The sequence below is a fragment of the Mirounga leonina genome, unplaced genomic scaffold, assembly GCF_011800145.1.
Source record: "Mirounga leonina isolate KUSES-001 unplaced genomic scaffold, KU_Mleo_1.0 Mir_169, whole genome shotgun sequence".
Taxonomy (NCBI): Eukaryota; Metazoa; Chordata; class Mammalia; order Carnivora; family Phocidae; genus Mirounga; species Mirounga leonina.
Window position 1 is genome coordinate 15853117 of NW_023270431.1, and position 72089 is coordinate 15925205.

The window sequence follows — 72089 nt, forward strand, 5'->3', positions numbered from 1 at the left end:
GTAGTATTCCACGATTCATTGTTTGCATATAACACCCAGTGCTCCATGCAGAACATGCCCTCTTTAATACCCATCACCAGGCTAAGCCATCCTCCCACCCCCCTCCCCTCTAGAACCCTCAGTTCGTTTTTCAGAGTCCACAGTCTCTCATGGTTCGTCTCCCCCTCCGATTTCCCCCCCTTCATTCTTCCCCTCCTGCTATCTTCTTCTTCTTTTTTTTAAACATATAATGTATTATTTGCTTCAGAGGTACAGATCTGTGATTCAACAGTCTTGCACACTTCACAGAGCTCACCATAGCACATACCCTCCCCAATGTCTATCACCCAGCCACCCCATCCCTCCCACTCCCCACCACTCCAGCAACCCTCAGTTTGAATATATAATGCCACTACCTTCTGGCCTGCAAAGTTTCTGCTGAAAAATCGTCTGATAACCTTATGGGGTTTCCCTTGTATGTAACTGCTTTCTTTTCTCTTGCTGATTTTAAATCTATCTCTTTATCACTACTTTTGCTATCTTAATTACTGTGTGTGGACGTAGTTGCATTGATTTTGTTGGGGGATCTCTGTGCTTCCTGGATCTGGATTTCTTTTTCCTTCCCCAGATTCAGGAAATTCTCAGCTTTTATTTCTTCAAATAAATTTCCTGCCCCCTTTTCTCTCTCTTCTTCTTCTGGGATCCCTATAATGTGAATGTTATTACCCTTGATGGTGTCACTGAGTTCCCTAAGTCTATTCTCATTTTGCATAACTTTTTCTTTTTCTCTCTCTTGCTCAGCTGGATTACTTTCTGTTACTCTGTTCTTCAGGTCACTGGTTCATTCTCTTTCATCTAGTCTACTATTTATTCCATCTAGTGTATCTTTAATTTCATTTATTGTGTTCTTCATCTCTGATTGGTTCTTTTTTATTTCATTGTTAAGGGTCTCACTAATGTCCTCCACTCTTTTTCTCAAGTCCATTCAGTATCTTTATGATCATTACTTTGAATTCTCTATCAGACATACTACTTATCTTCATTTCACTTAGGTCTCTTCCTGTGACTTTGTCCTTTTCTTTCATATGAGACACATTCCTCTGTTTCCTCATTTTGTCTAACTCTCTGCATCTATTTCTGTGTGTTAGGAGAGACAGCTACATCTCCTGCACTTGAAAGTAGTGGCCTTATGAAGAATAGTTCCTGTAATGCCCTGCTGTGCAGTGTCCCCTGTTTACAGAACCTGGTGCCTCAGGGGTGTTTCCTATGTGTGATGAGTGTGCCCTGCTGTTGTGGGTGAGCCACTTTCTCTTTCAGTTCAGTCATCTTCAATGTTTCTCTTTGCCTGATGTGGGCAGTGTTTGCTTCCTGTAATGTTAGTGAGCCAGTCTGGGTATGCCTTGGGCTTGAGTTGAGTCACACAAGTGTTTGCCAGAGATGCAGTGGCATCAAACTGCCAGGTGCTTTCCTGTGTTGTCCCCTGAGAAGCTTTTGTTCTTGGTCAGGGCCTGTAGTCAGACCACTTGCTTACCTCCAGCCCTCTGCTGGGGCCTCTGACAGGTGTGTTTGGCTATCTTTTCCTCTTTCTGAGGCAGGAGTCACTGTGGAGTGGTATTGATCACTGTAGGGGCTGCTTGCATATTGCCAGGCCTGCAGCACTTCCCTGTATGGGTGCTGGCAAAGAGAGTATTGGAGAGGGCAGATCCACTGAAGCACAGTGCTGGGGAGTGGTGCCGTGTGATGACAGTGGTGCAAGTAAGCTTTGCATCACCATTTCTCTCCAGACTGAGGTGGGCTGCATGGGGGGGGGGGGGGGCGGTTGTGCTGGAATGGCAGAAACACAGTACAGACAGGCTTGGTGGTAGTGTTGGCCAGGTTAGGCAGAGAGTCCTGCAGGTGGCCATATGTTTATGTTGGGGAGTGAAGGATGAAAATGGTATTTGCCATTTCTTTTGTTCCTGGAGGAATTCCCCAGTGATTTCTGTACCTCCAAGACATGCTCTGAGTTTAATAAATAACCCTTCTGTATGTCCCAGGTGCTTTTCAAACTGCTGCTTCTATGCTGTATCTCTGTGGGCTAGTTCTTCTTTTTTTTTTTCCCAAAGATTTTATTTATTTATTTTGACAGAGAGAGAAAGAGAGAGAGACAGTGAGAGAGGGAACATAAGCAGGGGGAGTGGGAGAGGGAGAAGTAGGCTTCCCACTGAGGAGAGCCTGACATGGGGCTCGATCCCAGGACCCTGGGATCATGACCTGAGCTGAAGGCAGATGCTTAATGACTGAGCCACCCAGGCGCCTCTTTGTGGGCTATTTCTTATGCTGTCTCTTTAAGGATGGACAGCTCTCACCCTCCCAGCTCTCCCAGATTTTTTAAAATTCCAGGTTTAAGTCTTGCCAGTTGTAAGAACTCACAAAATTTGGCCCCTCTGGTTTTCACAGTGTTATGGGGATTTGTCTTCCCCATGCAGTGTCCCCAGTAGGAGGGTCTGTTTCTCTCCCTTCTTCATACCTGTGGCATCCCTCTCTTTTGTCAACAGTCATGTGAGTCCATTTATTTCCCAATCAAATCTCTGCCCTTCCTACCCTCTTAGGTGTGGCCTCTTCTCTACATATAGTTGTTGAGTTTATTCTGCCAGTCTTCAGGCCATTTTCTGGGTTATTTACACTGATGATGAGCCTAGGGTCCTCCTACTACACCATCTTTCCTGGAAGTTGCCATCGTTGTTCTTAGTGGCCCCCAGGAGATTAGATGCCAAGTCTTGTCAGTGCCCAGAATGGGGTGGGGGGGATGCCTATATGCCTATTTAGGCTCCTGGAGGACTTACCTTAATTGTACCCTGTCAGTTCCAAGAGCTAGGTAATTTAGGAGCTAGTCTCTCAGGTGGCAATTGTAGAAGTTGGGGCAAGAGATGTCTGGACCAATACCTTTCAGAGAGAAGCTGGAGAATTGATTTTATCCTGGGGCAAGCTGGGGTAAGGAGGCACACAAATTAGAAGTCTGACCCTCAGGCAGCAGCTGGAAAAGTATGTAGTTACACTCCTTCCAGTGAGAGACTGGGAGCCTTAGGTTTTTGCCTGTTCTCTCTATGCCGAGCCTGAGGGATAGCCCTAGGAAATGCTCATGTGTTCATTTAAAAAAAAAAAAAAAAAGCCACTTTTTTTTCTGTGACCGAGGTGGTCTCATGAATGCTGAGCCCCACCAGCTCTCAGAGCTAGATGATTTTTGGAGCCAGTCCCTTAGGTAGCAGCCATAAAATTTGAGATGTTAGATGAATGAATTTGCTCTTCCAGAGAAAAGCTGGAGACTTGTTTTTCTCTGGAACAAGCCAGGGGGAGAAGATGTAGGAAGTGCCCACAAACTCTTTCAGGCTCCCAGGGAAGCCCAGTGAGCTCCCAGATGCAACGTGATTAGAAGCATACCCCAGATAGCAGTTGGGAAAGTATATAGTTAAACCCCCTCCTAGGAGAAACAGAGCCAGGTGTTTTTGTTTGCTTCCTCTGTGCTGAGCCTGGGGAAGAGCAGTGAAAAGTCCTTTTAAAATCACCTTGTTTTCTGTGGCACTGGGGGCTTGCAAATGCTGAGCCCTGTTGGCTCCCAGAGCTGGGTGATTTGGGAGCCAATTTCTTGGATGGCACAATTAAAGTTGGGGCACTAGATGTTTGACCCAAACCCTTTGCTCATCAGGAAGAAACTGGGCATTGGGGGTTCCCTACTGATTGTAAGGTGCTGGGCTGGTGGTAGGATTTATGATGTGAGTGTGCCTCTACTTTTCCTACCCATTTCATATGGGTATTTTTTCAGTAGGAGTCAGTCAACTAATTTATGGATTTCTTTCAGAGGGCATTGATCTGTATGTACCTGTTTATTTAGGGAGCTCCATGGGAGAAAGGAAAGTCAGGAGCCTGCTATTCCACCATCTTGTTGATGTCTTCCTCTTGCAACTCTTAATGAGAGGAAGTTTCACTGAAACAAAAAGAGCCAAAGAGTTCCTTGGAGTTTTAGATCAATTTGTTCTGTAGGTGGCATATAAACAGGTAAAATTCAATCTTCTCTTTTCTTGTTTTATTGCAATTTATTACATATTTTAATTAAGAAATATAATACATGTCCATCATGTAAAAGTTTGATCATAAGATATGGATTGGAGAAAGTAAAAGTTTTCATAATTCCATCTTCGGAGATAAATTTTATCACCTGCTTGGTGCATACTCTTTAATTTTTTTTTCTATATATTATATATAGAATATATATAAAATATAGAAAAAAAAATTTTTTTTGAGAAAGAGCATGCACGAGCGGGGGTGGTGGGGCAGAGGGAGAGGGATGGAGAGAATCTTAAGCAGCCCAGCATGGAGCCCCAGTGGGGCTTGATCTCACAACCCCTAGATCATGACCTGAGCTGAAATCAAGAGTCAGACACTTAACTGACTGAGCCAACCAGGCACCCCTCTATATATTATTTTTATTTATTTTTATTAATATTATTTTATAAGAAACTAAATCATGCTATAAATATGGTTTTTAATAGGTGTATTCGTGTACCTTTGTTTAACTGATCCTTTGCTGTCAGATGTGCTTTCCTCAGTCTTTGTCTATTACTAACATTTTAAAAATTTATATCTTATACATGTATCTTCACTCACTGGTGGGGATGTATCAATTTTATAAATTAAATTAAAATTCACTAAGTGAAGTTGATGTGTCAAATGATACAAAACATAATTTTAGTAGATTTTGCAAAATTGCCTTTCAAAATGGTGGCATCCATTTATAGTTCTAATAACAATGTATGAAATTGTATGAGAATATTGATTTCCCTATTTCAATGATTGAATATTAGGTAGATTTAAAAATATGTCTCATTATGGTTTTGTTTTGATATTTATATATTTTTGTTACATGTATGTTTAAACAGTTTAATTAGTTAAACTATTTGCTTATCTATTTCATTTGCCTCTTTACATCTTGACACCTTTTTCTATTACTGTGTTTGATTTGTAGAGCTCTTTTTCTGTCTTGGCTCTCTGTCTCTGTGTATTTACATATATTCATATACCTGAAATTATTTATTGTATATGTTGCAATTGTTTTTTACCTTTTCACTTTACTTTTAAAATTAATTTGAGTTATATTCTATGGATATAGGTTTCAAATGTTTATGAAACCAAACTTACCAATCTATTTTTAACCATAAAGATCTCTTTATGGTTATAAACATTAAAAAGAATCTCTTCATTTATCCAAAAATGGATAAATATTTTTCCATATTGAAATAAAATATGATACTTTTTGTTTTTTAATTTTATTTTTAGCATTAAGACTTTTATTCATTTGTGATTAAATTTTTATATGCATTCCATTTTCTATTCTAGGCATTGCTTATCATAAGTAAAAATAATATTTGAACTTTTATATTTACAAAACAAATACACTAAGATTTAATAAGTTTTTTCAGTATCAAACTCTGATAGCATACCTAAAATATAATTTACCAAAATCTGAGTTATGCTAAACTTTTCAGAATTGCATCTATTGAATAATTCAAGGTTTCTGCTTCAACTATTGATTCCTGTTCTTCTTTCTTGGTACTGGCATTTTTCCTTCAATGAAAAAGGGCTATTTCACATATTTATTTTATTTTTTTTATTTCACATATTTTAAAAGACATTTCACCTTTATAAGTTTCAGTAAAGATAGGAATGAAAGACAATTAAGGGTAGAAGGTGGAAGAAGAAAGTGTAACCATAAAAAGTTCATTAACCCAACAAAGAACTAAGGTTCATCCAGAAAGCTGACCACATTACTAGCATCTGTCACTTCTTGGTACCCACAGAACAATACTGTTGTATACATTTTTCTGCTAGGAGTAAAGGTTTACTCTTTAAAAACAATTCTACAATTTTACTATAAATAAACTAGAGCAAATTGTCTTCCTGCCAATTACCATCAAAAAAACACATCTTTTGATGTGTTGAAAGAGCTTGTCTAGATCATTTTTTTTCTTCCTAAACCTGGTGTAAAAAGTTAGGCACATTAAACATGCACTGTGTTTGGGAACTTGCAAAAAATGCTTGTCTTTACAGCATTCTATTTCAATTCTCTTGATTGTTCAGCACAATTAAAATAAAGCTCTCAAACACAAACAGCTTGTCAGACACTTCTGGAAGTTTCTCTTGACTCAGACCTGTAGTGGCAAGAACATGTTATAAACACTAGAGGTGCTCTCCATTTAAGGGAATATGTGCTCCAGGAAAGTTAATTTTAAAGAATCTTTAAGTAAATTGAGTCACACTTTCCTCTTGACTATATATTTATAGAAATAAAATATGTAGAAGCCTCACAATACAGTAATGATGATGATGATGATGACGATGGTAAAAATGGTGGTAATTAATGCTATTGCATCACATTTTAGGGAGTCTGACACAATAATATTATATAATAATTATGATTTATCAAGTGTTCTAGTTACTATGCTGTAATAAATAACCTTAATATTTAGTGATGTAAAATAATGATTCATCCCAGTTTCAAGAAGAAGTAAAATGGCCTACCTCCTAATGGAAGAGTGTCAGTATCATACTATAAGAAGACAGTGTAGAATGTGAGATATATAGTATATAACATACTATAGTGTGTGTGTGTGTGTGTGTGTGTGTATAATGTGTATTGTATGGATGGAGGTTTCTGTGATTTGTCCTGCATAACTGACCACCCGGACCTGCATGTACTCAGGAAGGCTAAGGAATGTCATTTGTGAGACTTGTGCTGCATAAGTGACCTTGAGAGTCTGATTAATTGATTATTAGCTTGCCTCTAGATCAGAACTAACCCTTCTAGTCTGGACGTCAAGGGATATAAATTTTGCCTGTCATCTTCTCTGGCTCTAGGTTGGGCTGGCCCTCCCAAAATTGAATCTGGGTGGGGAGGCAAGCACATATGTCCCAGTCTTCTTGAAGATGTAAAGACATGATAACATAGAAATGCAGCTCACTCCAAACTGCATGTAGGCAAACAAATGTTTAACTTCAGAACCTGTCATTTGCCCTATAAATATGGCTCTTATGGGGATGGTCAGTTGGAAGTCTCACCTGAGGGGAGGATGCTCCACCCAGGCCTCTCAATCAGGACTCCAGCCTGTCAAACTCCATGGGGCTTCCCCAGCTAATGAGTTTGGATGTTGTAAGTACCCAGTTTGATGTAACTCTGTCTTATTCTCTTTTACTGCTTATTATTGCCCTGATCTATGCATAGATTTTCCTTCTCTTCATTTCCACTAGGTTTTTACTTCATAATATCAATAAAGTGTTTTTCCCCTTCAAAACTGAAAACACAGCTGTTGTGAATATTTTCTTTAGAACAGACAGCCATCATTTGAAAATGTAATATTCTACAATAAGAAATTACTTTTTGTTAAATACTTTACATGCAACATTTTAAACTTTACAACTATGACACTGGTCTCATCTTCCATTTATAGATGAGAAATCTGTAATATCAGAGAGGTTAAATAATTTAGGCAAAGTCACATAGGTAAGTTAAAAAAAAGCCACAATTCAAATTAAGGTTATTTTATTCCAAAGACAGTGTGCTCACGTACTACATTGAAAGTGATCATTTATTGATAAGTTTTAAAAAATAATTATCAGGGTGCCTGGGTGGCTCAGTTGGTTAAGCAACTGCCTTCAGCTCAGGTCATGATCCTGGAGTCCCTGGATCGAGTCCCGCATTGGGCTCCCTGCTCTGCAGGGAGTCTGCTTCTCCCTCTGACCCTGCTCTCTCTCATTCTCTCTCTCAAATAAATAAATAAAATCTTTATAAAAAAATAAAAATAAATAAAAAAATAATTATCAAGTAAGGATTTGTGTTAGGGGGTTTACGTGTTAAGGAATCAAGATATGCTTTGAATACTTTGGGTGATATTTCATTGGAAAAATACACTGGAAAATAAGAAAGAATTGGAACCAGCCTCTATAGTTTCAGGGCTGGAATTTATGGATAAATAGATTATCTTTGGGTTTACCACAATAGTTTTAGTGACCCAATAGCAGCTTTAGAAAATTGTCTTGTTTTTGACTAGTCACTTTCTGTTCTTAGTATCTACTATGAGTTTACCTCTGTGTTCTTACCAACAATAGCTGACTCTTGGTGTGTGGATTACTCTATTGTCTGAATTCCTGTGCATGTCTCATATACAAACTCTGTGAGAGAGGGTCTGATTTTGGTCTACTAGTCAAAACCCCACAGAGAGTGCCTTCATTTGTCAGCCTCTAGGGGTCAGCGCCCACTCTTAGTCCAGTCAATCCAGAATTTCAGATCCCATCACAAAATCATGACCATCAACTCCAAAGGACCAGCCCTTGGTTATTTTGCTCACATGGCAGCTTTTGGTGGGGTTAGCAGTCAAGGCATCGTGGATTATTTAATACTGAAACTTTAAATACAGGAACTGTTCCAGAGCATTCTAGCCTCCAAGGAAGCAAAGGACTTAGCAAATGATGTATTTTCTGGACATATCAATTTCTGGACATTTGTGTCACAAAGTTCTAGGTACTAGTCTTTTTAACTGGAGTTAACCGGAGTGGCTTGTGGGAGCTGCTTACAACAGGCTGTATTCATTCTTTCTCGGCACCGATGCTAAGAACTTGAAGCAGGACTTGTCCCAGTTGGCACTATAGTTGCCACAATTTTCTGTGAAAAGCCCTGCAAAAGCCATTGACAAAATTACCTACTTGAGGGCACCAGAAGGAATCATCATTGGAAGTAGCAGGTGAACTATAAGGTTTGAGGCTTGCCATTCTCTGATAATCCAACGTAAGTGACTTTAATCAGTATGAAAAAGAGAAGAACATTGGTCTTTCAAGATTTTCACATTAGAAGGTATGACGAGTTTTCTCTTAGGAAAGTTAGTTAAAATGTTCAGAAATTTTGGGAAGAGGATAAGGCATATATTGAAACTTTAAACTCTGCTTCATTCCTTAGAATCTCTTTGTAGTACATAATCCTGGAAAGAATTAATAGAATTCTGACTGATGGAAGATGTATAAACTATAGCCAAATAAACACAGATGCTAGAAATACTGAGAATGGGTTAGTTAACAATAAATTGATTTTGTTGTTATTTTCAATTGATGGGGCCTGGAATCCAGCTTCTTATGAATATTTCTTTAAAAAATTACCAGAGGAAAATAGAATAAAATCAATATTCAGTTCATTTGTCACAAATAACTTTATTGTCTTCAGTTAGTAGTATCATTTATTTCAGAGAGGTGAGCAGACGTCCCTAAAAGCTCCCATTTGCCAGTGACAGAAGACAGCCATAAAGCCGACTTTTTTATTTGTGGTTAGATTCCAAAATGCTGAAAAAGACTATAATAAATTGTGCTTTGTTCCTAGAAAACTATGCAGCTTGTGTGACTTTTTATATACTACATTTTTTTTTCTTCTCTCTTCAGGGATTTTTCTCAAACTTACTTTTCAACTAGCTCATGCTGAACAGATCTCAGTAAATTACACCACCCTCTAGCCTGTTAGTGAGTCCAGAAGATTGAGATTTATATTTGACATCTTCTTCCTCATTCTCCATATTATATTTACCACTAAATCATCTGCATTCTCCCTCCAAATTGTGCTTCATGCCACTCCCTTATATCCATCTCTACTGCCACCTTTGTAATACAAGCAAAAATACAATCATTTCTTGCCCAAACCACTGTATAACTTCCAAATTCATCATCCCATTTTCTTTCTTGACCCTCTCCAGTCCAGTTTTTATAGAATAGCCGGAGGGTTATTTTTAAATCATCGATTGAATTTCATGCTATTTCTCAACTTAAAAATTTTAAATGGCTTTGTGTTGCAGTTAGAATGAAATCCAAACTCCTAATTTTTGGCTACAAGATCCCAGTTGAAATGTCTTCCCCATTATGATTATGTTTGATGGATAATTTTCATTTACTTCTTCAGATTCAGATATTTGAGTGGGAACAGAGTGAGGTCAGGGCATTTAGACCATTAACTTCCTGCAGTTGGTTACCCCAGCTCCTTTCAGATGGACAGCTAATTATTGCACATTCTCATAACTGCTCACTCCCCTGCACCTTCGGGGCTGGGGGTGGTAATGGTTTTCCACTGGTTATTAGCTCTGGAGGAACTATATCTTCCCTCATTTATTTCCTTGCTTCTTGCCCACTCCTTTGTAAGTAGTCCTTTATTAAACTTTTTACAAATTAGCCAGATTACATGTGCCATCTCTTTTTTGTTAGGAACATAACTGATTAAATCTCTGGTAGTGGGGGTGGCCTGAAAAATGGATTGGGTAGCTCCATAAGTTTGAGAAACACATAGATAATCTTTTGGTAGGGAGGAATAGGACCTTAATCGTCCATGGCTTATGGTGTCTTTATGATTATTCAAAATGCCACCCATATGGCACAGGCTTAAGTGAACGTGGAAAGCAAGGGAGTGGAATCAAGTGCTGCGGCACTTGGTCTTATGGTAACAAGAGAGACTATAAAGATTATGGATTGGTTGGCTGTTTTGGAAGATCCTAGAAATCATACAGGGTGAAAGGAACAAATTCAAAGTCATAAAAATATAACCCAGAGTACAAGATAGAAATCAGAAATCTTTGGGGCGCCTCAGTCGGTTAAGCATCTGCCTTCAGCTCAGGGATCGAGTCCTACATAGGGCTCCTTGCTCAGTGGGGAGCCTGCTTCTCCCTCTGCCTCTGCCTGCTTGTGTTCTCTCTCTCTGTGTCAAATAAATAAATAAAATCTTAAAAACCAACCAACCAACCAACCAACCAGAAATCTTCAAGGGCATCTTTGAAGGAGTCCTCTTATTTCCTGTAGTCACAGGGCAGATGTGGCTGAGGACCAATCCCAAGGCCTGCTTGTAAAGGCTGCAGAGGTGTAGTGCCAGTTCCAGGCTTAATCCCATGGGGAAAGATTCCCCTTGAAATGAAACTTTTAATGACCGCTGCTGGGTGCGATGTCTCACAAAGAAGTGCCAGTTCTCCCAGGGAGCCACCACCACTGCCCTTCATGGCTCCTCTGCCCATAGGAGTTAGATCCAAACATGGACTGGATGGAGACATACAAAGCCTACTCCAAAGGGTATATAGCCTGTATACCCAAAGGATTGTAGGACCGCATCAGTTTGTATCAGTAGGAATCAGAAGCACTGTAAGTGTGGAGTCTATGGATGTTACTTGATTGGACAAAAATGACTGATATGCATATGCCCACAAAAGTTACAGAATTTAATGTGCTGGTATAAGCACCTAGGGGTGACTTTAATCAATGAGGTTGGCTAATTGTAGGCTAGAGACATTGGTGGCCTGTTATCAAAAAAGTGTTACAGCTGGAATTTACCTGGTATACTGCAAAAGAAGGAGTTAAAAGGCCCAGACAGATAGCAATACTGAATTCATTTAATACCACAAACTGCTCAGCTATTCCTCTGACCATACCTGTCAGGAGCGCCAGGAGCACTTTCCCAACAGCACATTGTTTTTTACATGCCTTAGGTGAAGGGTTACTAATTGTCACTCTTGTGGTCTGGAGATCATGGTTGGGATGCTCTTTCCTTAACTAAATAAATCCCAACTTTGGGCTTTGTTATAGCTAAGCATTAATAGCTAAGCATTAATACTCTGAATGGCAGAATTAAAGAGCAAAGAATAAACCCCACTTCCAATATCCCAACATCCTGGTAATACTTATTCTCATTTGACATAAGGTTATGGATCTAAAACCTTAGAAATAAAAAATATGTTTTTTAAAATTTATTTTAAACAATTTGGTGATTTTTTTCTTGTCTCCTTTAAGTCTAAGTTATAGTAATTAAAAATTTTGTTTGTCATTGGCTTCTTAGCCCTTAAGACTTTTATTAAAAAGGAAGTCCAATTTGTAAAACTCATATTGTGTGTGTGCATATTCATATAAATTTAATATATATGTATACTTCAACTGAAGCTAAAAGAGGGATATAGATAACAGCGTGTGGAAAAGGTCAAGAAGAGTTTCTTTTGAAGGCTCTGAAGAGCCTGATTGGAAATCCACTGGTCAACTGGTCAAGGTGATTGGCTTATTACTTTTAGAATTGTCCTTACCCTTTCTAAAAGAAAGATGATAAGTTATTGCTATCAGAGGTACTATGTCCTTCAAAAACTCGTAAATAATATTTAGTAGCTCAGTAATTGTTTCAGCCAATTCCTTAAGAAGCTTGGGAGGTGTGTTATTAGGATCTGATAATTGGATGGAATCCAGTTTTTAAAGTAATGTTTGATATGAAGCTGTCCTGCTTTTACCATCCTATCACATATCTAGTTATTGACAGGTATAGGAAATTAAAGGAAGGTTGCTTTTGTTTTATTAGTCTCATCGGTAGATTTTTTTGTCTTTTGCTATAGGCCTAGTAAAATGAAAGTGAATTTTCAAGTTTATTTCTCAGGATTCCCAAGACGAGAATATGCATCAAATAAAATACTTCATAATGTGATATTATGAATGAGATTAATGAAATTTATATGTCAGTGATGGTTTTCTTATGACAAGATTTTAATTCACAGGAAAATCCTCACCAGCTTGCTTGAAATCAAGTTTTCAGAGGTTAACCTAATAGCAATAATAAAAATGATGACTAATATTTGTGGAGCATTATGTACCAAGCCCTATGGGATAAGTACTTTATATGGATGATCTCATTGAAGTCTCAGATCAAATCGCTATGTGATATCACATTCAGTTTCACAAATGAGAGAACCAGGCTTAGAGAAGTTAGGTAAATTTCCCATGGCCATAAACATTGTACAAGTGGCTAAGACAGGCCATGTTTAAATCCATAGTCTATACCAAACCGTCTCCCTATTGATGGTGCTTCTCTCTAATTGTGATGGTGAGAACAGCAGGACTTGGCAGTTAATTTGAGAGAAATCTGGCAGTTAATATTCTGAAAGAAGTAGAAAATACATGAAAGGAAATTTAGAAGCCAACCAATAAAACCATCATATTTTATTGATAAAGAACATGAGGCATAAATAATATAATGCTGCACCCATGTTGCCTGGATATACCTCTTACAAATTAAGGGAATTTAGGCCCCTCAATTTCTGTTTTCTCATCTATATAATGGGAATGATAATAATAGAACCTACCTCAAAGAATCACTCTAAAATTCATTACATTCTTGTAGTTATATATCTAGTTTTCCCTCTTTCTAAAGTGTAAGAACAAGAGAATTCAGGAAGTGTAAGTGTTAAAAAGGATAACTAAATAAACTGTTACCTACATGCATCACTTTGTATTCTAATTCTCAGAAATGTTAGAATAAAGAATAAGGAAGCATCTGGCCAGGAGCATACATAGTAAAATGAATTTAGATTCAAACTGTTAGCAGGGGTAAAAGTTTTATATTTTCTTTTCTTTTGGTTTCTTGGGGCTAATTTGTAGACAAGAGGAGGCTTAGTATCTCTATGAGGATATAACACTTTAAAAGTAGCAGAAAACCCAAACAACATTCCACTTCTCCAAACTATACAGTTACAATCTTGGTTAACAAGGAATGCAGAGTAGGCAGTTCTTGGCATTGGTTTATCTATGTAATAGTGCCAGGGTTGCTATCTCTGAAATTATATTGGCCTTCCTTTCTTGGTCTCAAGATGGTTACTGCAGGTCCAGAAATCATGGACGCAATTAAAGCATGAAAAGGGGCGGAAGGAATAGAATCAGCCTCCTCTGTCCCTTTTATTAGGAAATGCAAAAGCCTTCCAAAAAGGCTTCCCAGGACACTTATCCCAATATATTATTTGCCAACACCAAGGCCGTTATGTTTCCAACTGGCCTTCCAGTGTAGGCAGGTAATGAAAGGTAAAGAATAGACTAGTCAACAGTATTATTCAAATTTATGATTATCATATGTTGACCACATTTTTATATTAGCTGGGATATATATTAATGGAGATGGGGAAATTGCCACTTATATCTGCCACTTACAGAGTATTAAGCTGTAGTATATATGTTAGGAACTTTATGGTCATTATTTAATACTCAAAATACCGTTGAGAAAATGGATGAATAAACTGAGATTCAGAAAGGTGAATTCTATTGCAAACATCTTATACATAATATTCTTTGAAACTGGGTTTGACTGACTTGAAAGTTTGTGCTTACAATTGGAACATAAAAAAATGAAACTACCTTTTTCAGGTTTACTTAGTTGAAATCTGGGACTGGGGTTGGTATCTAAATCTAAATAATTTGCTCCCAACTACTAAAACAGATTACCATTTGCCATCTATATTTAGGAGAGTGTTGTCTAACCTCCCATCATCACAGGTGATGATTCTAGAATGAGCACAGAATAAACTCTCCAGGCAGGTGTTGGAAATGTACACTTGGGTTTTTCCTCATTTATCAGTTAAAAATGTCAGGATAAAGTCCCAGGCAAGAAAGTTTCTGAAGGAAAGGAAGTATATGTAAGGTTAGGGATGTCTGGCATAGATACTCTATTTTGCCTGATGATCTGGAAGAGTGTGAGGTTGGAAAAGGTGGTTAAACTGAGGAAGTTCCTTAGAAGCAATTTATTCTACCCCTCTGATTACAGTGCCATATATTCTCTATTTAAACTCTTTTTAATACAAATAAGACAATAGAAAAAACAAAAACAAAAACAAAAAAACACAACACCTTAAGATCAGTATTTCTTTTTATTTTTTTAAGATTTTATTTATTTATTTGACAGAGAGAGAGAGAACGAGCATAAGTAGAGGGAGTGGGAGAAGCAGGCTCCCCTCCAGGCAGGGAGCCCAATGCAGGGCTTGATCCCAGTACCCTGAGATCACGACCTGAGCCAAAGGCAGCAGCTTAACCGACTGAGCCACCCAGGCACCCCAAGATCAGTATTTCTTCACAATTTAGTAATAGCTTTAAAATTATCTTCAGTGTGTTAGAAAATTCCAGAACCATCACCTTTATGGAAGTGGAAAAAAGACAAGTATAAGGCATTGTCTTTGTTAACTATGAGATGTTAATATATACTTAGCAGGGGGCTTATAATGGTCATGTGGGGGTGGAAGGATGAGAATTATTTTTTCCCCACATAGGTTCTCTTTGAAGAGACTTTAAAAGCTTATATCCTTTAAAGGTAATAATGAAGGGTTTCAGAAAGACGTTTCAGCACAGTTCATTGAGCAGAGTAAAAACATTTGCCCTGTGGATATCAAATACCTAGGGAGAAAAGCACCTACAATAACTGATGGCAACTACCAAAGGAAAAAAAAAATTAAAAACAGATGTGAGATTTCATTGCTAGCATAACTATGATGACTTTATAAAATGAATTTTGTGCCTCAGATGTCTGGTCTGAACATCTGAATAATCATATTTCTCAAGATGTCTATCAGCGGATCTGTTCATTATTCATTTGGTCCGTGCTTATGGATGAACCTGTACCCTCTAATGATCAGGAAAAGTGACTTTATGCTAATCCCAAAGAGGGGGTAATTAGGCATTTCAAGTCCCTTTGGTTCCTGTCAGTTTAATAACCACTCCTTTTTATAACTTGAAACTATAAATACATAATATTATATTGTAATTTGTAACATGGTTCTATGTCATCTTTTTCCTTCTTGCTGTAAGACAAACGCATACATATTGAATCTCTGTGTTTTTCAGAATAATTCAAATATTTAAAATTTTATTCTGAGCTTCTAGTAATAATACTTTTAATAAAGGCATGACTTCTTTATTCTAATGATAATAATTACAAATAATAGTCATAACTAACACTTACTGAGTTATTGCTAAATGCTAGTTTCTCTAAATATTTCATAAGCCTAATCTCTTTTCTAAACAACTTAATGGAATATGTGCACTTATTTTTTCTCTTGAGCTGAGATCAAGTGTAAAAACCTTCATAGTTGTAAATGTCAGTAGTAAAACCTTTCCATCATTGCTCAGAACTGATTAGTCTTTCATATACACACATATCTTCTCCACCTTCACCCCAACCTCATTCAAGTCATCAGTTACACACTCACCTTTGCACACACACACACACACACACACAACTCCAGACATAAGCCTTTATTGTTCTAAATTACTTTTACTTCTCAGAACTACGGAGATCATGCATCAGGTAGACTGGAAGGTCTTCTGATGCTCAAATTTGGCTATTTTCATCATTAATCCACTTCAGTAAGAGCAGATCTCAGAGAGCACTTATTATTTTTATTTCACAGATGAGAAAATGATCCCCAGAGAGATATATAACCTATCCAAGGTCACATAGCTTATAAATGGAAAACTTATGAGTCTAGAGCCTCAACATATAAGACAATGATGGAGAAATTTAGATTGTATAGCTATCAAATTTAAAACTCTTATTTTAAAATTGTAAAGCTACATTGAGTTATAACATATTCCTGTTGGGAAACTGGAAAGAATTATGCACATTGTTCCTCACAGTTCGTAGCAATGCCTTTTGTGTATCTGATACTCCAGTGAATGTTTGATGAACAAATAAATGAATCAATAATAAAATACAGAGGAAAAGTTAATGCCTTGGTAATTTAGAATAACTATTTCTTTGTTATCATCAAGCATATTCACAGTATTGAAGTGTGGATATTTGTTGATACTACACAGTATGATATCAGTGTTTCTCATTGTTGACTATATATGGATCATCTGTGTTCCATGTTAATTTTTCTATTGAAAATGTGTAATGTGTTTTGTATCACCTTTATCTGGATTTACCCCAGTTGACTGAGATACTTGTAAAGAGACACAGGATCAAAGCTTTTAGCTGGTAGGAGTTTAGACTGAATTGCCCCAAAGATGTGCCACTTTGGCATGCAGATTATTTGAGTTTAAAACAATCAAGGCCCCAAAACTTTTACTTCTCCCCTAATTGCCTAAAGGAAGTTAGATAGAGGACCTGCTCCAGAAATAGAGCTATCACCAACTATATTATAACATGAACTAGAGGTAGTAGACGGTAGTAGATGAGGAGGAATTTAGCTTAGAGTCTGTTGAAATTCCTTTGTATGTCTCATTGTTTCTGTATGGCCCAGCAAACATTTATTTACCAAACATTACTCTTTTTCATCTCTTGTGACTGCCTTTCCTTCCTTTTGAAGTCCCACACCTCTACCTCTTTATTCTTAGTTCAGGATGGTGTATATACCTCATTTTACTTGGCTATCTTTAAACCTTTCATCTATGGGATTCCTACATGTCCAAAGTTAAAATTGATTTTCTCCTGTTAATCTGTCTCATGTCAGTTTAACTCTTAGACCAACCAGAAGAATTTTGAAGGGTAGAGAAAACTTCCTCCCCAACAAGCTTATTGAATAGAAGCAAAACAAGCATTCATGTGGCTTCAGGATAACTCCTCACGGTGTCAGGTTTCTCTATTCGCTTGCTGTCCAGAAAAACAGCTTTGTGAAACTGCTCCTCATACAAATTTTCTTGCTTCAGGAAATCAGATCATGGTCCCAATCTGACAGTGTGGCTTTCACACAAATTTTGGGCTATTCTTGGCAGTGCTCCTGTGTTGTGAAGATAATTGAGAATTGACTAAAATATATACATTTTCCTTTAGGGTAATCAATAGAAATATGGCTGTAAAGAAAATTAAGTTGCTTTCTCCTTGAGGTTTAAAGAAATTGAATTTATAAAACTTTAATATATAGTATCAAATTCTTTGGGAAAAAAATAAGAGTACAACACTGATTACATCATTTCACTTCATGTGTTCCTCATTGTCTAAAGTCTAAACAACTTAGCTTGATATTCTTGATATTCAAGTCTTCCAAGCCCTAGCTCCATCATTATTGTCATCCTTTTTTTTTTTTTTAAAGATTTTATTTATTTATTTGACAGAGAGAGACACAGCGAGAGAGGGAACACAAGCAGGGGGAGTGGGAGAGGGAGAAGCAGGCTCCCCGCTGAGCAGAGCCCCATGCGGGGCTTGATCCCAGGACCCTGGGACCATGACCTGAGCCGAAGGCAGATGCTTAATGACTGAGCCACCCAGGTGCCCCAACATTATTGTCATCCTTAAATCAAACTTCTTACACATATAGCTAGCAAGGCCAAATTGGACTATACTATTTTCCTGGACATTCACTGTTTTCAATTCTTCCTTTCTGTGGGCATTCTCTGACCACTCTACCGAAAATATCCTTTATTATTTTTTATTTCCTTGCTGTCTTTTTTCTTCTTGACCCTGCTTTGTTTTTTTTTTCCCCATAGCACTGAGGTTATATTACATATTTGATTAAATTTGCCTTATAACACCTAGAAGACTGCTCAATCAGTATTTGTTGAATGAATGATTTTCTAAACCATCAAGTAACTTCAATTCTCCATATTGAAAAAAAAAAAGCTTATTTTTCAGGAGCTTTAGAGTGGTATGGTGGGTCAGTTTGTACTTAGCAGGCTTAGCAGTTTAAGCAAGGTTTTTTGTTTTTTTATTTTTATTTTTTTCAATTTTATTCAGAAATTACCATGTCCTTTAAGGAAACCTACCACCAGTTTTAACAAATTGACCACCATCAATTCCAAGAAGTTTTATGTAGTTTTTTGTACCTAACAAGGATTTTTGGTCACTTACTGCCATGCTCTCAAAGAAAGCCAGATGTGACTTGAATGCGAATGAAACTCCTGATCTGATATTATTTACATTGTGTTTTTATTTTGTCCATCAATGGTGGCATGTGATGACCAAGTAGCATTATGTACCAGTGGGAAGTTGTAGAAGATCTATTGATAGAGTAGCCAAGAGACTTTTTATCTATTTGGGATGTAGGTGAAGTGCTTCCTTGAAACTGAATTAAGCCACTTAGAGATGAGCATTATTTTTTCTAAATTAAAAAAAAAATTAAATCCTACAAAAGGTTAAAAGAATAGTATAATGGGTACACATATAGCTTTCCCTTAGAAGTTCTAATTTTTATCATCTTGTCACATTTGCTCTAAATTTGTCACATTTGCTCTAATTTCTATCAATATATGCATTTTAAATTTATACATTTTTTTGCTGAGATATTTGAAATTAAGTTGCAAACATAAAGATATTTTGCTCTAAATACTTCAACATGTGTTTCATAAGAACAAGGACTTCTTTTTATATGAACACTATCACTTTCATATCTAGAAAATTGCTTATTAACACAATTATAATATCTAATATGCAATTTCATTCAAATTTCTCCATTTGTCCCAGCCATGTGTGTTCCTTTTAATTATGAGAATGTGGCTTTTATTATTTGTTTGTTTGCATCAAATCAAGGATCTCAATTTGCATTTAGTTGTCATGTCTCCTTAGTCTCGCTTAATCTATAGCTGTTCCTTTGCCTCTTTTCTTTTCCCTGTTTTTATTTTGCTTTGTTTTTTCCTTTTACAAACTTGACAAGTTTGTCAAATACAGGGCAATTGTTTTGTGAAATATTCTACCATCTGAACTTGTTTTCTCATGACTACCTTCAGGTTAAATTTTTTTCTGCACATAGCCATAGGTGGTATTGCATACTTTCCATTGCATCATATCAGAAAATACATAATGCTAATTTGACCCAATACTGCTGATGCTTACTTTGATCCCTTGGTTAAGATACTTTCACTATTGTAAAAATACCTTTTCCCCCTTTGTAATCATATATAATATGTAAAGTGAAACTGAAAATGTGGGGATCCTTTCCTCCTATGGTTTTTAGCATCATTTGGTGATTCTTACATAAATCAATTCTTACACTGTTGTTTGCAAATTGATGATTTTCTTATTTTATCATTCCTTCTACACAAAATAGCCAGCTTTCTTTTGTTACAGAGGTTTTTTTTCTCTCCCTCCCCCATACACTTTCTTTTAAATTTTTTAATTTTAAGTAGGCTCCATGCCCTGCATGGAGCCCAGTGTAGGGCTCGAACTCATGACCCCAAGATCAAGACCTGAGCTGAGATCAAGAGTTGGACGCTTAATGAACTGAGCCACCCAGGCACCACTTGACTCTTTTTTAAAATGCAATGTTATAATTTACTTCCTTCAGAAATAAATGTTCCAGTTGTCCCAAATTTGGCCAGCTGGATCTTTGAAGCTATTCCCTATGGTTTTTTGTTAGGTCCCCATTAATCATTGAGTATTTTCTTGCTTTCTGACACTATAAGAACATTTAGCTTCACCAGTGATTTTCCTTGCCTCAGCCATTTCTCCAAGGCACTCTAGTTCCTTTATGTGGAGAATGGTATTTAGAAACCAAGATCTTGGCACTAGATGAACACAATAATGTGAGGGTGGGCATGAGCAATTTTCACTTCTATTATATACAGTTTAGTTTCATTCTTCTTACTCTTGTTCCCACTTGTTTAATTTTGGATTTCATACAATAATAGCTTTTCTTCTCTTGTATTTTCTTCAGCTATTTAACTTCAAATGCTGCTACCTAAAATTCTCTACGATTCCTAAGGATTGGCAGAGGATGAGATTCTTTCTTCATCTGACAGCGTGAAAACTCTAAAATTCTGCACTCATTCAAATCTTTCTCAGTCACCTCGGTTTGTCTTTCATCTGATTTTTTACAGATGTTCTAAAGTTCCCAAAATAAATAGGGATATTCAGTGAACCACAATATCTGAAAGATAAAGCAACTGCTTACCTGTTCGCTTTGCCATCTGCTCTGTTTTGGATTGGATAAGTACATATTCAGTCCCCCCAAACAGCATGCATGTCTCAAATTCCCACAGTGACTGGCTTCAGTTCCACCTGGTTGATTCTTGTTATTTCATTACAACTGTTCAGATTTATAAACCCAGCAATTAAAAAAAACTTAGACATATTAATACCTATGTTGCCCTTAACTACAATTACTCAAAAAAAGTGCAATAGGTTTTACAAGACATTGTTTCATTGAAGGGACTATTATTATTTTAATGGAACATATTATACATGCATATTATTTTAAAAGGTTTCTTTCTTTTTGAATTTGTCAGGCCTTCATTTACAAATAGAAGATTAACTATACTTTGTTTTAATTGTTCCAAATGTGATGATGGTAAAAAGCAAAATACAAATTCCAGCTCCCCCCCACATCAATGTTTCTATGCAAAGATTAAAAGTGTCTGTGACTAGTTCTAAAGTGATAATTTCAATTGGCTCAGGTCCATTAACTGCAGGGAAAAACACCTGGCAAGGAGGTTGGTAGCAGCCCATTCTTGTTAACCTTTCAGCCTTCACAATAACTATCAGCAGGCACCAAATAAGGGCCTCTAATAAACTGGCATTGAAGCTGCTGACAGCGAATAACTTTCTATGGGCTTCCAGAACTAAGTGAAAGAAAATGTTCTGATTAATAAGAATCAAAGAATTTTTAAATTCCTTAATCCTAGAATTGGATAGTTTTTAGACATGTAAAGTAGAATAAAGATCAATGTGTCCTCTCAGAAAACGTTTTCCTATAAATAAAATGGATTTTCAAAGTATACTATTTTCACCACTTTAAACCAGTTTTTCAGCTACTGTGCTCTTTTATTTTAGTAAAAGGGAAAGTAGCCGAGAAATGGGAAGCTACCAACTTTAGAGGTAGTTTTAACTAGATTCTTCTCACCTGTAGTATAATTTCTGCTAGTGAATTACAGAAACTATAATACCCAAAAACTGTGGGAAATTAGGCCTCAGTCCTGCAGGGGAAACACTAAAGAAGAGTATTTAAAAGCTTCACAGACACTCTTCTCTTTGCCTTGCCTATAAGAAAATCAAACAATTTGCTGGTGGGTTCTATCTGTAAAGAGAATCCATTTGTCACCAGTTATGTGGAAGCTAAGAGGGACTTGAGGAATCACAGGAGAAAGCCAGAGTGGGAGGCTCAACTATGATCCTGCAAAAACCCAGTCGAGAAGTCATTTTGTTTCTGTGTCAGATAGCTGAGGCTCAGGTGCTGGATACGGCTCTATTAGAAGAAGGCATGGATAGAGATTGGTATAGGAAGTCAATTCATGCTGCTGACTTTGGGCAAAGACAATTGAGAACCATCACTGCACAAAAGCATGAGGTTTCTTAGAGACTAGTCTCAGCTAACTCTGGTAGCAGGAAAGTAGTGAAGTTCTGCTTACAACAATGGCCCAGCTTTTGGGTGAGAATAAAATGAAGAGTGAAGAGAGTTTCCTGAGACAGTGAGTGGAGATCTGTATTAGAAAAAACTAGCCAGTCCTTCATCTCCTGTGTGCCTTCTTTATACCTCATAATAGCACTTTCCTCCTATCGCTTCTGGTCACCAAATGTGTGGGGTTTTTTTCCCATACCAAGTAATTCTATAACACTAGCGGGGTGTCTTACAACTTAATTCTGACACTGTTTACCTAGAGATAGCATCAGATCCCCCAGGTTAATGGCTCAGTCTCACAGGACAGCTTCCTACTTCAGAAAACTGCAAGTAGTAGGTCCCCAGGGTAGCCACAACTTCTATCCAACGTGGCTACAAATTGGAGGTTCCCATGAACTCCCCCCCCCCCCGGATTTGATTATTTTCTAGAGATGCTCGCAGAACTCAGGGAAATATTTGCTTAGGTTTACCAGTTTATTAAAGGATGTGATGAAGGATACAGATGAACAACCAGATGAAGAGATACATAGGATGAGGTCTTGGAGGGTCCCGAGTACAGTAGCTTCTGTGCCCAATAATTGGGGTGCATCACCCTCCCAGTGTGGATGTGTTCAACAGCCTGGAAGTTCTCTGAACCCCGGACTATTAGGATTTTTATGGAGGCTTCCTCATGTAGGCATGACAGATCATTAACTCCATTCCTCTCCCCTATCTGGAGAAGTGAGAACAGGGTGTGTGTGTGTGTGTGTGTGTGTGTGTGTGTGTGTGTGTGAAAATTGCAAACTTCTAATCATAGCTTGGTCTTGCTGGTGATCAACCCCCATCCAGGAGACCACTCAGAGTAGCCTCATTAGAGAAAAAGATGTTCATAGTGCTCTTGTCACTTAGCAAGGGTCTTAGGAGCTCTGTGTCAGGAACCAGGGGTAGAGACCAATACAGATATTTGCTATTATCTCCCAAAACCTTAGTAGAGTGAGGTGAAAACTCCACACAACTTTCAATCTTATCACCCAATCTTGGAGAGCCTGGTGAAAACAGTTCTCTTGGCTATTTGTATGTAGGAGATAAGATTCTGCAGAAACAGATTCAACTAAGGTCCTATGCTCTTAGCATGGAGGGGTCTTTGAAATTTCAAAAAAATTTTTTTTTTCAAGCTTGCAAATATTTACTAATGGAAAAATAAATAAATAGATAATACTTTGAGATATTAACTGTAGTTCTTTATAGTCCATGACAATTTTTTCTAGAGAAGGAAGCTACAATATTAATGTTTCAGGGAGTGGGTATAACCAATATCAGAAATAAGAGAGAAAAGAATAAACAACTTCTGAAAGGACCTTTGAAACTCCTCATTAGGAGAAAGGCCTTTTGGACTTTTCCAAAGCTTGTCTAAAAAAATCAAACAATGTAATTGTTTTGTGATGAATAGAATAGACTATTTTCCATGCTCACAGATTCAGTAAAATCTATTTGGACTGAAAAGAAGGGAGGGATAACCAGAGGATAAGCAAGAAAGTTTATGTATGGTGAGCCCCTGTGTTCTGTGTCTCTACTCTTGCTTGAAAAATGGGGAGGCATAGACAGATCCAAGATCTCAGAGCAAGATCCATTTCCTCTTTCTCAGTGAGCACCCAAACAGGTCCCATGATCCAGAGCTCCACCTTGTTCCCAGAATCACATGGAAACAAAAGTCAGCCTAGGGTAGCATGTTTAAGATGAGAGAACCTGGAGCAGCCTCCACAGAATTTCTCACAACTCAGCTTTGAGGGAGAGCATTTGGTGGCTTCCTGTGCTTTTTGGAGACTGCGTAAGTAATAGAAAGAGAGCCAGACCTGGAGAATTGCTAAAGGAGGGAGCATAAGAAAATGCAGAGGCAACCTGCCTTCATCCGTGTCTGAGGATTGGATGGGAACATGCTCATCTCAGAGGGTACAGACAGGAAGAGCTCCTGCGTAAGGACCCATACCATCCCCTCATTCCTTGATACCAAGGCATTACATAACAACACTAGATTTATGGCAAAACCCCTGGAATAAAGGAAATGGTTTGACTTGATTAAGATTTTATTTTTATCACCTGATCAGAGACCAAAATACAAAATTCAGTTTTAAAATATTGAAAAATAAGCAGATTTACAGTTTTTGTTCACCTGAGTTTTGTGGATTAAGATTCATACTGATTACATTTAATATTTATGTTGTGTGTCAGCTTTAATAAACTCTATTAGAATGTGAGTTCCCAAAGGATAGTGGTTACATCTCTCTCATCTTTCTGACTTCCAGACATCTTGAAAATAGTAGTAACTTACAGACCTGTACCCCTGAAACAAATAATACATTATATATTAATAAAAAAATAATAAAAAAGAAAACAGTAGTAACTTAATATTTGTTCAGTAGTATTAAGCTAATCCAAAACATCCTAGTAGCAAATTTTCTTGGTTAACCAACTCATTCATTCACTATTTTCAAGACTGGTGTTCAGACATGTTTACTCATTCAGTGGGTCATCAGACATAACCAGCTACAGTCCAACGTCACTAATCCAAAGACTGCATGAAAGAGAAGCAAACCAGAATGTCCTAACAACTTGGGCACATAGATCTCCAGTCTCAATATCTGATATATCACTACTTTTGAAGTACTGTCTTCACTTACTTTCCAACATACTTGACTCATCTAGCCTTCTTTGTACCTTTTTGTCCATTCCTACTCAATTTCTTTTGCTGGTTTCTCCGCTCTTTATCTTATGCAGTCTCCAGGCTATAAATTCCACCTGTATACTGATACTCATACATTTATATATCTGGCTCATGTTTCTTTCCTTAGCTCCAAATGGCCCCTTAACTTTTGCATCTAGATGTCTAATAGGCTCCTAAAACTTAACCTGTCTAAAACCCAGCTCCTGATATATTCCCCCAAGCCAACTCCTCTAGCATTTTGCTGCTATCTCAGTAAGTGACAATTTTCTATTCCCAGCTTCTCAAAACAAAATACTTGGTGACATGCCTGACTCATTCTTTTCTCTTGAACCTCATATCTAAGTTGACAGGGAATCTATTTGGTTCTACCTTTAAATATATCCGGAATCTGACTGTTCTCATCATATCTACTGCTATCATATAAGTTCAAGCCACCATCTTCCCTTGCCTGGATTATTGTTAACAGCTTCCCAGCTTGGCCTCTCTTGTCCAATCTTGTACTCCTATAGACTATTTATCAAAACAGTGGCCAGAGTGATCCTATTAAATTATCATCAGATTAGGTTACTCCTCTGCACCAAATTTTTCCATGGCTTTCTAATTCTGAGTAAAACTCAAAAGCCTCACTATAACTCCTTCCATGTGATCTGGCTCCACATGGCCTCTCAACCTTCAATTTTTCCTCTTAGGATTTTAGCAACTCTGGCTTCCTTGTCCTTTCTCACATATCAGACATACTTTCAAGAAGTCCTCTGCCCTTAGTATACTCACAGTTTGGAATAGTCTTCCTGTTACATTGATACGGTTAGCTGCCTCACTTCCTTCATATTTTTATTCAAAAATCATCTTTTAATAAGACTTTACTGGCCACTTGATCTAAAATTTTAATGCTTAACTTCACATTTCATGGGGCTTTCTCTCTTTTATAATTCCTTCTTATAACACGTCATTTATTCACATATATTTTACTTATTTATCTTGTTTATTGTCTGTCTCCTGCTTGACGGTTTTTTGTTCACTACATGATAGCTGGCCCTACAATAGTGCTTGGCATATAGCAGGTACTCAGTAAATATTGTTGAATAATTATTTAGTAAATAACAAGTATTTACTAAACCATCACCAGAATCTTTTTTAGTTATATTAATTCATGGCCACATTAAAAAAAAATAAAACCTATTTCACTAACAAAATTTTTCAACATGGATTTTATTCTATTCATCACAAAACAACCCAGTATTAAAAATGCTTCTGTAACACAAGTTTACATATGATAAAGTATTACTTTTCTCCTAGTAAATATACTCTCTGAGCACAATGCTATCTGGAAATAACTCTGTTAGTAATTAACATGAAGGTTATTTTGCCTCATTATAAATTGGTTCTTTATCCTAGAATGGTTTCTGTGCCAAATCATAAAATAAGCATTTTGCTTTTGAATGAAGTGTGTGTTTTTGTAGACAACCTTCTGTTTGCTTATTTTTTATTTATTTTTATTTATCTTGTTATCTTTTGCTAGAATTTTTAACCTCTTCATTTCTATCCATGGAAACCTACATATTAAGGGTGAAATATTTTTAATACTTCCTGAATTAATTTCCTTATTAATAAATTGATTTTTCTCTGCAGGCTGCCCACTATCAGGGAAGGAGAGAATGATAATACTCTCTCTGAAAGAAGGAGAATATGATGTTGGAGACAAAAGTAATGGAATTTTAACCTACCTTCCAATGCTTCAAGGCCCCACACAGAATGGGGAGGAAGCTTGCTGCATGTATAAACAGGAAAACTAAGGGCAGACAGGCTATAGCCTTGCTCAGCATTTGGTAGTTCTTTAGGAAGCTAATGTCCAGGACTGCTCTGGCCCATATGCAGCAGCTCAGCAGTCAAAAGAGTGGGTGGTTCAGTTTGGTGGAGAGAGGATTTCATTGACTTGTACTTGCTTCTTAGTTTCAGAATGTATGGACACTGGTTTAAAGACTACAAAAGAACCCAGTATGGTGAGTGCAACCTGGGGCCAAGGATAAGACAGATGCGGCACCAGTTCTGAGGGGTCCACAGAATCAGGAACAGAGGGGGAGCAGGGTCAGGTTGGAGGGTTGAGAGGTCCGACCAAGCTGAGAAATTTAAGATCACAAAAGTACAGCCATCTAGGGGCACCTGGGTGGCTCAGTCATTAAGCGTCTGCCTTCGGCTCAGGTCATGATCCCAGGGTCCTGGGATGGAGCCCTGCATCGAGCCCCGCATCGGGCTCCCTGCTCAGCGGGAAGCCTGCTTCTCCCTCTCCCACTCCCCCTGCTTGTGTTCCTGCTTTCACTCTCTCTCTGTCAAATAAATAAATAAAATCTTAAAAAAAAAAAGAGTACAGCCCTCTAACAAATAGGCAGACTCTTAGTGATCACCAGCTAACACACCCAGAGATTAGCTTGATGCTAAGAACCTCCCTGTCCCAGTGCCCAAGGTCACTTAAAGAGTCCCCAGTAGTATACAGCACAGCTGGGGTCAGCAAATTGTAGCCCACGGTCCACTATAGCTTGCTGCCTGTTTTTACATGTCCTATAGGCTGAGAATGGCTTTTACATTTTTAAATGGTTGAAGAAAACCCCAAATATTTTATAGCAGCCCTTGAATGATATATGAAGATAAAATTTCATACAAAGCATTCATAAATAAAGCTTTATTGGAACACAGCCACACTCATTCATTTACATCTTGACTATAGTTACTTTCCTCCTGATGGCATTGAATAGTTGCAATAGTGACTATATGGCCAATAAAACCTCAAATATACTGTCTGGCCATTTACAGATCAAGTTTGCCCACTCTTTCAATAGACCTCTTGGAAGGTAGCCTAAGGAGAAAGAATCTGAAGAACTGAGTTATAACCTGAAAGGGATTGAATTAACCCGCAGGAGACCATTGAATTATTGAATTCATTACATTTAATTGAGACAAAAATTAGGATTAGCAAGAAATTCTGGGTGATGCCAATTCTTCCACATGTTCCTAAATGGTTCAGTGGGACATCTTTAGTCATGATATACCTCAGACAGAGGGTGGTCTCTAGGCCCTCAACAGACTCAGTGCAGATTTATTCATACCTCATGCAATGGTTCCCTACAGCAAGTATCCAGCATATAAATATTTTATTAGAACCCAAGCTTATGAAACCTTTGGACAAAACTGTGAAATTGTTTTGTTTTGTTTTCTATTCTCTTATTTCTCACTTCCAAATCTGTTGGCAGCCCTATTTTCATGCTTCCTGAGGTACCAACTTCATTCAGGCTATATTATTGATGTCATGTGTTATTCCTGGCTCTCCTCTCCTACTCTTCACAAGACAGTGGAAGCATCATGTTTGTTTTTAAAAATTCACATTACTCTGATTTTAAAGGAGAAGAAATGGAAATGGATAGGAATTGATGTTGATTAAAGACACACCTGGATCTATAAGCCAAGTGGAAAGGAATATGGAAGTAATCACCAGTCATCAAACTTAATCTTGAACTTAAACATTACTAATTGATTGATTAGGGGTTATCATTTATCATTTCTCTTATTAGTTACATTACAGTGATACCATTAATAAATGTTCCCTATTTATTAGGTATTTTCAGTGTTAAGTACAGTCTTTTTATTTTACTTAATCCCTAAGAACAATTCTCAAGTTTGTGTAACTTCAAAGCCTATACTTTTAAATTGAGAATAAATTAAAACTCCTAACCATGACTTAACCCTACTTTGAACATTTGAAATACATTTTTTGTAAATGAATTAGTTTTCTTTCTCTCTCTCTCTTTTTAATAATTATTGAGTTTTCTATACATAGGTCCTTAAAGGCTTCAACAGCCTACTCTTTTTTTTCCTCTAACCCTCAAGGTTAAATAGCCCAGTTTAGCTATGCCAGCATTCTTCTTGGTAGAGGAGATAGCACCTCAGTGTGCAGAGTTAACCTTGAAGTTACTTGATGTTAAATCAGTTTTACTTAGGGATGTTTTTTTCACCCCTCCCCCAAGGTCCCTTTTATTCTGTCATAGAATTTGCTGTCAAACTAAATGATGCATTTAAATGAAATGACCAAAGATAATGACTGTGACAAGGGAGAGACCAGAACAATTGCTGTTGTAATGTCATTCTGATCTGAATGACCCTGTTATGTTGGAGTCATGATACAAGAGGTGTCAAGTCATGGTAACTTGCCACTTTTTCCCCAGCCAAATCACGTAAGTTTCTGGTGGGCTGGCATTTAAAGAAAAGTTGCCCAAGGTGTAAAGTATTTGTTATAAGACAGGCTCAGGAATGATCACAATACTAATCATAAGTAGAATGTAAGAACAATGTACTCAAGTTGATTATCAGATTGAATGACATTCAAATCCGTTTCTTACTGGAATTTATATAGCATGGTAAAATAATGAGGAAGAACAGTTTTGATTTTGAAATTGGATTGGCTATACTGTGAAATAGAAGGATAATTGACAAGATGTTTTTCAAAGACAATTGGGTTTATGAACGTAGAAGTTGGATTTTTGTGGTGGAAAAAAGCAATTGCAGAGCTTTCAGACTGTGTGATAGTCTAACCGTAATAATATCTTTTCTTCCCTTCCTCCCTTCCTCTATTCCTCCCTTCCTTACTTCTCCCTTCCTTCCTTTCTTCCCTCCTTCCTTCCTTCCATCTTTGCTTCCTTCCTTCTTCCCCACCCCCCTTTGGCTAACTTGGTTAAAGGGAGATCTTAAAATTTTACTTTTACCTTCCAGGTTTCAGTCATATGAATTTAGCACCTATGTATACTTGATTTCAATTAATTAATCTCCAAAAGAAATGGTCTATACTTCACAACTCTGTCACTTTTTTCATGCATCATTGACCAGATTTTTTTGCTTTATTTTTTTTAAGATTTTATTTATTTATTTGACAGAAGAGAGTGCACGTGCGCACAAGCGAGCGGCGGGGGCAACAGGCAGAGGGAGAGGGAGAAGCAGGCTCCCCACTGAGCAGGGCTCAGTGATGCGGGGCTCAGTGATGCAGGGCTGGATCCCAGGACCCTGGGATCATGACCCCAGCCAAAGACAGATTCTTAACCGACTGAGCCACTCAGATGCCTGTTTTTTTTTTTTTTTTCTTTATAAGCCACTAGAAAAGCACCAGAAAGTTTGGTTTCTTAAAAATTTGTTCAATGATACTCTATACATTTTCTTAATTTATTTCTAAGCAGAAAGTTCATAATCTATTTCCTATTTATTTTTCTCCTGTTTAATATGCAACCTGATCTTAATGCATGAATATGGAGTCTTATTGAGACTAGAGTATTTTGTGATTCTTATACGGCCTTGGATTTTTTTTCCCCTTAATAACAAGAATAATATTTTTGTTTTATAATCAGAAGCCAAATTTAATGTACACTATTAAAACTCATCAAATAACTGATCTGTATGTCCTTATGTCAATTATATATCCTTTTCTTGGTAATGGAATAGGTAATTTTCTTTATCTGAGATATTAAACCTATGTTCTATAGGGAAGAAAAAAAATAGTTTTCCCTATACTCTTCTAAGATCTCAGCTGGGACCTCTATAACAAAAGACAGATTGACAAGAGAAAAAACAAACAAACAAACAAAACCAGAAGCGCATTAGTGTTGCAGGATTTCTTTTCCTTTGGTGCCCACAGTTCTTGGTCATGCTGCTTTAAAGAATGGAAAGGTAGATCAGACCAAGAGTGGTGGGCAGCAAAGCGGCATTTATTAAGCAATAGTACAGAGTTCCCAAAGAGGGAGAGTACCCAAGAGGGTACCAGAGTTTCTAAGTCTAGGGGTTTTTAGCGCTCTCATCCTCATTTGGTTTGAGTTTTTTTTTTTTTTTAATTTTTATTTATTTATTTGACAGAGGGAGACACAGCGAGAGAGGGAACACAAGCAGGGGGAGAGGGAGAGGGAGAAGCAGACTCCCAGCTGAGCAGGGAGCCCGATGCGGGGCTTGATCCTAGGACTTTGGGATCATGACCTGAGCCGAAGGCAGACGCTTAACGACTGAGCCACCCAGGTGCCCCGTGGTTTGGGTTGTTTTAATCTGATTAATCCTCCCTGCACCTGTCACCTGATCAGGTTTTTGTACATGCTCATCTACCTATCAGGTAGTTGTTTGAGTGGGAAAGGATGGAGGTCTCCTTCCAGGGTGGTGTAAAATCCTTTTAAGGGTGGTTTCCTTTTAGGGTGGGGCCCCTTGTCCCTCCCTGCCTTTCTTTGGAGTATCCTTCACTATTACTATATCTAGCTCCTGTGTATATGGGAGATACCCAGGGAAAAATGACTAACTTTGGCTGTGGCTTCGAATTTAGGCTTAAATACCGTCTTCAGCTAAAGACAAAGGAGGAGAGTGTGAGGAAGGCCCGTTGTAGGGAGGGAAGCAGGTAAAGTATGGTAAACAAGAGTAAGGTTTGTTATTCAGATTTACATTGATTCCTTCTCCATCAATAGGAGTTTCTAGTGAGTAATCCTTTTCTTTTTGGTATATCCTCGCACTGGGGACTTTATAAATGTAAATTTCCCTTATAAAAGGGTAACTTCTATCGTATTTTCAGAGCTTCTCTTGTGTCTGCTGTTTCTCAATCAGTTCAAAATAATCCTATGTCAAAGAGGCATATTTTGGGGTGGCATATTTTCACACCCTTCACTCCTTTTTAGTTTTGATATTTATAACTTATTTTTACGATTAAAGGGAAAATAATTTTGAAGTATTTTCAACAGAAGCTAAAAGCAGTTTATAAGAAAAAATTTCTATATAGGATATTTGAAAAAGTGGATTTAAATATTTAATAGTAACTAGTGAATTGCAACTAAATATAAAAACAAAACAAAAACAAACAAGAAAACATTCGATTCTTCCTCCATTTGGTGAATTCTTCCATTGCATTTGAGGGCATTTCTAGTCTTGCTTAAAGTACTAAAGTAAAATTCAGCACAACTCTTCCTCCTAATTTTGGTACCACTGATTGTCTCTACTTTGTGAAATGTTCTCACTTCTTCCTTATAGCACACTATTCTTGATTTTCTTCCTGTCTCTTTAAGTTCTTCCATGTCTTCATTTTCCCCTTCAATGAGTATTTTTCTAAGTGTGATTCTTTGTTCATCTGCATGTATAATAATCAATAATAGGATTCCTACTAAAAATGTGGCTTTTTTGACCCTAGTTCAGGCCTTCTAAAGAGAAATCTCCTAATGGTGGAGCCTGACGATCTGCCTTATAGTTTCTCTGAGTGTGCCTTAAGCACAGTAAAGTTTGAGATCTGCTATCTTAAATGATGGGCTATTTCAGAGTTTTACCACAATTTGCTTCAGTCACACCAGAATTCTCCCTACTGTCTAAAAATGCACTTAACCTCTTCTGGCCTCCATGCTGTATCCATTCCAATCTCACTCCTGAGGCTCAGACTTCTGTCTCTCATTGGAGGGCTCACAAAAGTGTCAAATTCCCCTTGAACTTGGTCTTCCTCCTGCTTTTCCTTCTTTAGTGATTGACATCACTTATATCTGGACAGCTGCCAGAGCCAGAAACTGGGAGGTAACTCTAATTTCTGTCCTTTCCCCAAGATTCATTCACTAATAGTTTCATATTTTTTTTCTGCCTTCTGAATCTTTGTACATTTTACCCAATTATCTCTAGTACCACTTTCACTATCTTTATTGGCCCCTGTTATCTCTCATCAAAACTATTACAACAGTAATTTTTGGGGTGTCTGGGTGGCTCAGTTGATTAAGCATCTGCCTTTGGCTCAGGTCATGATCCCGGGGTCCTGGGATCAAGCCCGGCATTGGGCTCCCTGCTCAGTGAGGAGCCTGCTTCTCCCTCTCCCTCTGCTGCTCCCCCTGCTTGTGCTCTCTCTTTCCCTCTCTCTATCTCTCTCTGTCAAATAAATAAATAAAATCTTTAAAAAACAGTGATTTTTTGTTTCCCCTAGACCCTAATAAAGTCCCATGCATTTCCCTTCTAAGATTATATTCTAGTCCTGTCACTTCTCTGATTAAAAGCTTTCAATAGCCCCCATTTGTTTTTAGTGTAAAATATCACTTCCTTTGTGTGGCTTACAATGCCCTTCATGGTCTGATCATAGTTTGTCTCTCCAGTTTATTTCTTAGCGCTCCCATCCTCATGCTTTATAGTTTGGTCATACTAAATTTCTTACAGTTTCTTCAAGATTCCATGCTGTTTCTTATCTCTGGGCATTTATAGAGTACTCTTTCTTCCTGAACACCTATTCCCCACTCCTCCCCCACCACCCGTTTACTCTGATAGTTTCTGATGTAGGAAAGATGTTAGGGTTCAAAGCCAATGGCCAAGAAAGAATTCTTGAGACATCTTTGGTGCAAAAGGTGGTTTTATTAAAGCACAGGGACAGGACTCATAGGCAGAATAGCTGCATTGGGGTCACGAGGAGTGGCCAATTATAAACTTTCAAGTTGGGAGGAGGCTAGGGATAGCAAAAATCTCTAAGGAATTTTGGAAGCAAGGTTTCTAGGACCTTGAGGGGGCTAGCAATTGTTGGGTAAAGGTCATTTATTACTATCTAATAAAACCTGAGTCGTGAGACCCTTCAGATGTATATCGGAGGGTCATACGCTTGGGGGATGATTGCCAACATGTATCTTGGGGAGTAGAGATAAAGGAAGTTTCCAAAGGAATTTTTATATGTTTTAAGTAGGCTTACAGGATCCTGAGGTTTGGCTAAGGTTGCCTTTTGCTCTTAGCAAAGTATTAACATTGAGGCAGCTGAGCTCCTAGAGGAATGTCACTCTGCCTGTTTTAAGGACTTTTGGATGGGCTGTGAGTATACTGTAAGGAAATTTTCTTTTGCCTTTGTTTCCCACATCAGTTTCTTTTTTCTTTCTTTTTTTTTTTTTTAAAGATTTTATTTATTTGTTTATTATTTGAGAGAGAGAGGGTGAGAGACAGAGAGCACGAGAGGGGAGAGGATCAGAGGGAGAAGCACACTCCCCGCCGAGCAGGGAGCCCGATGCGGGACTCGATCCCGGGACTCCAGGATCATGACCTGAGCCGAAGGCAGTCGCTTAACCAACTGAGCCACCCAGGAGCCCCCTTTTCTCACTTTTTTAAAGAAGATTTTTTTTTTTTTAAAGATTTTATTTATTTATTTGAGAGAGAGAGAATGAGAGACAGAGAGCATGAGAGGGGGGAGGGTCAGAGGGAGAAGCAGGCTCCCTGCCGAGCAGGGAGCCCGATGCGGGACTCGATCCAGGGACTCCAGGATCATGACCTGAGCCGAAGGCAGCGGCTCAACCAACCGAGCCACCCAGGTGCCCTTCCCACATCAGTTTCTATTTAACATTTAGGTCTCACTTCTTCTGAAATGCCTTTCTCCCCACCTTTTGGCTTTGGGAACAGCATCACAACAGTGATCCAAACAAGAAGGAAGAAGGGATAGTACCAGCCAACACTATTCTACCTTCACTCATACTATTTTCCAGAATTGAGTCAAATTGTCACCTGTAGCTGCAAAGGAGGCTAGGTATGAAAGTATCTTCCAAAGGGAATGAGATACTAAGATTAGTTCAGACATCATGATTCATCACTCAGATTAAAAAAAATAGTTGTTCCAAACAAAGTTAGGATTCTGTTATCAAGACAGAAGGGGAAATGCCTAAGAGGAGGGAATCAATTGTGTTTATCAAGCTTTCCCTTAAAGATTGACACCCCAGGGAACTGCTCAACTGTCCTCCTCCTTAATCCAGCCCTAGTTACCTCTCCCCTCTCCCCAGAACCTCTGGGCTGTTTCCACAGTAAGAAGCAAACACATGCAGGGCTCTCCCAGTCAAGGTTAATGTCTAGGCATCTCCTGTTTGCTGCTGCTTAAGGGAGCCTCTGCTACTTTGCATGCTACTTGTTTCCAGAGCTGAAGAAACACTGCTTAAAAGGATGAATTTGGCTGGTGCTCCAGAGAATTTGGAAGGTAAACAACTGTTTCTTTTTTGTCAATATGGCAATTAAGAACGAAGAGATTAAAGAAAGAAAAGTAAATGCAGCTTTTATTTCTACAGTAGACCGATAGGCTAGTGAGTCACTGAATAGGTAATGAGTACCAGAATAGTTTGGGATTAATAAATTGAGTTCAGGGATAAAGGTCTCTCTTCCTTCAACTCCTTTTACCCCAGAGTACCCAAACACAGCATAAACTGAAGCTTGATGATTTAGAATTGGGAATTTGTGTTCATTTGATTGTGCTTAAAAACGTTTTTTTTTTTTTTTTAAAGATTTTATTTATTTATTTGACAGAGAGCGAGAGAGCACAAGCAGGGGGAACAGTAGGGGGAGAGGGAGAAGCAGGCCCCCCGCCAAGCAGGGAGCCCGATGCGGGACTCGATCCCAGGACCCTGAGATCATGACCTGAGCTGAAGGCAGACGCCTAACCATCTGAGCCACCCAGGTGGCCCCTTAAAAATGTTTTTATGCCAGGGACACATATCTGCATGAAAATTTGGTTTCAAGTGAAAGCAAATTTTCCCTCAGCCAGAAGTGTTATTTTTTATTTTATTATGGTTGAGAAAAAATATATAGTCATCTTATTAGAGCAAATGATCCAATAGGAGTGTTACTAGTTGATATGAAATCATAGTCTCACAAAGTGAAAACTAGTTTCAACTCTGTTATCAATTTACCTATCAGTAAGCTTGGCCAACTGCTTAATCTTTCTGAGATTGCTTCCTTATATTTTAGAGAGTGGCCTTCTTGACCATTGGTTTTTCAGGGCTGTTATACTTCATTGTACTCCCTTATTCTTAAGTTAGTGCCTGACACATGATAGACACTGAGTAAATACTCATTAAAGAGAATATAGAATTAAAAAGCAAATGAAATATGTATATGAAAGAATTGTGAATGACTATACAAATATAATTATTTTTATTTTCTTCCATGATATGAGTATATCTTGTTTCAAATTTTACTGTCAGAAATTAATAGGTAAATTAAAACTACATTATAGAAACATTAAATTTGCAATATTTTTAAGATTCCATTTGGCAGTCTATTGAGATTGACCTTATCTATAAACCTTCAAAGTTATTTATAGAGTGAATTCTATTTGTAAACAATTGGAATCACTTAAAAAGCAACTTTATAATCTTGGATTTTTTTTTTTTAAGATTTTATTTATTTATTTGAGAGAGAGAGAATGAGAGACAGAGAGCATGAGAGGGAGGAGGGTCAGAGGGAGAAGCAGACTCCCCGCCGAGCAGGGAGCCCGATGCGGGACTCGATCCAGGGACTCCAGGATCATGACCTGAGCCGAAGGCAGTCGCTTAACCAACTGAGCCACCCAGGCGCCCTATAATCTTGGATTTTTTTCATTCCACTGGGTAAAAGAACAAATGGATGTACAGTGGCTTTCATTGTCAGTCATTAATAGCTAAATTAATCAGAAGCCAAATTTGTTAAAGCGTAGCCACTAAGAAGGGAACAGACTTATTGGAATATAATTTCAGGAAAAGATCATGATGGGGTTTCCTTAACTGTTTGAATTCCTGGTAGCCTTGAGTGAGATAAGGTCGCTTTGAGACTTCCTGGGGAGTATTGCTGAGAGGAGAGCACCATTGCATTTGCTATCTCTCCAGCTGAGAATTCCAGAACGCCCCCCTACAAACACTTACCTAATGTTCGAGTACCAGTTATCTTACATGGTAAAAACTGTAGGGAAAGCAGAGGGAGCAGTGAACCCAAAGAGGAAAAAGGGACATTTTTCAGGGGAAATTGTGTTTCAGAAATCCCTCTAAAAAATCAGGAGAGGGGAGAAAACCTGGTTAAATTGATTAGACAAGGAGGCCTTTAGGCTGAGGTGGACCCGCCTCAGTTGCTTACATAAGCAAACCAGGCTCTAAGCCTGTAATACCTCAAGGTTTAGAAATCAAAACTTAAGGACAACCAATCACAGTCAACTAAGGCAACCCAAATAAGGCAACTGCTTAAGCTGTAGTCAATCAATTTTTTTTTTTCTTTGCTTCTGCTGCTTCTCTAAAAGTCTTTCTTTTGCTCCTGTCAGAGGAGCACTACTGACCATTGCCAGTTTGGCACTGCCTAATTCCAATGAATTTTTGCTCAAATACACTCTTAAATTTTAATATGCCTCAGTTTATCTCTTAATGATTTTATTTTATTTAAAAAGTTTTTATTTATTTATTTGTCAGAGAAAGAGGGAAAGGAGAGAGAGCATGAGCAGGGGAGAAGCAGAGGGAGAGAGAAGCAGGCTCCCCACTGAGTGGGGAGCCCGATACGGGACTCAAACCCAGGACCCTGGGATCATGACCTGAGCCAAAGGGAGACAGACGCTCAACCCACTGAGCCAACCAGACATCCCTCTTGTGAATGATTTTAAACGCAAGCATTATTTTAGTGGTTACTGTTGCTTCTCTCATCTGCTCTTTCAGAGTAGCAATAGCCAAATTTAATTAATGACAGGTTTAAATATACTATAATAAGGACTCAAAAATATTATGAAAAAGTCCGATATTAACCAAATGGTGAGCTAATGCCCACAAGATAGAGTCAACATTGCAACAACCGTAACCAAGGGTATTGTGACTATCCAGAGACAATTCTTTGTATAGAGAAATGAAAATGGATAACATTTTGAAATACTACCCACTTCATTTTCCATCTTGGTCATTGTCTTTTAAATCTGTAGTCTTCATGATTAAATGAGACATGAGTATGAGGGCCATTGCCTTAGGAAAAAATGGAATAAAAAAGAATTCTGAAAGAGTCAAATTTTTGACTTTATAGCTCCAGAGTAGGCTTTTATAATTTTATATTAGGTATTAAGATGAAAGCTGAAGAATGTTTGAGAAGCAAATTCATACAAAGAGGTTTGTAATGAAATAGCAGCAGTTGCATTTTAATGTGTATCAAGGAAACTGGAGTACTCAAACATGGAACTCTTGCCCCAAACCAAAGGGTTTAGGAGAGTGAACAGTGGACCATTTTCTCTCTCATAAAGAAGATAAAAGTACAACTAGTTGAACTAAAGGAGATAACTGAACTTGATGTCACTGGGGTTTAGATACCAATGGGATGCTGAGCAGATGATAATAATTCTCCTAGACTTGCAAGTACTAGCTTTGGTTTTTGTTTTTATTAAAACCAAAAAATATCACTAAAAAAATCACTCATCATCCCATCACCCTGGTAATATATATCCCATGTTTATTCTGTTCGTCATTTTCATCCGTACGTATTTATGTATAATTATGTCTGCCTCTCTATCTGTGCGTGTACCTGTGCCTGCAACTCTGCATCTATATCTACATCTGTAGCTCGAGCTGGACCCGTATCTGTTTCTAAAAGTGGCATGTTCTGGGAAATTCTGGGAACATGGTGACAACTGGAAAGGAAACTCAAAAAACTCATTGTCGATGTTTACAACAAAACTGGGTCATGAGCTACTCCTTTGAACCTCAAAATTTAAGCATTGGAAACAAATCAACAGCCACGAAACCTGTATGACAACAACATTTTCTTTTTCTTTCTTTCTTTCTTTTTTTTTTTTGACAACATTTTCATTGGAAGAAGCTATATGGTAGCAATAGAATGACTGAAGGACCTGAGCATAGGAACCCACAAAAGAGCCAACAAGTACTCACTGGAAAATTTAAGGAGCTGGAACTGGAGAGCCCCCATAACTCTTGAAACTGATTAACCAGAGTTTCCTTCCAGGAGAGGGTCCCTTATTAGGGAGAAACTGCCAAAAATAGAATCAGTATTGGTCAGGATAGGGACAAGAACAAGAAAGAGAAAATGACGTCTGTGTAAAAGTGGGAAAGAGAAATAGAACTAGAAAATCTCAGAAAGCAAGCCACCGTGTATTTTTTTTTTTAACACTACCTGCAAATGCTGGAAGAAGGAGCTCTCTGAAGTTAGAAAATACCATTTGAACCAAGGTCCTTTCTAAAAGTTCAGGAAAATAATTTCACATAAAAATGAACAACAAAAAAGTGTTGTGGCTAAATCCCATAAAAAAATATCAAAATACAAAGAATGAGAATAAAAGCATGCCAGAGTGATATGCCTGTAAAAGAGATCAAAGTTATAACATGCTATTTCAAGTAAGTTTAAAGGTGGTAAGTGTGTGTGTGTGTGGGTTTGTGTTTGTGTTTGTGTGTGTGTGTGTGTGTATTATATATATATTCACACTGAAAAGGCCTGGGAACGATGACAACATTGCCAGCATCAGTGCATATTTCTGGGGATCAAACTGTGTGTTGAAATACCTTATAACTTTCAAGAGAAATGGAGAAATGTACAAGATGAGTTTGTTAAATCTGTTGTACTGGGTAGCAAGGGAGCTACCAGAGACTTTTTACGATCTTGTCAAAAGGAATTAGCATTAACTTAAAGAGTTTCCCACTGGCTAATACAGTTGACCCTTGAACAACACAGGTTTAAGTGATCCCTCATACCTGGATTTTTTACAGTACAATACTATAAATGCATTTTTTCTCTTCCTTATGATTTTCTTAATAAGATTGTTTTCTCTAGCTTACTTTATTGCAAGACTATAGTCTATAACATATAACATACAAAATATGTGTTAATCAACTATGTTATTGGTGAGGCTTCTTGTCAACAACAATAGGCTATTAGTAGTTAAGTCTGGAGGAGTCCATGCAGATTTTTGACTGTGCAGGGGGTCAGCACCCTAACCCACATGTTTTTTAAGGGTCAACTCTATAGGACAATTTGAACTCCAATAAGCATAAGAAATACATGTATTAAACTCAGTATGTTTAAATACATAGGTTTGTTAGGGGTGAGAGAGAGTCTGCTTTGTGTGATTGGAGTCCTGGGATTCCCCAGGAGAAGATTTACCTGGGGATCTGTGCTTTAATAAAGACAGCCAGGAGGAAACTAGCAAGCACACAGCAGTTTATTAAAGTGAAAGTACACTGTCAAAGTGGGAGAGTAGGCAGGTTCCATGTGATGGAACCAGACCATAGATTGTTTCAGGATTGGATATGATTGGGTCTCTCTGGGCTGGCAGGACCTGGACTATAGTGGGGATGGTATCTACTGGAGTTGGCTTCCAGTCATTTGGGGAACTCCTCCCACAGGTTGAGCGGGGGAGGGTTTCACCCTACAAGGTTTATACCCACCATCATTGTGGCAGCCTTTCTCTATAGGCGGGGCTGTACCTGCAATGCAAATGTGTTATAATGAGTCTAGGGATTACCCTGGGGCAGAGGTGGAAGAGGAGAACGCATGCTCTGCACCTGTGACTCTTGATCTATCAGGCGGAAGGTCTTAGAAGCTACAAGGTCAGGATGTTGAGCTCTCCATCTTATAATATGTAGATTATTTTATTATTATTAATTTTTTTTTATCACCATCCTTGCCTCCAGCTCATGTCTCTGTCATTCCCCTTCAAGGACTTGGGACTCTGCATCTGGGTGTTCCTTCCACTGCTCATATCTAGCTTCTCCCTAACAGGTTTATAATGATATAAAAATTAGTCACTTTTTTAGTGATGTAAGGGATCAATACTTATCTTGAGAAATGGTATATAGGGGCGCCTGGGTGGCTCAGTTGGTGAAGCGACTGCCTTCGGCTCAGGTCATGATCCTGGAGTCCCTGGATCGAGTCCCTGGATCGAGTCCCGCATCAGGCTCCCTGCTTGGCAGGGAATCTGCTTCTCCCTCCTACCCTCCCCCCTTTCATGCTCTCTCTCTCTCAGTCTCTCTCTCTCAAATAAATAAATAAAAATCTTTAAAAAAAAAAAGAAATGGTATATAAAGGGAAAGAATAAGACATTTATGTTGCTTTCTTATATGAACTGTACCACTGGCTGACCAAAGGGTAGAAAAGTCACTATGGCCAATCAGCTATTTCAAATTTTTTCTATAAATGAAACAAGTACTGTACTTAACAATAGCTATGAGGTTAACCAGCAATGCATTCATTTATTATCTATTCTGATGAACTAGTCCGATTAGTTGTTTTATCTGCTTCTGCTATTAAGAATTAAGAAGCTAAGGAAAAAGCCAGACTTAGTTTAATGTTTTTTCTGTATATTACTGAATATATTTGAGAATAGATGGTAAATTTCTCCCCTGAAACCATCTTTGACATATGCTCAAAGTGAGTTTTATAACCTACTGTAGGAGGAGAGATTTCTAAAATGTAGGCCCTGATACTGAGGTCTTCTATGGCTTATGGTAGTGCTGGGATTGGACAAACATCCATTTTTCTGGCAGAGACTCACGTGACTTCTAAGTACCTAAGTAGTGAACTAGCCCAACCTCTTTGGAATGAGAGAATCTCCTTGAAGGACCTGGGTGTGTGCATGTATTTTTAAAAATAATTAAGTGTTAATTTTTAACAGTGTCAGAACTCTGATAAGCTTGTGTTGATATTTGCAGGATATTCCCCAGTAGAAGATTTCAGGTTTTGCCTAATATTTTTCTTAAAATAACGCTGTTTTGAGAACAGTGTTGCTATTCCAACCTGTCATTCCCTGGGGCAAAAGAGCATGGCTGAATGTCCATGGTTGTATTTCCTGCCTCTTATCATATATCTGGAGCCTCCCTCCAATAAAGTATTTTGAGCCTAATACATCCTTTTTGCTATTTTTGTGAGACCTATTGTTCAGCTATTGTTCTTCAGCTTGCTGCTTTCCCTCCTTTACTTAGTTTAAAGATACTTTAGGAATAGACTGACTATACATCAAGTCAGTAGGATGCCTTAGACATTTCTTCAGCCCCTCCAGTATATAACAGAAAAAAGAAGTGAAACCAGAGAAGTTACGACTTTCCAATGTTCACAAAGCAAGTTCACAGCTGATATTTTTTTGTAATTCTATTCAGGATGTGGGTTACTTTACATTGTTATGCATGTAACAACAATGAATAAAACCCTCCCTGGTTTGTTAATGGCTTCAAAGAGACTGAGTTACCAATATTGATCTTTTCTAAAGTTATATACAGAGAATACATACTACTATTTGTATAACTGATATTTTTTTCTTTTTATTAACATATAATGTATTATTTGTTTCAGGGGTACAGGTCTGTGATTCAGCAGTCTTACACAATTCACAGCGCTCACCATAGCACATACCCTCCCCGATGTCCATCACCCAGCCACCCCGTATAACTGTTATTTTTGTCCCAGATATGATACCAAATAAGTTGAAACATGTTAATATTGTTGCATTGATATTTGTACCACAATACATTCATGTTTGCTTTGCATTACCAATACTTCGTGGTACTTTAGCAACACTGGGAAAAAGAGGATACCATGTTGTAAGAGAGCTTTAATTACAATTGTAATGAGTGTTTGATTGCCAGAGTTGATTTCAGTTGTAATCAAGTAGCACCCTTTTTCCTGACCCCGTGGCAGCCTCGCCATGCTGACTGATTCTTTCTTGGAAAGGCAGATTTACCCTGTCTTGGTGACATATTCTAGTCTCGTTTTCCCCAGATATCCTGTGAGAACTTCCGCTCTGTCTCGTTTTCCTATCTCTTAAAATTTGCAATATCCAAGTTTCTTTTCTTTTTTTAAAGATTTTATTTATGTATTTGACACAGAGAGATATAGCGAGAGAGGGAACACAAGCAGGGGGAGTGGGAGAGGGAGAAGCAGGCTTCCCGCCAAGCAGGGACCCCGATGCGGGGCTCGATCCCAGGACCCTGGGATCATGACCTGAGCCGAAGGCAGACGCTTAACGACTGAGCCACCCAGGCGCCCCCCAAGTTTCTTTTCTTGATTCTTTTACTTTCCGTCCCATACTTTTTGTTTGTCTAAATATTTCCACAACATCAACAATCATCTCCACTTACATTATTTGTAGCACTTTCAGCCTATTCCCAACTACTGGGGACTGCATTTCTAACTGCCTGGTAAGTCAGATCATTTTGGCATTTGCTGGTATATCGAGTTTAATATGTCCAAGCCTGAAAACTCATTATCTCCTCAACATCCTAAACCAGCCTGCCCTCCTTATTTTCCTTTTTTCTGTTAGTGACACATCTTTCTCCCAGTTCCTCAGGCTCAGGGCCTAGGAATAATTTTTCTTATCATATATTTTCCCTTACCCTTGAAATTCAAAAAATTGTCAAGAATTGCAAATTTTCATTTGAAAAGTTTTTTAATCCAGCCTCATTTTTGCATTTCTTTCCTACAGTCCTAATTCATCTCTTTTATTAACTCTTTCCAGACCATTGCAAGAATGAACTGTTGGTCTCCCTACTTCTGAAAGTCTTTGTACGTTACTCCACAAACATGCTTAAAGGTTCATGTGCTTAAAGGCTGCCAGGGGTCCCCAGTGGCTAATGGTGGATTTTTGTCAAAGCATAATAATTTCTTTAGGAAATGGCTCCAAACTACCTTGCTAATAATTGTCCTTTTCTTTCACTTAGCTACAGGTGCCTAAATTTGCTTCTCAATTTTAATGTGCATATAAATCAAATGTAGTTCTTGCACTCTTCTTGAAAAGTATTATGTTGTTGTTTTTTTTTCTTTTTTGGTTCTGTGCTGTTCACTGCCTGCAGGGCCTTGTCTCCCCATCTCCCTCTATTATAATCCTATGCCAACAGCAAAGCACATCTCAAAAGCCAACCCATCCATGAGATTTTATTTGCATGAATTTTATATGTTCTTCTTTCAAATTTTCAAACATCTGTATGTATATTGTGCATAACAAACTATATTACCTCACATGACAGTTTCTCAAATAGAATGTAAGAATTTTGAAGACAGGCTATGCTTTATTTTGCTTTCTATCCCCCGTAGGCCTTACACAACACTTCACATGCACGAGGTGTTCAGTAACTATTTTTTAAGTGGAATTATTCTGCATGGTTGAGTCACACTGGTAGAATAAACCACTAGTAAAAAGACTCGAGTTCATAATTAATGTTTGTGATATTTCCTGCAAACTGGAAAAGCTTAGATTCTATTTAGCTGTGGCCTTTTCAGAAATGTTTGTATGAATTCCAAATATCAAACTCTGCCCTATTGTTAAAATAACAGCAGATTTCAAATCAACTTGATGTTTGAGATTAAAAGAGAAAATGCTATGTAGTAATGAGTATAAAGAAGATTAAACCTTTAAAAACAAAAACAAAAACAGGAAAACCTAAATTGGTAAAAATAAGTAGGAATGAAGGTATTTCTGTGGCTGAACTGGATATTTTTACCAACTTATTCAACATATTGTTTGAGAAATCCTGTGTGTTCTCAGAGGTTGTCTTAATTTGTCACCACTCAAGCAGAGGGCAAGTTGTGTCTGTTGTCAAGTGAGAATTGCTGGAGCATTAGACTTACAGGTAAAATGCCCCTGGTGTGCTCATTCGGCATTCACATTTTTTGTGCTGTTGTTATGTGCCAAGTAATGTGTTATAAATGCAGAATTGAAAATCATCATCTTTTTTTTTAAGATTTTATTTATTTATTTGAGAGAGAGACAGAGAGAGCACAAGCAGGGGGAGCCGCAGGCGGAGGGAGAGGGAGAAGCAGGCTCCCTGCTGAGCAAGGAGCCCGATGTGGGAGTCAATCCCAGGACCCTGGGATCGTGACCTGAGCCGAAGGCAGACGCTTAACCGACTGAGCCACCCAGGTGCCCCAAAAATCATAATCTTCTTAAAATCTAGTGAGGAGATAGAAAAATAATCACGAATCAAACAATATGACAAGTTGTTAACTGAAGAAGCTATGGAATCCAAAAGAAAAGTAGGATTTGCTTAATAGAACAGGCAGGGGAGGACACTCACATTCAGCAATATTCCTTAGTCTTTTTCTTTTTTCTTCCATGATCACTGCCCTCCACCCCACCCCCCACCCAGAGACTTTTTTAGACTCTTTGTTCACCCATCACCATGAAATGTTAATACCGTAGAAATATTATATGTCCCTTTATGTACTGTGGCATGTTGGAGAGCCACAAACCATTGCATACTAACATTTCTTTTTTGTCCCTGAAGAACCAGTTTTCATCACCTTAGCTGAGAATGCCTGACATAGAAGGCCTAGATCTTGTCAACTAATGCGAATGCCCTAGGATCAACTTTGGCAATCTTGGTGTCATACTGCCCCCATATCGTTGTCCCTACTTTGCTCTCAGTTATTTTCAACTGATCATGACTTAAACATTGCAACTAGCTGGCTTTTGGGCTGACCTCTTTGCATTTAGTAAGTTGAGATTTTGTTTTTAGTAACAGAAAAGTGAAAACTAACAGTAGTTTATACAAGATGGTTTCTTGCTCACTGTCCTTCACGTAGAGAAAGGCCAGAGATGGGCAAACCAGGGCTGAGAGTACGATTCTGTTCTACGTTGTCTTGAAGGATTCAGACTCCTTCCAGTTAAAACTGTTTTGTCAACTCTACACTGTGGCCCTTGTCCAAGTTGGCTTCTACAACCTATGTAGCAGGATGAAGGAACATTGAAACTGGGGAAGGCCATGTGACAGCTGTCTGTTAAGGTAGGATTCAGGTAGCTGCCACATAGCATTCTGACTCACGGCACATTGGCCAAGACTTAGGTATGTCCCAGGACACTGGGACATGCTGCCTTTATTCAGGTGGCCTTGTGCCCAGCTAAAATTTTTATGGAAAATGAAAGGATAGAAAATAGGGACCACTAGGGTTTATGTTACTCCTTGCCAGGAATTTTTGCTTTGAATAAATTATTTTTGCTAAATAAATAAAATTGTAGTACCGATTGGGTTAAAACACAATGCATTAAAATGGCTTATAGTCAAAGATTTAACCAATCAAACTTTTAACTATTCTTTTTTCCCCCCGTGTATTTCTTATCTAGGCATGATTTTTATATTTAGTAGACAGATGCAGTTATTTATTTTTTCATTTAATGTTATAAATAAGCATTTTTCATGTTGCACAATCCTCATAATTTTAATGGCTTTATATTTATTATAATGAATATTTTCGTGCATATTAACTTTTCCTCATTTTTTCCTTCCTATTTTCCCTCTTTTATCTTTTCATCAAAAGATAATTGGGTTAAAAGGTACAATTATTTTATATGTCTTGGAATACCTTGAAAAATCATTTTTCCAGAAGGAATCTGACCATTTATTATTTTTTGTAAGTTATGTATGAGAGCACCTGCTTGATTACCAAATTTCCTCATTTTATTGGTTTAAAAAGGCACATTACTCTTATCTCATTGTTTTCTTTTGGTAACTAGCAGAACGGAATATTTTTGTTTTTAAAGATTCTATGTATTTATTTGAGAGGGAGAGAGCACAAGAGAGAGCACAAGGGTGGGGAGGGGCAGAAGGAGAAGGAGAAGCAGGTTCCCCACTGAGCAGGGAGCTAGATTCAGAGCTCCTTGCAAGGACCCTGGGATCACGACCTGAGGGAAAGGCAGACGCTTCACCAACTGAGCCACCCAGGTGCCCTTCTCTGAGAATTGAACATTTTTATATAGATATTTTACTTTACTAACTTTAGTTTAAATTGTTCATATCCTTTTTTTGTATTTTAGTGTTTTTTATACCAATTTGCATAAACCTTTTTTATATAGTACAGATATTGTTTTTTTAAATATATAGAAAATTTGCTGCAAATATTTGTATGGATCTGTTTCCCTTCTTATAAAATCATTTTTATTATCATTATAAATAGATATATTTATATAATGTATCTGCCAATCTTTTTTTTTTTTTTTTAAAGATTTTATTTATTTATTTGAGACAGAGAGAATGAGAGACAGAGAGCATGAGAGGGAGGAGGGTCAGAGGGAGAAGCCGAGCAGAGAGCCGGGCAGAGAGCCCGATGCGGGACTCGATCCCGGGACTCCAGGATCATGACCTGAGCCGAAGGCAGTCGCCCAACCAACTGAGCCACCCAGGCGCCCTTGCCAATCTTTTTATATAGCTCCTTTATCAGCATTTATTGCGCATCATTTTAAAATAGCATCTCTCTTTCCATTTATGAAGTAACACTTATAATACATAAATATGTAATAGGTATTTGTGTGCATATATGTATATAAGTGTACCCTGAATTATTATTGTTTTCTGTTTTTGCAATAATCTCCCCTGATTTAATGATGTTTTAAAATATATTTTTCGGGCGCCTGGGTGGCTCAGTTGGTTGAGCGACTGCCTTGGCTCAGGTCATGATCCTGGAGTCCCTGGATCGAGTCCCACATCGGGCTCCCTGCTCTGCGGGAAGCCTACTTCTCCCTCTCCCACTCCCCCTGCTTGTATTCCCTCTCTTGCGGTCTCTATGTCTGTCAAATAAATAAATAAAATCTTTAAAAAAAAAAAGATTAAAATATATTTTTCAATGATGAATAATGTTAGCTCTTATGTTACCTGTCATATCCTTTCTTTTGAATAATATCCATTTTTAAGGATATTTATTTTTTAATGGAGTATCATTAAGGAGAATAAAATCCCACTCAAAATACTAGGTTTGGACACCCGGGCCTAAACATTGGTAAATGAGTACAGGGGAATAGGCCCCTCCACCACCCACCACCCCAGCAACAGTACCTGTATGGAACACTCTGAGAATATTCCTGCTCATTGGTGCTAGGGGGAGGCTCAAGCTCAAATATGCATCCATTATTCTGAGGTAGGTTTTAGGTTACCTGAGTAGCTTTTACCAGTCACCTTTTTGGAATAGTGATGTATAAGAAATAATGTTTTACTCCAATTTTACTCCTCGAACAAACTTTACCTTCTTTATATTGGCCTATGATCTAGCAAACAACCACTAGCAACTTTTCAATCCCTGTTCTAGAGCCCAAAAGATCAAAGAATAAGAAAAGGGAGGAGGGATATTTATAGAGAATCTGACCTGGAGAGATGCATGGCAGAGAGAGGGGAAATAGAATTAGGAAGGAATGACTGAAATGATTCAGATATATGGGAATTCTCTTTTGGTTACTCTTCACACTTAAATGCCTAGGGCGGGGTGATCTGGTTTGTTCCCTTATCTCTGGTTTCCCCACACCTTCACATTTTTGGGATTTCTGTGAGCCTGATCACATAGCCCCCTATCTGTCTTTCCCTACCTAGCCACCTGTCCCTTACTCCCTGAAGTTTGCATACTTTGTTATAAGAACAAATAGAAAACAATAGGTAGGAGCCAATTTATATGAATTTATTTACATTAGGCAGTCATAGCTTTAGATAAATTTCTTGGAAGTTGCAAGTTGAAATTTTATCTATGTTGCAGCTTACATCAAATAGTTCTTGAGTTCCACAAATCCCTTCATAAATATGCAGGCTCAATAGATGGAATGATGCTATATTGGTTTTAAACTATTTATCTTGTTTTCTTACATAATTTTTGCAGGAAAATTAAGTAGATGGGAGGGCTGATTATTTTGGCCATTTGATTCCTGAGTCTGTCCAAGAGGAGGAACAACCAAAGATCAGATTTATTATAAAATTTTGCAAAGTTCAGCTGACAAATTCCACCAATTTTTCTTTCCTCATATTCTCTATCATAAGGAATTCTTTAGAAAAATAAAAATTTAAAAGGATAGGCAAAATGCATGTCAAACATCAATGAAAAGCAAATATTTAGAGCAGACATTTCTTAGCCAAGGAAACATGTGTTTTGATAAATTTCCCTCTAATTAGTTTTCTCTTGAACACCACTAAAATAAACACACACACAAAATCAGCCTTCAGGGTTTCTATCTGCTGTGATTGTGTGGTTCAATCCATTAGAAAACTAGCAGTACATAGGGCTTCCCACACTCCACTTGAGGAATCACAATTTCACAGTTGGTTCCCAGCACTGCCTTTCAGGGCTGCAATCATAATGAGTTTCTGGCTCTGGATGTGCAGGCAGAAGTCTCTTATGTTGGCTTCTCAAAGGGGAAGGAGAAACACTAGAGGAAACAGCAGTTATATCACTCTATAATAACACAAGAGCTATAGAATTGTTCCTAATACTCACATGTACGTTACTGATATAATGTGTCTCTTTTCCCCTCAAATAATGATTTTTTTTTTTCAGAATGAAAATGGTACAGATTTGTACAAGCTAAACCACAGGAAGAAGGCTGGGAAACTAAGGTAATTTGCCTTATATATTTAGAGCATTATTTAACTGGGGTCTTAAAAAAAATGACCAAATCCAAGTATTTAATCAGCTATGAAATCTCTGATATAAAAATGTTTTATGGATAAAGTACATATTTTTTAAAAGATCTGTCTTATTAAAAATATTATGAAAATAAACCAATTCATAGGACATAATCTCATCATATTCAGGGCAATAGGGCATGTTAAACTTATGTTTTGTGGTACTTTTCTAAAAAACAAGGTCACTGAGCATCCAGAAGAGTCTGAAGTTATTTTAGCCTGTGCTACTCCAGTACTCTGAAGACATATGACATCAGGCTCCTCACTAGCGCTCCTTGCAACCCGAGGCGATGTGATACATGAGAAATCACACAGGCCTTGAAGTCAGCTAAACTTGGGGACACATTATAGCTTCTCACTCCTTCTGTGTCCCCGGGTAAGTTTCTTAACTTGTCTCTCCCTTTTGTAAAAATGTAAAAATTGAGACAAATACCTACTTGCCAGGTCATTGTGAAGGTCTGTGATAATGTATTTAAAGTATCCACCATAAACTAGTGGGTATTGTGCTAAGCAAAATAAGTCAGTCAGAGAAAGACAAATACCGTATGATTTCACTCATATGTGGAATTTGAGAAACAAAACAAATGAACATAGGGGAAGGGAAGGAAAAATAAAATAAGATAGAAATGGAGAGGGAGGCAAACCATTAGAGACTCTTAACTGTAGGAAACAAATGGAGGGTTGCTTGAGGGGAGGTGGGTGGGGGTATGGGGTAACTGGGTGATGGGCATTAAGGAGGACACTTGATGTAATGAGCACTGGGTGTTATATGCAACTGATGAATCACTAAATTCTACCCCTGAAACTAATAATATACTATATATTAACTAAATCGAATTTAAATAAAAAATTAAAATAAAGTATCCACCATAATGACTATAAAAGCATGGAGATTTAATAACTAGTGGGAAGTACTATTTTTATCCTCTTTTCTCTTATCTATCCTACATTATTTTCATGGGTCATGAGTGGCAAATATATCTTAATTGCACATACTTGCATTTCCACCCTCATCCTCTTTCCACACCCCTGAAGACACTGTAGATTGAGAATGGCACTGTATTTCACTGTGTTCGAACAGTCCTAGAATCGAATTATCTTGCTAATTTGCTGAGGGAGATACTGTATTATGTTTTGTTGTTGTTGTTTGGTAGGTGTTATGATTTCCAAGACACATTACATGCAATAAATGATACGTTTGTTTCATCATTTCTCAATTTTTCCATTTGAGTTTTATTACAGTTTAATTTTGTACAATACTAGAAGAATAAAGTAAGTGAGAATTCATTTGTGCTATCAATGTTTTGAGGGCTGATACAGAGTAGAATCAGGTTCTATTATGAACAGGTACCTAATTCTCACCTGGTTAGTCTCTGCTCATTTCATAAAGAGATCCCGAATCCAAAGGGAAAAGAGTCCCCAACAGGAGTCTTCTCTTTCTGTGCTGAGAAAGTCCAAAACCAAGTGTGCTTTTGAATATATGTATGAGGGAATGGGGAGAGATAGTCTACCTTAAGCACTAGGTCTGCACTGTACCAAAGAGGGTCAACAGTTAGTGTCAACCCAAAGCAGAAGTTCCCAAGGATAATTTAATTAAGACAGGTGGGAAAAGCTGTATCAAAGAGTTGCAATAATTGCCTTCATTTTCCTGTTATCTTTTTTTTTTTAGTGTTATTGAAGGTCATGATCTAGATCTCTATGTATGCTAATGAGATCTCTCTGCAATTACACTCTTTGCCTAATTCTGGATTAGAAGGGTCCCAATAGTTTTCAATGATGTTGCTTTTTTCAATAAATGGTAAATTTTTAGTTCTTTTGTAGATTTGGTTCTTTTACAACTGAAAATTACTTCCATAAAAGATAGATATAAAACAATGTATATATGTATGTATTTAGAGAAGAGTACCCTCATATTAAGTGAGTAGTGAACAAATCTCCCTTTCAGAAAGAAAAGAAAAATATTTAAATTTAAGGTGATCTTTTTGTTGTGTGTTATGCAGGATTCTGAGATGGCCCTCAGACTTCCCCCTCCTGGAGTACATGTTCTGTAGTATCGCTTCCTTTTGGGTGTGGATGGGACCTGTGAGTAGATTGGATGTCACTCCTGTGATTAGGTTACATTATATCATAAAGGTAAAGGGAATTTTCAGATGGAATTAAGGTTGCAAATCAGTTGACTTTGAGTTAATCACAAGGAATTATCCTGGGTGGTCCTGATTTAATCAGGTGAGCCATTAAAAGAGACTGGGCTCTTCTAATATTAGAGATATTTTAAGGAGCAAATGTTCTCTTGTTGGCCTTGAAGAAGCAGTTGCCATCTTATAGAGAGGACAACATGAAAGGGACAAATGGCTTGTTAGAACAACACCTGGCTGACAGGAAAAAGCAGGGACCTTTTTCACAGTTGCAAGGAACAACTGTGAAAGATTTTGCTAAGAACCAATGGGTTTAGAAGACCCTGAATCTCAGATAAGAACACAACCCCAGCCCACAAACAACTTGATTTCACTCCGTTAGTCCCTGAGATGCCCCATTTAACCAGTGTCCAGACTCCTGAAAACTGTGAGATGAGAATTTGTATAGTCATAAACTACTAAGTTTGTAGTGATTTTTTACATAGCAATAGAAAACTAATACACTGGACTAAGAAAAAAATTGAATCCATCATTTTCTTCTTTACATAAGAAAAAAAATTCCCTCACCCCCTTAAAGTTAATTATTTCACTTTGGAGGTGTTTTGATTCCATCCTGTATCTTTGATGTCATTCTGTACTCATATCTCTAATGAACATTTAACCATGCCAGACAATTTAGACAATCTTGTATCTCTTCTATGTCTCTCTTTAGATATTTCTGAAGCTTGTGCTCATTTTGGCTGCACATATACTAAATATCTGTAGCTTTATCTAAAAGAGTTGTCTATCTCTTTCTGAAATTTACCTTCTGTCATTCACTGCAAACTAACTTGCCCCCATTAATCTACAGGAACATTATTGCCATGTTTGTTCATAATATTCTTGCTAATGAGTCCAGTAGACACTTTTCAGTTCTTATCATCCTTGACCACTCAGTAGCATTAATGCATTCGTTTTTCAAAACAGTTCTTGTGGCTTTCATCACATTTTACTTCTTCTCATTTTCTGATTTAATCCCTGACTACTTTTTTTTTCCCCTTTGGCATTAATTGTTGGTGTTATTCAGGCTCCATTTGTCAGCTTAAATAGTATCCCTGAACAATCTCATTTACTCCCTTTATTTCAATTGCCATATATATGCTGATGATCAGTCTCTGGAACAGATCTTTCTTCTTTGCTTCAAACCTGTGTGTCCAGTAGTCTATAGGATGCCTCCATTTGGATAACTTAGGCATCGTTAGTGCAATATACATAAAGTTCAATTCATATCTTACATCTCAGATTTGGTCTTTTCCTACTGATCCTGTCTTAGTGAATACCATCTCCCTGGTTACTCAATTTAAGGGACTTGATATTATCTTAGATCTGCTGTTAGGCTTCTCCCTTTCGTTTATCTCCATATTTATTCACTTACCACACTCTGCTAGTCTTACTGTATCATATTTATATCCACTTTTAAGTGTTTAGAAGGCACCAGTATCTCTTTTCATATTCTGCAATATCCTCAAAGCCAGTTTCTCTTTTCAATCTAATTGATCTGTTTCTCTGCATTGCACCTGACATAATCGTTATAATGCTCACATGTGACTGTGTCACTTCCCTGCTTAAAACTTGAATGACCTCTTTTTTTCTGGGTGGAATCCCAAACTCTTCAACAGAGCACACAATCCTTTCATCATTCTTCTATCCTTACTTTTGCCACCCCCTCCCCCACTGCTGTCCACCAACCTTTTCTGCTGTCCAGCTCCTTGCCTCCAGGTCTTCTCATTACATGTCCTCTGCTGGGAAACTTCCATGTCCACCTCACTTCTTTCAGTTGGTCCAGTTACTCCTTACTCTGAGGTTAAAGAAGCCTTCTCTGATCTATCACACATGCATTAGGTGCTTGTGTCTTGTACATCATAGCACTGTGTCCTTAGATTTCAAACTCTGTTACAGTTGAGTGACTTTTCTACTCTTTCAGGCAATAACTTCCTTTAGGATGGGCCTGTTTTCTTTTCATGGTTGAAACCTGGTGCCTAATTCTAACATAGTGCTTAACACAGCATAAATGTTTTAGGAAAAGGTTATTGATTTTCCAAATTATAGCTAACTTTTATCATATCATTAAAATGTACTAATAAATGTACAATATTACCTATATCAGTGAATTTCTTGTTTCAATGACAAATATCCCATATATAAAACTATACTATCAATTTTTACTCATATAATATTTCCTAAAAATGAAATAATATAAGCAAATTTAGGTAAAAAAAAATTAAGGAATATTTCCTTTATAGTCTGCTTATATGTCAACTCAGTTACTGTGTTTTTTGTCTTATTAATGCAAGGTTAGTACCTTATTCAACATAGTACTGGAAGTCCTAGCCATAGCAATCAGATAAGAAAAAGAAATAAGAGGCATCTATGTTGGTAGAGAAGAAGTTAAACTGTCACTATTTGCAGATGACATGATACTGTACAGAGAAAATCCTAAAGACTCCACCAAAAAACTTTACCAGAACCGATAAATGAATTTGGTAAAGTTGCAGGATACAAAATTGATATGCAGAAATCAGTAGCATATCTATACACTAAAAATCAAGTAGCAGAAAGAGAAGTTACACTGTTTTAATTACACCAAAAAGAATAAAATACCTGGAAATAAACTTAACCAAAGAGATGAAAGACCTATACTTTGAAAACTATAAAACACTGATGAAAGAAATTGAAGATAATGCAAACATATGGAATACTCATAGATTGGATGTATTAATATTGTTAAAATGTCTATAGTAGGGGCGCCTGGGTGGCTCAGACAGTTAAGCGTCTGCCTTAGGCTTGGGGTCATGATCCCAGGGTCCTGTGATTGAGCCCCGCATCGGGCTCTCTGCTGAGCAGGGAGCCTGCTTCTCCCTCTCCCTCTGCCTGCTGCTTCCCCTGCTTGTACACTCTCTCTCTCTGTCAAAAATAAATAAAATCTTAAAAAAAAAATGTCCATAGTATGCAAAGGAATCTATAGATTCAATGCAATCCCTATTAAAATACCAACGACATTTTTCAGAGAACTAAAATAACAGTAAAATATGTACGGAATCACAAAAGACCTCAAATAGCCAAAGTAATCTTGAGAAAAAAGAACAAAGCGGAAATATCACAATTCCAGATTTCAGGATATACGACAAAGCTGTATGAATCAAAACATTATCGTACTCACACAAAAATAGATGTATAGATCAATGGAACAGAATAGGGAGCCTAGCAATAAACCCATACTTATATGGCCAATTAATCTATGACAAAGGAGACAAGAGTATATAATGGGGAAAAGACAGTCTGTTTAATAAATGGTGCTGGAAAAACTTTATAGCTACAAATAAAAGAATGAAACTGGACCACCTTTTAGCACCACACACACACACACCCCAAAAAACAAAAAAAAACTCAAAATGGATTAAAGACCTAAATGTGAGACTTGAAACTATAAAAATCCTAGTAAATTCTCTGACATCAGCCATTGCAACATTTTCCTAGACATGTCTCCTGAGACAAGGGAAAGAAAAGCAAAAACAAACTCTTGGGACTATATCAAAATGAAAAGTTTTTGCACAGCAGAGGAAATCATCAAGAAAACAAAAAGGTAATCTACTGGATGGGAGAAAGCATTTCAAATGATATATCCAGTACAGCATTAATATCCAAATATATAAAGAACTTCTACAACTCATCACCAAAAACCAACAATCCAATTAAAAAATGGACAGAGGACCCGAATAGACATTTTTCCATAGAAGACATACAGATGCCAACAGACACGTGGAGAGATTCTCAACATCACTAATCATCAGGAAAATGCAAATCAAAACCACAATGAGGGGTGCTTGGGTGGCTCAGTTGATTAAGTGTCCAACTCTTGATCTCAGCTCAGGTCTTGATCTCAGGGTTGCTTGAGTTCAAGCTCTACATTGGGCTCCATGCTGGGCATGTAGCCTACTTAAAAACAAACCAATAAATAAACACCACAAGGAGGTATCACCTTCTAGATGTTGGAAAGGCTAGACAAGAAATGACAAGTGTTGGCAAAGATAGAAAAAAAGAGGCATCTATTTTGATAAAGAAGAAGTTAAACTATCACTATTTGCAGATGACATGATACTGTACAGAGAAAATCCTAAAGACTCCACCAAAAAACTTTACCAGAACTGATAAATGAATTTGGTAAAGTTGCAGGATACAAAATTGATATGCAGAAATCAGTAGCATATCTATACACTAAAAATGAAGTAGCAGAAAGAGAAATTACACTGTTTTAATTTCACCAAAAAAATAAAATATCTGAAATAAAATACCTGTATACTCTTATACACTGTTGGTGGGAATGTAAATTGGTGCAGCCACTGTGGAAAACAGTATGGAGGTTCCTTAAAAAATTAAAAATGGAAATACCATATGATCCAATGATCCCACTATTGGGTATTTACCCAAATAAAATGAATACACTAATTTGAGAAGATATAGACACTCCTATGTTTATTGCCAGCATTATTTACAAAAGCTACGATATGGAAGCAACCTAAGTGTCCACAGATAGATGAATGGATAAGGAAGATATGGTATAGATAGATAGATAGATAGATTGATTGATTTAGTGATATTAATCATAAAAAAGAATGAAATCGTGCCATTTGAGACAGCATAATGGAACTGGAGGGTATAATTCTGAGTAAAATTAGTCAGAGAAAGAAAAATATTATATGATTTCACTAATATGTGGAATCTAAAAAAACAAAAACAAAATAAACAAAAAAACAGAATCAGACCTATAAATAGAACAAACTGATAGTTGCCACAGGGGAGGGTTGCGGGGCTGGGCAAAAAGGGTGAAGAGGAGAGGGAAATACAGGCTTCCAGTTATGGAATGAACAAGTCACTGGAATAAAAGACACAGCGTAAGGAATAAAATGATGTTGTAACAGCGATATATGGGGACAGATGTTAGCTACACTTGTATTGAACATAGCATAATGTGTAAACTTGTGAATCACTGTGTTGTACACCTGAAATTAATGTAACATTGTCAACTATACTCAAATTAAAAAAAAATAAATGAAGCAAGGTTAGTGAAGCAAATTCAATAGTATGCACATTTTAAAATTTTATTTACATATCTATGATTTAAAAGTATAAAGCAATGATTTTAATAAAACAATCAATACAGAAATAACTTGTTATGATACTGCTTGTTTTTCAATTTATGTGGTTTATAATGTAATCCATCCATATTATCTTAAAAAGACTACATGTATACTAGTATATAAAAAGGAGATAATTAAAGTAATTATCTAGACTTTTTTAAAGTCTATTTATTTATTTAAGTAATCTCTATACCCAGTGTGGGGCTCAAACTCCCAACTCTGAGAGCACTATTTAGTACTCAAGAGATCAAAAGTCCCATGCTCTTCCAGCTGAGCTAGCCAGGCGCCCCTAGATTGTTAAAGTAAAACAAAACAATGAGGCAAACCTTCTTAAATTTGAATTAAAATGGCAAAATTTCTATTTATACATTTTACTTTTCAGTTTTACATATTTTTTGGAAAAAAATGTTCTATTTTCTTAGTCATCTAAACTTGAAATCCTAAGACAGTTTTGAATTCCCTTTCCTCCACCTACTTCTTATCTGTGTGCCTAAACTTATATCCAACCCGCTACCAAGTTCAATAGTTTCTATCTCAATATCTCAGAATGAATCCATCTGATTCCCCCTTGACTTTCTCTTCTTCTATCTTCTCAATATAGCTCTTTCATAGTAACTTCCTAACTAGTCGTCTCCTCACTCAAATTTGTCATATAGAAAGACTAGTTCTGCCATTTATTTACTGTAATGCAAAGATTTTCCATTGTTAAGTCAGGAAAAATGTCCTCAAACTTGCTAGCCATGTGCCTGAATAACATGGCTCCCTACAATATCATTAGCTACCCCTCCACTTCTTCCTTACATGAACCCCAATAGGAAACCAAACCCACACACTTCAGCCAAACACATCCTATGCTCTCCAACCTTTATATTTTTGTTGTAGTGTCTGCTAATTCTCAATTTTCTTATCAGTCTTTCTAAAATCTTACACAAGCACCTATGAGAAAACATCTACTCCACAAAGCAGTCCTTGATCTCCCAACCTGAAGACACCAGTCCTTCGAATCACATCAACATTCTCTATCCTCTCACATCACTTGTATCCAGATTATTAATATAGATATTTGTAGGGTTATTTTATTAACAACCCTCTCCTCACACCCCAGGCACTAGATGACAATCATCCTGAGAGAATAGTTTCTTTTTATAATTTCATCCCCCATAGAGCCTAATTTGGCATCTTATTTTTGTTTTTGTGGAAACAGAATTGAATTTTTATTTATTGACATACATTAGGAGAAAGCATTTCATTTATAAAATGAAGTAGAGTGTTAAAATAAGGAGTAGAAGTAAAGAGCTGTTTAGTTAGGATCAAGTATATTAAGAAAATTTAGTGCTCAACTTTGGAGTTCTATTTTAGTTAGATTCATTTTTCTTTTTTAACCTTTCTTCATTTTTGTTATATATGTCTTCATGTAGATAAAGCAATAGCTATTTCTCTTCCCTGATGTCAAAGAATTCTTCTTCTATTTGATTTTCCCCAGGGTTAGGCAGAGTGATTTAGAATAAACTAAATTTGACTTGAATCCTTACACATTTCTGAAAATGTCAAAGTTTTAAATTGCATACCTCTGTACAGGATTTGTGAAATCTTGACTTACTTCCAGATTCTGCTTTGAGCAACAAAACACACCATGCTTAAAATCGAGCTCATTTGAAGAACACTGAAGTAATGTCTGTAAGAAATATTACTCAGACTATCACTTCCTCTCAGAAAGATCTCAATATGCTCAACATTAACTATCTGCAAACTTCTAGGCCAAGTGAATGAATGGAATTGATATCAGTCAGTGACTTCTCTAAGGGAGGGAGGGTGACAGTGTGATTGGAGGGGAAAGGCTCTATTATCCCTGTATTTTTGTGGGGTACTTTTAGCAGCTGCACTTTCAGAAAGTCATTTCATTAATGGCTTTTTTCAGCAGATATTTCCATAAAATGCTAACCTGGATACGTTTCATCTTTACATTTTTCAGAGAAATCTGCTTAATTTGGAGCATGTTCACTTCTGTTGAAATGTTGCTGTTGAAAGCTGCATGTAGATCTTTTGAGAGGCCACATGCTTGGGTCTCTATTTTTAATTTTTCATGACAGCTTTTACACTCTCCTGAGCATGCAGGATCTAAGTTTCTACTGAAGCATGTAATTGCCAGCAATGACTTAGCACCTGCTATGTGGTGCCAAGTAATGGCAAGTGGAAGCAATGTCAATAAGAGAAAATTGGCAAGCTGGAGATAGCCAAGTGAGATACTCAGAGACTCACATGCTCTGGCAAACATTCCCACTATTGCTAGTAGCATAAAAGAACTTTATTCACAAGGAATTTTATGTACTCTACGAGGTACCCAAATCAGAGAAAATAAAAGGGCTGCTTTCTTGTTTAGAATGAAGACATGGCTCCATTGATGATTTGTGTCCTACTTTTCTAAAACTATTCTCACCTAACCTGTCATTTTATCTGCTGCCTCCAGTACTTGATTTGCTCCTTTGGATTAGGACAATTTCTGTAGAAAGCAACTGTCAAAACATCTAGCTATGACATGGAAACCCTAGGAATGGAGTTGGAGATGAACCTGTAATTTAGCCTTTGGGATGTACAGGATTCATCTGAGGAGGTTATTAAAATGGCAGATTCCTGGGCTCATTCCTCAGAGATTCAGATTCAGTAGGTCTGGAATTAAGCCCAGAAATCTGCATTTTTTTCTGAAGCACTAAGTCCTTGGACTAGACAGGAAAGACCCTGCTCTAACTTGAAAAAAAACCTATCAGCTTCTTTCTACTCAAAACGTGATCTGTGGACCAGCAGGAACATCACCTGGGAGCATGATAGAATTGCAAAATCACTGGCCCCACCCCACTTGTTCATTCAGAATTTGCATTTTGACAAGATGCCCAGGTGATCCATTTACACATTAGAGTGTGAGAAGCACTGCTTTAGCAAACACTTTGGATTTAGTTACAGGTGCTTAGCTAATGAGATTAGCTATCATTCTGAAGGAGAGTAGGACCCAGAAGAGGAACATTTGGATGGAAGGGTGGGCTACAGCCATTGGGGCATTAGGTGGGGAGATGGTGGTGGAAGGAAGGCTCGAGGCATCTTGCAAACAAGCTGGGGATAGAACTGGCTATGAAGGTAAGCAGGGCAGATTTCACAATGATCCAGGGTCCCTTCTGTCTGATATTAAAAAACGCTAAACCATATTATTTATTCTCCAGTTAAAAATATTCAGTGTAATTCATTTTCTCTTTGGATTTTGTTTTGATAAATTATTATGGTTTGTTCATTATGCTTTAATGCTTGACGGCTAGGACAGGTAGACACTTTCTGAGCCCTCCTTAATTTGAAGCTTGTACAGATTGACACAGTCATAGTTGTTGAATAATTCAAGGTGGAAATATCTGATATTCTTTAGGTGGCTGTGATCTTTAGGCCTGTCCACAGATGCATTTTGCCTGAGCCAAATGATCTCAAGATTATTAAAGTTTCAAGCAAATCCTAGAAGCTATGTTCTCTGAATGAGTCCTGAATCTGGTGAAATGAATTCAGCTATTTTAAGCATCTATAAAGCAGAATAAATTATATGATAATAAATTAAATCACATAACCTAATGAATGTACTTCTTGTCACTTAGCGAGATAACTATTACAAGCTAAATACTAAAAGCTGTGTATTTAATTGATAAAAGCACATTTACTGCATTAGAAATACATAAAGTTACCCTGTAATGTCACTACCACACAGAGTTCTGTTTCATTAATTCCAAAGAGACACTGTACAAGTTTTATGGTAATTTTTATACATTAAATTTCTTGGTGTTTTAATTTGGATTTCGTAATCTTTTTTTGCCAAATAATTATTTAACCTCACAAATGCTAGCTTTGTAATAATTAACTGGTATTTAATTATCATATAACCAGTAAAGTTATAATCTCTAAATGAAGTTTTATTCCATTTAAAATAACTGCTCATTTTAATTTAGTTTTTTTTTTTTTTTTCAGAGTAGTAGTGGGACTTTTTATGCAGGGCATAATGAAGTTGGTCATTCTTCCTAACTGAGCAAGCAAATAATCTCCTTTCAAGGTTAGCAAGGGATTTAGGTCTCATTCTTGATGAAAGAAATACTCTGAAGTTTTATTTTCCTCTATAAAATAAATCCAAATCACATACTTTCTTCCTTTGGGACCCCAAATAGAATAATTACTTGGTTTATGACATAGAATTAATGACTAAAAAGATAAAAACATATGAAAACTAAGAGGTATAATTCGACTTGCCGTGCAGTGCACTGATCTAGACAGTATTCTTATCCCTCAATGAAAAGTAGCAAGAATCATACATATTTATTTATTTTTGATGTATCACTCTTTCCTTAATTTCCATAATGAGAAGAATCACCTGGGGTACTTGTTTAAAAATACCACTTCCTGGGGCTTTCTGGGAGATTCTGATTTACTGGGACTGGGTTAGGGCCTTGGAATTTGTATTTCTATCAAGGACTTCAATTATTTAAGTCACCAGGGAAGGCTGGGGAACACTGTTTTCATACTAAGATCCAGAAAAAAGGAAATTCAGAATCGCTTGTGCCGAAACAAGAGTATAGATCTGTGCTCTGAAACTGGGCTGCGCGTTAGAAACCCTCTTTTAAAAATCCTGATGGCCAAGGCACATCCAGACCAATTAGATCATAATCTCTAAAGTGGGATGCAAGAGTCAAAATGAGTAATTTGGGAACTACCTCATAAAGGGTGTAAAAGTCATACCAAGTGGGTATTTTCAGGGTGAAAAAGTTATGGGGTCACTGCCTGTTCACTGAGAAAACATAATAAAAATACTGAATTAGGAATCTAAGGTGGTGGTTTTAAAATTTGAAGTTCTATCAGAATCACACGGGAAGGCTAGTTAAAATAGATTGATTACTTCCACTCTAGAGTTTCTAATTAATAGGTCTGGGGTGGAGTCCAAGATCTTGCATTTCTAATAAGTTCTAGGTGAAGCTGATGCTGTTGACCCAGGCAACACATTTGAGAACCAATATTCTTTTTTTTTTTTTTTAAGATTTTATTTATTTGACAGAGAGAGAGCGAGAGCACACACACAAGCAGGTGGAAAGGGAGGGAGAGGGAGAGGCAGGCCCCCCACTGAGCAGAGAGTTGGACATGGGGCTCCATCCTAGGACCCTGGGATTGTGACCTGAGCCAAAGGTAGACACTTAACTGACAGCCACCCAGGTGCTCCAAAAACCGATGTTCTAAGGGAAGGATAAGAGATGTCAAATGAGAGCATGGTGGGACCAAATTAGATTGAGCTCAACCCTGGGTAAAATGTTAATCTGCTAGAATACCTCCTACACCGGATTCTAATAGAAAGAGCTAACTGTTATAGAGTACCTACTACGTGTCAGATGGTATTCCAAACATTATGTGTGTGTTATACATATATATGTATATTTCATTTATTTTTAAAAATAATCCTACATGACAGATGTGCTACAATGATTTTTTTTTTTTAAATGGGCTCCACACCCAAAGTAGGGTGGTGCTTGAACTCACGACCCTGAGATCGAGAGTTGCATGCTGGGCCAGCCATGCATCCCTGTAATGGTTTCTGTTTTACAGCTGTAGAAGTTGAGGTACAGGGAGGTTAAGTAACTTATTCAAAGCAATGCTGTTAGTAAACGGTAGAGCTGGAATTGGAATCTAGATGGTCTGGCTCCAGGGTTCATGCAGTTAACCACTGTTGCACTAGGAGAGGTGAAGGTGGACAAGATTTATTCAAACAATAGATGTTTGTAGCAGATTTAGAACTCACTAACTTTATCTCTTTCAGCATCTCCAAGGGGGCATTCTACAGAAATATTTTAGGAAACAAAATATCTGGACCAGAAATCAAAGAAAAAGGAAAGAAGGTAGCCAGATCCAGAAACAACCTTACATATGTAAGAGTAGGAGGAGGATCGATTTAGGAAGGAGTTTAAAATATTATAGCTCAGTTGTGCCTTTCTGAAAGAGTATGGAAATGGTATAAAAAGTAAATAAACCACTAGGGGTACATCCTACCAGTGCAGAAAAAGATGTGACATAAATGCTATTCAAGGGCTGAAACATGCATCTACTGAGGAATAACCATAACTGGAGAGGTTTTGGCTTTCATTAGGTCAGCAAGAATACAGGCTTTGGCAACAGCTATTGCAGTTTTATTTTATGAATCTGTAAGGGTGATTTTCAGTTAGAAAGATTCCTGCACTTATTTTTTCATTCAACCATCAGAAATTAATCTACCGAATGCTCAGCGTCTAGGCACTAAGGATTCAGCGGTGAACAAACAAGAGCACATTCCTGTTGGGATGGTGCTTATATTCTAGTATGGGGAGTGGTAACTTCTTTAATAGATAAAATACTTATAATAATTTAGATGTTGAGAAAATGTTTTAGAGAAAAAATCAAGATGATGGGGGCATGCTGGGTTTGGCAGCAGTGTGTATGGTAGATGAGAATACCATTTGCTCATACAGTCAGGGAAGTCTCTGATGAGTTGATAATGAACAAAAATCTCAAAGAAATGAAGTGTGAGGGAAAAGGATAAATGGGACCTTAGAGCCCTAGAACCAGCCACCTGGTTTCAAAATAAAAGGCAGGTACCCATGTCATGCATGGTTGGGCCCAATGACAATGCATTCCTTTTTGCACCTGAAGAAACCAATGTCCACAGGGAAGAAATCACCCAAACATGACTGTAGGCAGAACTTCCTGAGGACAAGGCTTACCTTCTCTACATCTGGCAAGTGGACTGCATGGGTTTCTAGGCAATGTAATTCCTATGGGCTATAATTGGATGCTAACTGAAATAAAAATAAATAAATAAATAATAGATAAATAGATCTAGATAGATCTAGATATTCCAGGCTTTGCTTATCCTGGAAGAGAAGGAACAGTAGAGAGTACAGTTCAAAGTTTTGAATGGAAAATTCTCTATCAATTTGACCCACCAAGATAGGTTTCTTTTGATCAACAGAAACATTTTACTGCTAATGTATAAGAAAGAGCAAGAAGATATAACATTACATGAACATATTACATTCTTTGACTCACTGAGCTGTGTTTTCACCAAAAATTGGAATGGAAAGTTAAAACATTTCATATTTAAAATAGGTGGTGGTGGGATTTGAAAGGCTGGTTTAGTCAATTAAATACATTGAATATGAGAGGGTAAAGTAGGAAATGCACATATATATTTTTTGTTTTGTCTGATTTCATTATCCTGGGACCAGGATCAAATTTGCACATGCCAGGAGAGGAAGGGATCATTGTGTAAGAGATGCTATCCCAGCCATTAACTTTGGGCATATTCCTAAAGGACTTTGGGAGTAGGTAATAAATAGTTTTGTGCCATAAAATCAAATTAGGGCTAAGTGTGAATGGAATCCCATTGGCAAACTGTAAAGATAGTCTGTGATTTTTTTTTTTTAAGATTTTATTTATTTGCGAGAGAGAGAATGAGAGACAGAGAGCATGAGAGGGAGGAGGGTCAGAGGGAGAAGCAGACTCCCTGCTGAGCAGGGAGCCTGATGTGGGACTCGATCCCAGGACTCCAGGATCACGACCTAAGCCGAAGGCAGTCGCTTAACCAACTGAGCCACCCAGGCACCCAGTCTGTGATTTTTTTTACCTGTGAAATTCTATGATCTCTTCCTGGAAATGGGGCATAGGAGAGCCATTGGCATGTCTGTTGTTATTGTTTGTTTGAAGGGTAAACATTAGATTCCAACCAGAGAACCACACCATGGTGGGGAGGATATGGCTGAAAGCAGGTACTAAATGGAAAAGGTGGAAAGAGAGGCAAATGGGAAGGGCACCCAAGAAGGGATGCAGTTATACTAACCCCAAGAGACAGTCAGAGTATGAAAATATTGCTCTTAACTAATTCTCTCAGGTCTCATGATGACGAGTGGCTGATGTTGGGAAAAGCCACTTGAGTCGTTTTGTGCAGAGAAGAGAAACAGATGACTGGTAAGTTAAGGGTTCTTCCTAAAAACACTTCTTTATAATGAAATTCTGTCACATCAGCTTACTAGAAGCTAACTGGAGCTACAGTTTGGCTTACAAATTGTAGCCTTTATTTACCACTTTGGGTTTTTTTCAGGTATCCTACGAGAAATACTACCATGAATTGAAAGGGAGGATGTTACTCGGGTCTAAATATATTTAAAATGAAGAAAATCAAACAAAAATTCCGTGACTGCAATGGAATTAAATTAGGAATGAATAAAAATAAAATAATCAGGAAACCCCCAAGTACTTGGAAATTAAAATATCCAATGTCAACAATACGTGATGGCTTGATCATTCTTGGCAGCCATATGCCAGGAGTTCTAAGAGATTTTAGGAGGATTCAGTAACTAAGACAGGCAGGAATATGGAGGCCCATCATCATGATTAAAACAACCTGCTAACTTCTATTTCTGGCCAAATTTGAGTAACTATACCACATTTCCCTTCTATAAACAACTAGAAAAACAGACAAAATATGTGAAACTGATGTTTTCAGACATTGGACGAAAGGTAGCACAGTACTGTGATGAAAAAAAGGAGAATAAGCAAGATAAACCCTGTGATTGTCCTATCTTTCTGCCTAGATACTCTTCTGCAAAGTGCCCAATATATGTATGTGTGTGGGAGGGAGGGGTATTGGGTATTGAGAAGAATATCGTGGTCTTGTTAAGCTAAGAAGACAGCTATTGCAGTTCAGGAAGACTGAGTTGTTAGCATGTGCAGTGCAGAGTACCGGAGTGGAATGTAGAGAAGATTCTCTTTGAAACTTACAGAATACCAGTCTGAGCGTGCATAAGTGAAAGTGCCTGAGGCCAATCAAAAACTCTTGGGGGGTTGTAATTTGAATCATTTCCATAATGTACACAGGCTGAAAGATGCTTAAGCTCTGACCAGCCAGGTTGGAGACACCTAAGAATATCTGGGGTGTTTAATTAAGATCCTAGAAGAGTCAAGCTTTGCTAGTAGACCTAGAGTAAAGAATACACCTGACTAGTCCTGAGAAACTTAAAGACAAGCCTCAAAAGGATAAAGCTGACCCGCAAGTTATTTAACTTCCCCCACAAAGTTTAACATTCTTTACAGAAAGACAGCAAAACCAGAATAAAGGTAAGAATCAGAAACAGTCAAGCCAGAGAGCAGTGGAATAACATTTTTAAAGTGCTGGTTAAATAGAACAAAACAAAACACATTTTTTAAATTTTTTTTTTAAAGATTTTTTATTTATTTATCTGAGAGAGAGAATGGGAGACAGAGAGCATGAGAGGGGGAGGATCAGAGGGAGAAGCAGACTCCCCGCTGAGCAGGGAGTCCGATGCGGGACTCGATCCCGGGACTCCAGGATCATGACCTGAGCTGAAGGCAGTTCCTTAACCAACTGAGCCACCCAGGCGCCCCAAAACAAAATACATTATTAACCTAGAAATCTCTATCCACTGAAAATATCCTTCATAAATGAAGGCAAAATAAAAATATTTTCAGACCAGTGAAAGGTTAGAGATTTTATTGCCAGAAGACCTGAATAAGAAATGTTAAAGGAAATTCCTCAGGCAGAAGAAAGTGATGCCAGATGGATACTCATATTTATAAAAAAGAATAAAGACTGCCAGAAACTGTAAATACATGAGTATTAAAAAAAAGTATTTTTCTACATTAAAAAATTCTTTAAAATATAATTCACTCTTGGGGTGCCTGGGGGCTCAGTTGGTTAAGCATCTGCCTTCTGCTCAGGTCATGATCCTGGTGTCCTGGGATGGAGTCCCTCATCAGGCTCCCTGCCGGGGGGGCAGTTGGAGCGGTGGGGTGGGTGGGGGGTGGGAGGTCTGCTTCTCCCTCTGCCCCCCCCATGTTCTCTCTCTCAAAAAAATCTTTCAAAAAAATATAATTCACTTTTTAATGAAGTTATAACAATCAGTGAAAGCAACCACAGACTTGGAGAAAATATTTGCTATACCCAAAAGAAATTCTAGGGTACTTTAGGAGTCTTTACTTTCTTTGGTACTCTACAGTTTGAACTATAATTTTACTACTGGCATGTGATCACAGGGAGGAGTTTATAATCAAATGTGGGGATCTGGCAGCCCTTTCTGCCCATGGGTCCTGTCCCCGGGCTTTAATAAAACCACCATTTTGTGCCCAAAAAACCCCTAAATGTGGGGATCTCTGTGTTGTTGGCATTTTTAATATTTGAGTGTCTTTAAGTATTTGTATAGTCCAGGCTTTGGTAACTTTTTTTTTCTGTAAAGAGCCAGACAATATTTAGGTTTTGAGCCCCATGTATTTTGGTTATGACTATTCGAATCTGTCGTGTGCAGTCATAGACATTATGTGAATGAATGGGCACACCCAGATTTGGCCTATGGCTATTGTTTGCCAATCCCTGGATCACATTGTCTATCCTGTGATGAATTTTATTAGGCAAAGAGTTGGATAGAGTGGAGCTGAGAAATCAAAGAGGGGGTTAATTTCCTTTAAAGACCTCATAGGTAGTTATTTTATATTCTGTATCTTATATCTTCTGAAGTCACTGAGGAATCTAAAGCTGTTTTTTATTATTTTAACTGACTTTCATTCACGGTAGCTTCTTTCATTGTTTATTCAGTAAGTTTTGATTGTGATTGTGACCTGTACTTAATTTGTAGGAACTTGGGACCTGGATTGAAGGTACATTTTCAGAGAATTTGCATTTACTTCTGCTGGTCACCAAGGTATGTGAAGGATCTGGGACCATTTAAATTTTTCAATTTGAGGCTTTCCCAACTGTGGTTCTGGTGAACCCCAGGGTAAGAATAGATTTATGAAGGCAAATATCCAGGGGGGATTTTATTAGTAGTGTTTTGTGGTTATCATCATCTTCATCATCTTTATCACCACCATCACCATTATCATCAATCTTTTCCATCCAGAGCCCTGACAAATATTGGTAAGTTACATATCTTTTCTCTTTATTGCTCAATGGAGTTTTTCTGGTCACTCCTTCTCAAAGTGGACTCAAGTTCAGCAGCTCCATTTTGCACCACCTCAAACCTAGTCCCCCGATCCTCGTGCAGCTTCTAATCACCACATTTTCCAAACAAGTTGGGAATGTCCATCTACCGGACTCCTATGTCTGTCTCTCACTTGCTTCTGAACTGAAATATGGAATATCAGTGTAATTTATTAGGCTCCCAGAAGTCCAATGCTTTTAAATTTATGAACCCCCTCATAATAAAAATGTTCATAAGTGATATATATGTATATATACACACATAAAATTATATATGTTTCACAAGTGCTCTGGAGATAAGCCATGGCTTCCTTAGAGTCAAGCTTTAAGGATTTCTGCTAATTATTAAATTATTTAAAGTTTGAGTGAGCTGTTTTGATTAAAATCAAATTCAAAATTAAATTTCATTACAGTATTGTAATTTCTGAGTAGAAGACTTGATATATAAATGGGATCTTGTGGGTATGTTGGGGTGAGAGAAATATGACGAGTGATTAGAGGGTTTCCACTTCTTATAAATGGAAGTGGCGTTATTGTCCATAAGCAAAATACTCTGGTTGCCTTGATAATTATGTGGTGTTATTTCCTGCTCTAGATTAGTTGATGGTTTGAAAGAACAATGATCAAAGAAAGGTTTATTCAATGTAGTTCCTTTTTCCATTTTTTTGTTTATTGATGTCTATGAATTTTTTGCTTGAACAATGTGTTCTTGGGAATTTACAGAAATGAAGTAAGGGTTTTCATGAGCATCCTAAGTCAAAACAGAAATGGTTTCACCAAACCAATAGTTTCAATAGAATATTTAGGATTGTATATTATATATTTAAACTACCTACAAGTATTTTTTCTATTAAGCATTCTGTCAAGGCCCATATCAATATACACTTTTTAAATGACATGATTAGAGTAGCATTTCAAAATGTCTTGATAATAGATTTTTAAAGAACAGTATTATGGTTAAATGAATTGACAATGGCATGGGTTAGACTTGGTGAAGCAGGTTTCTTTACAGAATAATTTTTCAGAAACTTTAAAATGCAAATATAGTATTGTGAATCTCTAAAATGAGGTATAACAAGCTGCATTTTGTACTCCCATTTAAACATGAAATCCTTTTCTCTTGGTGCTTCTCCTGGGACAATAGATTTAAAACATATCTGTGTCCTTTTATACTACTTTTCTTTCTATTTAAATATGAAAAAAAATTTCAACACATTTATGTCATGAATATTTATTCTTTTTCTTTATTAAATATATAAAAATTTAAATAATTAGTGCTTAAAATGGAAACTATGTATTGCACATAAGAGTAAGTTGGTTTTTCATATAAATCTAAATGATCAGGATCACTAATTTAATAGGCAGAATCTGTTGTATCAGACCTGCTCATTACTGTTCATCTTAAGTCTCTCAAAACAATTTTTGTGTGGCAGACATGAGGACCAAAATGCTCATTACCAAATCCCCAAGTGCCTAGAAATGCTCTTGCCTAAAGCCTACATGTTAAGTGTGAACAGCATGTTTTCCTCCATGGGTTGGACTGAATGAGTGAAACCTGAAGTTGAAGATGCTAATTGCATATGTTAATACCATGTCTTCTGCAGTAACCATGTGTCATTTATTATCTAGGAAGAAACTCATAATTAGGTTTGCTAAAACTCAGTAATTAAAAATTAAATAAGATCTTGAGTATTTTAAAACACATGACCGAGGTCTTTGAAAATACTGTATCTTTTATGCCGACTGTCCTGCAGCCACCAGGTGGTAGCCTGTATGAATATCTCAATTGATTTCATTTATGGTATTACATATATTAATATCCGGGAAATTGCAACCAACTTTCCTCCTTTGAGAATGTTTATCTAGTATCTTGACAAGGAGTATGTTTTATCTCCCCATCATACCACATCTTGTAAATAATACATTTAGTTTTAAAAACAAAAATAATGAACGTGGGGAGAGACTGGAAGAGGGGCCGATGCTCTTCTTTCCTGCATCTTGTATCCTGGCTGAAGAGGGAAGTGGTCCTCTGGTTCACACTCTTCTGCAACTCTTTCCTTGTTCAAAACCTCACTGAACCTCCATTGGTCTTTCTACATCATACTCTTTTTTTTAGGACTCATGGGTATTCTCCAGCAGGGCCTTGGCAGTTTGCTCCCTTCCCTTATTTACTAGGAAACTGGACCACACACATAGAAGACATGGTAGCTGTAATGGTGGGGGGATGAAAATAATCTGAGGACATTCTTCTTTGCAGAATTTTGGCTTTACTTCATTTTGGCTTTACTTCAGTTTCCTCTAGGGTCCTGTCTTTGGCTTTTTGCTAGGAAGAGAGTCACTTGTGTTCTTGGCAGAATACCAGTCAACCAACAATCTTCAGAACCCCGACATAACGCTTATGCCCTACGGTCAGCATCTCGTCACAGTGACAACAGCTGTGGCTAAAGCTGTTTGCTATTTCATTTCTCCTTAAATATGTTCTACAACACACATATGCATGTCAAAGGCATCCATGTAGTTTTACCTTAAATTTTTGTCTATCATCTGATGGAGTAACTTCTCTAAACTCAGGAAGGTAGGACTCCAAGGTAGACAATGGCCTGGAAATCTCACTTAAAAGTGTTTTAACATATATATTTAATAAATATATAAATATAACATATAATCATGTCCCATACAATTTTTCTCCTGTCTTTTGTAGTATCCAGATACATAGAGATGAGTAGAGTATGGGTTTAAAAAGTAATCATATGTTGGGGTGCCTGGGTGCCTCAGTTGGTTAAGTGTCTGACTTTTAATTTTGGCTCAGGTCATGGTCTCAGGGCTGTGAGATTGAGCCCCTTATAGGACTCCGCGCTGGGTGTGGAGTCTACTTACGATTTTCTCTCTTCCTCTCCTCTGCCCCTCCCCCCCACTCTCTCTCTCTCAAATAAACAAATCTTTAAAAAAATCCTATTTTCATCTAGCATATTGAGTTAAAAATTCAAATTTGTAACCAAAAGAGCTTAAAAAGGCTATTATACTTTTTCTGTTAATTTTTTTTTTCCTTTATGAAGAATAAGACCAGAACACAAGTTTTTTGTTGTTGTTCTTTTCCTAATGCAGTGGTATCCTCCAAATCTGTAAGTAGCATACTTAATAAGATGTTTACCTTCCAGTGACTTCACATTAATAGCTAACAAAATTATCATTCAATTTTTTGATACAACTGTGAAATTAGTGTATAAAAGTGCAAAAGCAAGTATTTTCTTACGGTAATTTGCTATCTGTATCTTTTGAAAATGAAGTCTATGTTCAGATATGACTTACAAAGAAATATAAGAATGAGTTACATGAATACTCTAGCAATAATAAAAAGTGCATTGTTTGTAGAAAATAATCATTAACTTCTAACCAGTGGTTTAAGTAAGTTTTATTTAACTAAAACCCCACCCTACCAACTGAAATCACATCAGTGGTGATGGAAGGTACGAGTGGCAGACTGTATTATCAGCGTCAACTCCAGGAAGGTCAAGATACCAACCTTGGATTAATATGAGGAGGCCTTCATAACTTAAGAGACTCGAAAACATGCAAGTTGCCTGACGGTCCTAACTGTGATGAAAATCACCCACTGAAGTGGGTATTATTGTAAATCTTTGTCTACCTGACAGATTTACATCTCCTTACCTCCATAAAATTCACCATTAACGGCACAACACCTATTAAGCTGAGATATTTCTAGGTGTAGTACATCATGGTATTTTCCTGTATAGTTTACATTATTCTTGGCATTTCACTGCCTGTCTCATGAGATGGCTGAGAAGGAAAATATAGTAACTTGCACTCACTTCTCAAGGACAAAATGCCACATCTTACCAGAGGAAACATTCAGAAAGTGAAAAGCAAATATTTAGAATAATAAGGTTGAAAAATGTGGTACATGAGAAATCTGGCGACTTGAGGGGAAAAACATTTTGCTTTGTGGAATACAATTTTACTACACTACCAAATTCCCAGTTTTTAGGGTTTTTCAAAAAGGGACAAATAAACATTTGCAAAAGCTTCATTGTTTGAGCTGGGTATATACAAGAGAGAAAATACGATCTTTGACATAAACCCAGTCTTAGAGCTTAAGCTTTCTCCAGTACTTGAATTGGGAAACCCTGAGGCCCCAAAAACATTTGGGTAAAGCTATCGTAGCACTTTCTTACAATACCAGTTAAGCAGGCTTTGTGTAACAGAGGCAATTGAAATGTCCAGGCTCTCCCTTGAGATATGTCGGCACATTGAGAACCTGGGATTCTGAATAACTCAATTCTTATTCACATACAGCCTAAGAGGAAAATAATGTCAACTCTTACCAGAGTCTTTCTATTTTCTCTCTTAGGAGAAACAAACAGTTACAAGCATGTAATAAACTTTTGACACGTTGTTGTGAAGGTTTTGGTCATAATGTAGGGTAGAAAATTCTATAAACTAATGCCACTGCATTTTACATGGGCTAAAAAGGAATTTTTAAAACCAGATTGCATCATCGCACAACTGAAAGAGATTGGTGGTATTTTCTGCAAAGCCCTGGCTTGATACCTGACAGAACTGCAAGATGACCAGCCCAAGTTCATATTATTAGCTAATGGTAGTACCAGGACTTAAGAAACAAGTGTTCTTCAGGGAAGCTTCTCCTGAACTCAGATAAGGCACAGCCAAATTTTGCTTCTTGTGGAGCCAGCTGTGGGGAATGTTATGTAGTAGAAAATGTTTTCCTTAGCCTTTTGCCTTTTCACTGTGGAAAGGAGAAACAGAAAAGTGAAATTATTGAAATCTTAATCAAATGTTTAGGAGAAGAACTTGT

At 37.4% G+C, this 72089-nt stretch overlaps 2 non-coding genes across 2 annotated transcripts; both read right to left on the reverse strand.

The window, feature by feature from the left end:
* Positions 1-15870: 15870 nt before the first annotated feature.
* On the reverse strand, positions 15871-15940 carry LOC118017464. The gene has a single exon (XR_004681165.1). It is a non-coding gene; the product is annotated as a small nucleolar RNA U2-30 (small nucleolar RNA).
* Positions 15941-16092: 152 nt separating this feature from the next.
* On the reverse strand, positions 16093-16172 carry LOC118017465. Its single transcript, XR_004681166.1, has one exon. It is a non-coding gene; the product is annotated as a small nucleolar RNA U2-19 (small nucleolar RNA).
* Between the last annotated feature and the right edge of the window lie 55917 nt (positions 16173-72089).